Source organism: Thrips palmi, unplaced genomic scaffold, assembly GCF_012932325.1.
Source record: "Thrips palmi isolate BJ-2018 unplaced genomic scaffold, TpBJ-2018v1 HiC_scaffold_18, whole genome shotgun sequence".
Classification (NCBI taxonomy): domain Eukaryota; kingdom Metazoa; phylum Arthropoda; class Insecta; order Thysanoptera; family Thripidae; genus Thrips; species Thrips palmi.
The window spans coordinates 20,716,436-20,783,917 of NW_023144627.1; the positions used below are offsets into that span (position 1 = coordinate 20,716,436).

Consider the following 67,482-nt stretch of genomic DNA (forward strand, 5'->3'; position numbering starts at 1 on the left):
TCCATTCATTACATTTTTCTGTTTTCCACAAGTCATTCACTAGCGATGATACAACCATGTTGACACCAATGTGATGTGGTTATGTTATGGTTTGACATTCTATCTGTTGCCATGACAACAGGGGGATGAAATGTATGTCTTGCCACACGAGTGCAATGCTTGCATCGATTTGCGCACGAAAGAGGATATAATTTCGGATCCATCGTCCTTTTTGGCATGAGCATTAAAACTGACAAGAAAAGTGAACTGTGCTGTTGCTGTTGTTTTGAGTTTTCGAAAAACATAAAAACTAGTCGTAAATTTCTCATAGTGGTAGCCTCACGCAAGCCCCCTCTGTGCGTTAGTACAAGTGCGGTACGGAGAAAAACCTGGCGGCTTGACACGGCCTCTGCCGACCGTAAACAAGGATCTAAAATGTTGTGGGGTTAAATCCTGTCTCTTTTCCCCTTCCTCTCTGTGTTTGTCTATGATCCCGGTTTGTTTCACAAGTCTTATAGTTAATCCCGCTGCCAGCCAAGAGCCAGCCAAATTGTTGCTTATGGTGCCCCCAATCCAAAATGCTTCCATCGCTGGGATGCTTCAGGACGCTGGAGTGTCCTTTTTACAACGGAGGGGCCGGACAGTGTTCACGACCCTATTGTCATTATAGGCATGGAAAAAGAGGTGAGGAGCTGTGCGAAATAGTGGGGCGGCACTCTCTACAGTGTGTCTCATCGTGTGGAATGCCCTTAGTGGGTCGTCCTAGTCCTCCCCTGTCAGAGGATCACCCTATCTGCCCATTGTCCCTGTCAGTGACAAGTGGAGCAACGTCAGAAAACGTTCATTCAATTGGCTTCAACGTACACCCGCTATGTTCAATTCACTTGTACCGTTAAGCTCAGCTGGTGTTGCGTCTTGAACTTGTCTCCCAACCCATCATAACCTATCAGTTTCTCTATGCATTTTACAAATCAACATGTTGTGCAACTTACAAACTCTCTTGTGCAGATGTCAATGCCACTACTGAAGACAATGTATTGGGGTCAGTGGCCAACACGGCTCAGGAGCAGGTAACTGGCCTTTCGACAAACACCTCTTTCTTTGACTTTTTAATGTGTCCTTATTTATATGAAATGATTCCGTTCAGAATGAAGATGAAGCCGTGGCTGGGACAAGCAGTGAATCCTCCCATAGAAGTCGAGCTGCGATGTACAAAGCAATTGTTGATGCGGCACCTGCATACAATCCTACTCCAATTTCTCAATTAAAATCATCTCACATACCTATTCCTTACACCCCTACGTAAGTAGTCTCTCAGTTAACTAAGAATTGACATTGTCTCAAATTGAAATTCATGTCTTCTAAACCTGCTGTTAAAGACAAAAATTCTTTCTTTACAGTGTTCCTACTAGAAGTGCTGCTGTTAAAAAGAGTAAACCCAGTTCAGAGTATGTCCCACATCATGTTGGGACAAGTCGACCTTCCTATCCAACTTACTGCCCAACATCAATCAGCAGCCTCAATTCCCAAACCTCAAGTTCCTCTTCAGCGGATCCCCTCAAGAACCCACTTTACGAGATGTATGGACCAGAAGGTGCTCAATACAGTCCAAATGATGTTGAACCCATTGGGACAGGCTATTCTTATGCACCTGAGAATTCATCATATTCTCCATACTCACCCGAATATGTACCTTCCAAAGTAAAGGACAACCCAACGTACAGTCTTCAAGAGTCTCAGCTATCAGATGATGACGATGTGGACCTAGCAGCAGAGACAGCTGCACAGTTAAACGGGGACCCAAGTGGTGGAGAGAGCTTGATAGATCTTGATTTGTCTGAACTGGACAATTTAGAATTGGACTTTGAAGAAAATGGTGATGATAATGCATCCATGAATATAGATACAGAAGAAAATTTGAAGCCCAGCTGTGACAGTAATAAAACTAAGGTACCCAAAGAGGCAGAATCAAGTCATAACAGTAGTAGCAGTTCTCATAAAGGTGAAAAACGAAGAAGTAGCAGTGTGAGTTCTGGTAATGAAAGTAAGAAGCCAAAAGTGTCGCATGGAAGTTCAGACAAAAATGGGCACAGTGAAAAGTCATCTTCATCATCAAGTTCGAAAAAGAGTTCCAGTAGCAGCAGTCATAGTAAAAAGAGCAGTAGCAGCAGTAGTAGCAGTAAAAGTAAATCCTCTTCCTCCTCTTCTTCTAAAACTTCATCATCAAAATCATCATCATCGAAGACATCCTCTAGTAGTGAAGCTAAGAAAAGCCATTCATCAGAATCAAAAAGTAAAAGTAGTTCATCTAGCTCAAGTTCGAAACACAAAGACAAGCATCGTGAAAAAGAGAAGGATAAAGAGAAGGACAGAGAAAAAGATAAAGACCGAGGGAAAGACAAAGAAAGAGGAAAGGATAAAGATCACAGTAAAAGCAAGCACAGCAAAAAATCATCCCATCGATCTGCTGAAGAAAGAGGTGATTTCTAATGACTTATTGTAAATTATTAATTCATCGTCTTTTATTTTTTGGTTGTTTTTGTGAATTCTAAATTTTGTTGATTTACAGGGCAGCAAGAGATTCAGAGAGTAAAGCTGGAGGAGGAAATAAGGAAAATAGAAGTCGAACTAGATGCATCCCTGGAAGATGAAGACATGATTGAGCAGCAATGCTACGAAATGTTCAGCGAATTCTCAGAAACAATGCAAAACCAACCCGCTCTCTTTTCAACAGAGGATCAAAGGGTAACTGTAAATGATGAACCAGCACCCTCAGCAACAAGCAAAAAAAGGATAGCACATCAAGCATCCCATTCGTCTTCGCAACCAAGTGCCAAACCAGTTCCTACTCTAGCGAAAAAGTCCTCTCCATATCAGGTATGCAAAAATGTGACATTGGTTCAAATAATTTTAAAACAATCTTACTCATGGATTTTGTTTTTGTTTTGCTTACAGGTTATGAGAGATCGCTGGGAAATGCTCAAGAAAGAGAAAATGCAATCTTTAGAGTTGAAGGCGTCCTTAGCTGTTGCTCCTGCTTCTGTGCCCCGACCGTCTGCACCTGCCCCTTATTCCTCAACTAACGCTCCACAAGCATCTCTGCCGACTTCAACAAGTGGTGAGTGCTGTCGAAGTTGTGTCGTAAGTTTTGGGCAAAGGAAAAGACAAGCTTGTGTCAAAGTTAAATTTGTTTACTTAATTCAATTTTCTCTGTTTACTCTGTCTAGCACCTGCAAAGAAAAAAATTGCTGGGGTGTCTAATGTTGCCATGCTTCTTAAGCCTCCAACCACATTGAAAACTTCAAGTACACCTAAAGCAACTGGTACTTCACCAAGTCGATTTTATGACAAAACAAGTCAGCGTGTGGATGAATATGGTCGTTTAGTGAAAGTTAGAGTAGCCCATGCACCAAATATGGTAAGGAATTCTTTTCCCCCCATTGTGTCAACTATCAATTAGATGTACAGGGCTTGCCCTCAGACCTGCATATTCCAATGTTTTCTTTCAAAACAAAATTAACAATCGCACCATTTGAATTATTTCAGGATGCTCCTGCAATGCGTAAGCCCATTGTGAATCCCAGTGATTGCCGAAAGTTCAAGGTAGCTACTCGACAAGCAAATGTAAACAAACTTTTCCAAGCTTACATTGATGCTGGATTTGGTGAGGCTTCCCATGATATGGTAGGTGCTCTGTTCTCTTTCATCATATTTGAAATATCAACAAAAGTAACCAAGTAGATTATTCTTTTCAAAAGGCTTTGGAATCTGAAAAGTCCAGTACTCAAGGAACTGAGTCGCTCGGAGTATATAGTCACCGCATAATCCAAACATTAAAGGATCTGAGGGCTTGTGCTGAATCATCTCAAAATGGACCTAAAAGTAAGATATTTTTGTTTAGAAATTAATAAGATTTTGAGTGTTTTTTTCTTATGAATGGAACAAAACTGATCAGTTTTATTGTTTTGTTTCAGTGGAAGGGATGTCAGGAATTCCTAATCGAGTTGTTTCACACAATGCCATGATAGCAGGAAAACTGGGGTCCAGAGTGTCTTGGAGTATACAATCAGGAAAGAAAGAAACGGAGCCAAAGCCACGTTAGTATCGAGTTGCAGTACTTTCATTACCTTTTCTTTACATACTCCGTTCAAAATTGTGAGCTTATTTTCTTCTCTTTTTATTTACAGATTTAAATTTATATGAACAGATGAAACCCTATATTTTGACTAAGGAACAATTAGAAGAAAATGGTTTCCCCATGCCAAGTAGCGAGAAGGGTGTAGCTACTATGAAGCCAAGCTCCTTCCGGGTTATCCATCAGCCGTCTGACCCTCGACAAAAAATATGTGTTCGGTGTTTAAAGCCTTACTCAGTTAATAAACATGGGGAACAAGTAAAAGATGAAGAATGCTTCTACCACTGGGGCAGAAAGTTTAAAAGTGGGTTTCGTGATGAATGATGATTTGTTTTTTCTTGTTATCTACCAATTTATCACTTGTAAACTTGCTTCATGGCATCTGTATTGATTCCAGGATTTCGGGAAGCAGAAACCAAATACACTTGCTGTGATGGTACTGGCAGTGGCTGTTCCATAGCACCATACCATGTGTTTGAACAAAACTGGGATAAAAACTCTGGATACATGTCAACTTTATCAAAGCCACACATGGAGTCGAACCCTGGGATTTATGCACTTGATTGTGAAATGTGTTATACTACTGCTGGTATTGAGCTCACAAGAGTTACTGTTATTAAAGAGGATCTAAGTGTTGCATACGAAACTCTTGTCAAGCCTGCTAATAAAATCTTGGATTACAACACAAGGTATTTAATTCAATCCCTCTCCTTTCTGTCTTGAATCTCATAAATTAATAAATTTACCATCGTGTAATTGTTGTCCTTTATTTTTCAGGTTTAGTGGAATTACAGAGGAAGACCTCAAAGGTGTTACTACATCTATTTTACAAGTGCAGGCAACACTTCTAGGAATGTTCTGTGATAAAACCATACTTGTTGGTCATAGTTTGGAGTCTGATTTAAAAGCACTGAAGGTATTTGTTGTCATTAAATTGATAATAGGTAATGATTAAACAATAATTGCATGCCATTTATTCAACTCATGTTTGACTTACAGCTAATTCATCCCACTGTAGTAGATTCTAGTGTGGTGTTTCCTCATAAAATGGGTCCACCCAAAAAGCGAGCATTACGGAATCTAGCAGGAGAATATCTCAAAAAGATAATTCAAAATGACGGTAAGTCTCTACACCTTCTGCCCCCCTGCCCCATTTTTACTTATTTGTAATCTATTCAACTCTCTTCATCATCTAGTTGGAGGACATGACAGCAAGGAGGATGCTGTTGCAGCCCTGGAATTGATTCTGTGGAAACTGAAAGAAGATCAGAAGACAAGGTGAAGCTTGAAGATCTTGAAGGCTGAGGCATTGTTATTGCTTACAAACGTCCATCTTTTTTGTGTATTTGTATATTCTATCCTTCTTTCTTACACATTGTATGTCATACATATTGTATGTATATGTGTCAGACTCAAAGACCATTTGTTCCAAAAAGGGTATGAAGTCCTTTCTACGTTCAATTAGCTTTTTAGAGACTTCACTACTCACTGTGGTGTTCTTCTGAATAAGACTGATTTGCTGTTTGTTACAGTTCATTGTAGATACCTCTACAAATAATTTATTTTGTGTTCTTTGCAACTTAATTTTACTGGTTGTGAATGAAGATCCTATATAGTTCTGTTGTGTGATCGGTACTGAACGCGTTTGGCTTTACATAAATTTAATAATAATAAGTAATTGATCACACACAAATCATACATGCAGCTCCTGCTTGTGCTCGAACTTATTTATACATAATAATTTATTCTGGATGAAAGACTCAAAGTCAGTTTGTGAACCTGGTTTGCAGACTCATCTCACAGCATTTGATAAATTACTGTGGAGAAACTTGAAGAATAGCTGTACTCCCTTTTTCATTTTAATGAGTATTGTTTCATCTTTTCATTCTTAAAATTTTATTTATCAATTGCTGTGTACACTGTAATAAAATTGTGCAACAGATGCGCTTAGTTGCATTTTCAGCGGGGAAAAGTTTGTTGTTAACAGTACTGCCTCGATCTTCTGGTGCTCTCCTTTTTACTGTTTGGTTTTTGTTTTTTTCTTTTTGAAAATTGTGGGAGCACAGACTAGGTGCATGTCCCATTCTCTCTCTTACAATCTGTGCTGCCTCAATTTTCAGTAGTTAATTTTGTTACAGATTGAGAGTTTCTCTCTTTCAAAGTCTAGACTTATTTCGGTAAAAGTTCTCAGCACGTCAATCAGTTTTGTATAAGCAGTGCTGTTAATTTTTACTTGGTTTACTTAGTTTGTGTATAAACAATAACTTATAAAGCATTATACCTTAGGGTAAAAGATCCTTAAAAGATACCAATATTGAAGTGTACTTTTCTTGTATCTCTTGGAGAAGTTATTATTTAATAAGTTGCAGGACAGAGTTAGTACCTCAACTTCTTGTTAATAATTGTAAAGTTATCTTTTATTGATTGTGATATTACACTGTATTTATTGTATTTGAGTGATGTGCTGAGTATCTCTTTAATTCTACCTCATCAATTTCTTTTTTAGTGTACATTATGTATTCTTTGTTGCAGCATTATACTTACAGGTGAACCTACCTCTGTAACCTTGATTTGGCCAAGATCAAACTCATGAATGTCACTTTAAGTTCATTCGCGGTAAATACATGAAAGATACTGTTTTTCTAGAAGTTTTGGTTAGCGAGGTTTCGCTATGCTTACATGATTGCTGTAATTCTTTTTGTTTTAATGAAAAGAGAAGTTGTGTTAATTTTAGATGGGGACCATGCAAAGCTTTGTACTGGTAAACTATTTCTTAACTGTTTTAAAGAAATGGAATGTGGGATGCCTATTTTTACATTAAAATAGTAAAGAAACCATGAATTTGTGATCGTCTGTCCCCCACACCCCATCTCAATCTGATTCACACACAGAGTGACAGAGCACAGTGGGCCGGTGGAGGTGGCCAAATTAAATAGGCCTAGAACCGAACGTGTGACCCCACCAACGGACTCCTCGTTCGGAGAGCAATCCATTGGTGGGGTCACGCGTCCGGTTCGAGTCCTGTTTAGCGACTCTGGAGCTCAAAACGCGTCCGGGATTTTGACCGCTTGCATCGGTCTTATGACGCACAGAGCGGAGCGCACGCCGCGCCGCCTGACGACAGCGCTAGAGGCAACCCGTTCGCCACGCGAGCGTGCCCGTCGCCTACCAGGAACGGCGGTCGGAGCCACCGCTCGCTAAGCAGCACCACGAACAGCTCGCTTGCCTCTCTGTCCTCGGGCCGCGAGGAAGCCACGCTCCCGACGAGCAGAAAGTACGAAAGAGTTAAACCGCGGCTAGCCCGCGTTCTATTATTAAAGCGGGCCCGATAACAAAGCGCTATCCGCCAGGCGAGCGTGTCTGCCGCGTCTGCCATCCTGCACAGGCGGATTCCGTGTCTCTGTCGCACTCGCGCAGCGTCCCGAGGGGCCCTTGCGGTGCGAGAGAGACGGAGCGGCTAGGCGATGACAGTTTTGCCCGCGCCCGTCAATATTTGCCGGGGATCCCGCTGCCGGGATGATCCTAATTACGATTCCTTATCTTTTTTGCTCCCTTTTCGCCGCTCGCTGTGTCGCTCAGTGGGACAGCCTGTCTGTCTGCCCGTCTGTCTGTCTGTCTGCGCGTGTTTGACCACTCCTGCGGCAAACGAAGCAGGGAGGATATTTTCGACTCATTTCCCGCGACGCTGACGGGCGACGCACGTATCTTATCCGTGCTGGCCAGCGGTTGCGTGTAGAGTGTAGCGGATTCCAAACGGGAGTTCAGTCTCTATGTCTCTCTCGCTCATTCGGTTCGGGCGAGCGGCTTGCGCAAATTTGATACGACAGGTTCAATGTCGGCCCGGCACTAGAGAGACGGGAGACCGGCGCACAGTGGGCCAGAAGACCGGCGGAGGCGGCTAAAAGTCTAGACGCGTTTTGAGCTCCTGAGTCGCAAACCAGGACTCGAACCGAACGTGTGACCCCACCAATGAATTCCTCGTTCGGAGAGCAATCCATTGGTGGGGTCACACGTTCGGTTCGAGCCCCATTTAGCGACTCTGGAGCTCAAAACGCGTCTGGAATTTTGGCCGCCTCCAACGGTCTTCTGGCCCACTGTGCGGCGAACGAATCGTCGTCGGCGACGCGTTAATCACATCGGCGGCGTGTCCCTGTGTCACTCCAGACTGATTACCGGCGTCCATTTCATCGCTCTGTCTCTCTCGCACTCATGGGGCGTCCCGGGTAGGTGCGAGAGAGACAGAGCGACGATAACGACTCTCAGTGTGCCGGTCGAGAGGCTGTCACTCTCAGCCCCTTTGTCGCAGCCTCTGTGCCTCTTCATCTTTCCTCGTCGAATCGTTTGACACGTCTCGTCTCGTCCGACATGCAGGACCGCAGGACGCCCCGACTCGACCCACAGTGGGCCAGAAGACGGGTGGAGGCGGCCAAAACTCCGGACGCGTTTTGAGCTCCAGAGTCGCTAAATGGGACTCAAATCGAGCGTGTGGCCCCACCAATGGATTGCTCTCCGCACGAGGAATCCGGTGGGGTCACACGTTCGGTTCGAGTCCCATTCAGCGACTCTGGAGCTCAAAACGCGTCCGGGGTTTTATCCGCCCCCACCGGTCTTCTGGCCCACTGTGCGACCGCCGACGAGCCACGCCACGCGCCGCCTCACGCCCCTCATTGCGGCCGTCGCTCCAATCGAATGGTTCATGTCTCGCCTCTGCCGCCCGGAGCGACACCTGCAGACACACTCCGAGAGTCGTTTTCGTCGCTCTGTCTCTCTCGCACTCACACGGGACGCTCCACGAGTGCGAGAGAGACAGAGCGACGACTCGGAATGAGTCTGCTGCTCGTGTTTGCTCATGTTGTGGGCGTCTCGGCGAGTTCGTCCATTACCATGCATCACCGCGTTTTAAAATGGTAATGACCACTTGAATTTTTTTTTAACGAATGGGATGAAACCGCTTGTCGGAGCCCTTGGCAGTGAGGCAGTGTGGCTCACTGTGTGGCCCACAGTGTGGGTGTGCAGTCCACTTGATCCGAGCGGCAGGCCAAGGCATTGTTTTGTGCGACTCCGACGTCACTTCGTCTGTCTCCCTCGCACCTAGGCGCGGCGCCCCGTGAGTGCGAGAGAGACAGACAGCGACGACAGCGAAGAGGGCTCCATCTCGCCATACCCATTCGGCCATTCGCCACTCCAAGTGCGTCTAAAGTCGTCCCCGAGTGCTCGCCTTGTCACCATTGGTCGCCATGCCCAAGGCCTCCGTCGCGCAGTGGATTTGCGAGGCCAGAGACGCGTGCAGAGCTCCAGAGTCGCTGAACAGGCCTCGAACCGAACGTGTGACCCCCACCAATGGATTCCTCGTTCGGAGAGCAATCCATTGGTGGGGTCACACGTTCGGTTCGAGTCCCATTTGGCGACTCTGGAGCTCAAAACGGGTGTAGAATTTTGGCCGCCCGGTCTTCTCGCCGCTGCAGAGGGACAGAGACAAAAGACGGCATCGAAACGGTTTCGCACTTCGGACTGACGGCGTGTTCCCATTGGTCGCTCTGCTTCCTCGTTCAATAGGTTAAGCATTCTTATTGCAGGCAGGTACGACAATCTTCGCCGCGAAGTTTCTGTCTTCACACAGAGGGATACTGTTTCTGTTTGTGTACGCTAAACAAACTGGGGGGCGGGTGGGTGACATTCTAGAACGGTCTTGCGTCAACAGTAGATAGATAGATTGTTCAAAAATAGGAAAAAGCCGCTGGCCCCAGTGCGAGGCCTTGGGTCGCCATCTGCGAGTAGTCCAGAATAAGAGGAGCGAGGGAGGAGTCCGGCACTGTGACGCCGCGAAACAGTTCAGCAATCGCGACGATAAAGAAACAAATCCATTTTACCGGATGACAGCATAACAGAGAGGTGCAGGTTCAATTACGAACCCAGAACAGGTTTCTTCTCAAGTCCGACCGAAGGCAGAGTCCGAGCATGCTTTCGTCGCTCTGTCTCTCTTACGCGGCGCTTCTCTGGAGGGGTGCGAGAAGGGCGGATAGAGGAGGCTCACTGTGCGGAATCGGCCTGCAAGCGTTGCACAGTGGGCCAGAAGACCGGTGGAGGCGGACAAAACTCCGGACGCGTTTTGAGTTCAAGAGTCGCTAAAGGGGCCTCGGACCGAACGTGTGACCCCCACCAATGGATTCCTCGTTCGGAGAGCAATCCATTGGTGGGGTCACACGTTCGGTTCGAGTCCCATTTAGCGAGTCTGGAGCTCAAAACGCGTCTAGAGTTTTGTCCGCCTCCACCGGTCTTCTGGCCCACTGTGCGTTGTGCCCCCTTGCTTGCCTCAGGCCTGCCTACTTCCTGAACGCGTGACGCTGGGACCGCTGGGGCGCAGTGGCCCGATTCCGAAACACTGCTTCGTCGCTCTGTCTCCCTCGCACCCCTACGGCCCTTCGGCACGCCCCACGCGTGCGAGAGAGACAGAGCGACCGAAGCGGTGTTCGGACTTAACCGACTGGCGCGCTGGCGCGGGGCTCTTGGCTAATGAAAGGATAAAAGCATGCAAAAAGGAAGCGGGGAAAGCACAATGGCAACATGGGGGAATATGATGGCAAAGCCAACTAGAGAGCGACTCTCTAACGAATCGACCCAGCGGCTTGTTGAGAGGCATCGAGAGGTCGCACACAGTGCACAGTGGGCCAGGAGACCGGTGAAGGCGGTCAAAACTCGAGACGCGTTTTGAGCTCCAGAGTCACGAAACAGGCCTCAGGCCTCCAACCGAACGTGTGACCCCACCAATGGAGCTCTCCGAACGAGGAATCCATTGCTGGGGTCACACGTTCGGTTGGAGGCCTGTTTCGCGACTCTGGAGCTCAAAACGCGTCTAGAGTTTAGTCCGCCCCCACCGGTCTTGTGTCCCACCGTGCAGTGTGGCCACACTGCTCGGTACACCAGTGTCGGAGGGTTGCCAACCTCAGCCTGCCTACTAGGCATTGGGCTCTGCTCTCGAGGAGGTAGGCAACCCTTCCGACACGCGTGCTTCGTGGGAATTTTCGCCTACTTGGCGGCAAACAAATGGGGCTTGAGGGGAAAGCGCATAAGGAAAAAACCGGGTGTTGTTGTTTGGAGCAGTCCTGCAGGAAACGGCGGGGTTTCCCAAGATCCACGGTCTACGGTCTGGAAAGGCTGCGCCGTGGCTGAGCACACTGAGCACGCGCCGGGCAGGCACCGCGTCCAAACTAATCCAAATTCCACGCTTTACTGCCCGCTTTTAGAAACGCAGAGCGATAACTTGAGGCCGTCTCGCACTTACTTCAAAGGACTGCTGTGCCGCGCGCGATGTTTCTCCAGCCTGAGCTCCAAAATTAAACAAGAAGTCACTGAGCGACGCTGTTGCTGGGATAACTGATACAAAGAGCACACGACGCGGAATCTACTAAAAACACGCAAGTTGACGTCACTGCGAATGAATCAGCCGGAGTCCCTGCTCGCACCGCATGCCGCTGCAGCGCGGCAGCCGGCCTGCGACAGAAGATCAATCGCGTCAATCTGTCTGTCTCTCTCGCACTCACGGACGGCCCCGCAGGGGGCAGGGGGTGCGAGTGAGACAGAGCGACCAGCCGCGAATCCACATTCGCTAAATCAAACGAAGTCACCTTCGCCGTGGACACGACGGGCACGCCCGTCCACGCGCGTGCAGCGTCCGCGCGTCCGCGCTCCGCGACGCCGCCGCCGGTCCGCGCGCCCCCTCCGCCCCCCCCCCCTTCCGCGCCACTGTTATCTGCCCCCCTCCCCGCTGCCGGGCTGCCGGGGCTGCCGGCGGGTGCGAGTCCGCTCCGCCTCATCTTGGAAAATGACAGACAAGCTCACCAGTTGTGCCGCCACCGCCTCGTGCTCCGGCTGCACCGCGCTGCCCTGTGCCCTCCACACTGCAAGTGCACGCGAAGTGCACGCGAAGTGCTCCACGTCCATCAGAGTGCGTGGCTCCACCAAGCAGCCCGCCACCCGCACTGGCCTAGCCCAGCGTCGCCAACCGCCTATGATGGTGATGCGAGACGGTCGGACAAAAGTGTTATTCACCTGCTACTTCGAGTGCCTCATTTGACTGGCCGGCCCCCGGCAGTGACACGCCAGTGACACGCCAGTGACAAGTCAGTGACAAGTCAGTGACAGTGAAGAACAGGGGGAAGGACCAGGAGGAGGAGGAGGAGGAGGCGGAGGAGAAGAAGAGGCAGCCGAAGATCGATCATCGGTGAGTCGAGGGGGCGTTCGATCGTTCGATTCATTGCCTATTGGGGCAAAATGAGCTCTTGGGAACACTTGCAGTCACATTCACACGCATGTCAGGACAATTGCACAGCAATGCAACCAATTAGTGTTGTCGCCACATGAGGTGGCGAAAATTTCCTCGATGGAGCAGTGCCCAAAGGTTTGCCAACCTCAGCATGCTGCCCACTAGGCAAAGGCTTCGCTCTTGGAAGTTGCCTACTAAGGCAGAGGGCGGGACTGCCAAACCCTTTGACGCAGTGTCAAACCTTTTCGAACCAGTGCACTGCGACAAAAGGGTAGGAGGGAAACTCAGTTCCTTTAAAAATCCTGGTTTTCCGAAATACGATTTAAAACTGAAACTACAATGAAAGATGGCCCGATGGGTATCTTAACGAGTTGGGGATTCGAAGCCGTTCCCCAGCCTCGGCCGACGCCGGCGCCTCTGCTGAACTTAATGAGCGGTGCTTCGGCTGTGGGTAATTATTTTAAAAAATAAAAAAAACAACGTAAAAAACACAAAAATTTGAGGCGGGAAAAAACGCGGCAGGTTAATTTATTTCGAGGGAGTGCAGGCGCGGCCATTTAAATGCGAATGAATAATCATTGGTTCATTAATTTTCGTAAGATACCGCGCCTTTTTTAAAAAAAATCCTATGCAGACATTGTTTGAAACGGGCCGGTTACTCTGGGTGCAGCGCGCTCTCACACACACACATACACACACACACAGCGAGATTTGGGCGCACACTGACCCGCGCGCACTCGACCGGGCCCACTTGTTGATTCCTTCCCGAAGCGAATGATGCGTCCGAATCGGCTGCATCTGTCGAGCCGAGCGATTCCGAAGCGCGTTTCGTCAATTCGGCAACTTCCAAGTGGTGAAGCCAGAACTTGAGTTCGGGGAACTCGTCGGTCGTTTGTAAACTCTCGTAATAATTAATTCACAAACATCGTGTATAACATGAAACATGCTAGTATTTTTCTGTGTCTTCTTTTTTCTTTTTCCTTTTTTTTTGCGTGACTTGGCCACGTGTATTGGCGCGCCAGGGGGACTTTTCACTATCAGGACACTTGAAATCCAGTTCGCGCCATTGAGTTCTGGTTCACCGTCGGGACTTTGAGGCGCCGCCCTGCGGCTCGGCTGGGCTCGGCTGGGCTCGGTTCGGCTCGGCTCGGCTCGGTTCAGCTCGGCTCGGCTCGGTTCGGTTCGGCTCGGCTCGGCTCATCTCGGACGGTTCGGGCTTGGCGGCCGCATGGCATGGAGCAGGCCATGGCTGGCTAGCCCTTGCCGTGGCTTGCCGCCCCCATAACCAATAACCATGCCAACGAGATAAGGGTTTGTTTCACACGCTGACAACCGACTCGCAGAGCTCGCAGATAGCGAGGCGAACTGTCATGGGTTGGTTGGTATCGGCCAGCCGTGGGACAGCCGTGGCACTGCAAGGGCCGGCCGGCCGCCGTGGTTAGGTTATGTTAGGTTGGCTCAGGTTAGTTTGGTGTCATCTCTCTTTTAACTCGAAAAATATTTATATTGGGATGAACTTTTTTATCCGTTCATCTTTTAATTAATTCGGCCATCTGTCATTCATTTACTCATCCAACCATTCGTTCATTCGCCCATTCACTACTCGCCCATTAATAAATTAATTCACCTTCATCCATTCCTTGGGCCACTCATTCATTTGCCCGTTCGTTCGTTCCTTCATTCACCCATCGCGTCGGAAATGGAAATCCTTAAGGCGACCCGCGAAGGACGTGAAGGACGTGGCGCGAACGAGTAGTAGCGGGTCACGGGTCCTGAAGGTTCCTGATATGGATGGTCTGCTATCCGGTTGGGCCGCGACACAATCGGATGGTTTGCGTCATCGGCAATTGCAGTGCACCAGACGAACTGGACGTGTACCTGTCCCGGTGGGTGTTGTGTGGCCAGTGGAGCAGAGCGTGGCAGAGCCACAAGCGCCAACAGGGTCAGCCTCTCTCTCGCACTTATAGTTCGTCCCGAGTGCAGGAGGAAGGGAGATAGACCGACAGCCTATCGCTCTGTCTCTCTCGCACTCATGGCGCGCCGCGTGGGCCCCGTCGGGGTGCGAGGGAGACAGCGACGCACAATTCGGAACCCAACGGCGGGGCGTTGTTGCGGTCGGAACTACGTCGACCTCATGAGCCGCCGTGCACTCCAAAGAGTCAAATGCACATACCGTCAAATTATTGGACTTAAATCCGCTTTCCGATGCACTCGGGCACACGACTCCTGGCGCGCAGAGGGAAAAAGGCGTTCCGCGCGTGTTCGAGCCGCGGTCCTCTCGGTCCGGCGCTCGGCGCGCAACGGTCTCGGCTAATGACGCTTTTGTTGTCCGACGGACGATGCTGATTGGCTGAGCGCGTCTGCAGCGCCTGCACACTGCAAGTGACCGCACCCAAAGCACATTACGTCATTGGGATCGGTTTCAATTTAGGTGTTGGCCGAGGAAAACGCGCCTATTACCATTGTGTGCCCCGCCCCCGCCGCGCTCCCGTCCGCCCCCCCCCCCCTCCTCCGCCCCTGACCACGGACACGGCCGGCGCCATCCCGCACTTAGTCTTGAGCGAGCAGTGCTTGTCTGTCTCTCTCGCACCCCTGCGGGACGCCCCATGAGTGCGAGAGGGAGGGAGAGAGAGAGAGAGAGAGAGAGAGAGAGAGAAGAGAGAGAGAGAGAGAGAGAGACTTTTGGCACTGCAGGATACGGCCTCGGCACTGCACTGCGCAGGTAAGGCGGAGGCCAGTGGACCGCGCTATCGGCCCTGGCGATAACGAATCCATTTTATTTCCTTCGCACTCCCCCCCCTCCCCCCCCCCCCCCCTCCCCCTACGCCCCTCTCGACCCAATAAACGCATTGCTGTTTACGTGAGTCTCAGCTGATCGACAAAAGTTCCGCGGCCACTGGGAGAGAAATTTGACGATTTGACAATGCAGGTGCTGTTTGTTTTCTGTGATAGTGCCTACACTGTACGGGTCAGCGACCTGGTGACCCACTCCACGGTGCTGCTCCTGCCTGATGATGTCGTTTCAATCTGTTTTCCTTGTGCTTAAGTGGGGCTATCCCCACTTTGCCAAACGCCAAAATCAATCAGCCGCTTCTCAGAAACTCGACTACAACAACAAACTACCAGAAGGAAACGTATATTTTATTGTTTGTGGCAGCAGCCTGAAGTGACAGTGTCACAAGCGGCGAGCATAATGTATACATATACGGGATCCGCGTCCTGTTATCTCTGACGACACAGACGGTGAAATGGATTCAGCAGAATTGCTTATGCGGCTAGACGTAAACGCAGACACACACACACACACACACACACACACACACACACACAGACAGACAGACAGAGTCCTGACCCAAGATCGGTGCCGCTTGTCTCGTAGGGCGCTTCGCCTTCCCGATAAGCCAGAGGTAGGGCACGCCCTGCAGAGGTAGGGCAGGATAGGGCGCCATGTTGCCAGATGGAGGGCCTGCAGGCCCTACAGTGCAGCGCCCTCGAAGGGCGAGTCGCAGTTCGGTAATCGGTTAATCAGAACGCGCCATGTGTTGTCCCACGGGGCCTGCCTGGGAGCGCCTGTGGAACGGGGGGTAGGCAACCCATCGGACACTCCTGCCCTCTCCCAGCACCTCACGGGGGCGAGCGGCAGGAGACACACTGTCAGCGAAAAAGTAAAGCGACAAGTGGTGCAATCCCAGTGAGAATGTGGAAACACCGGATGGAAGTTCGTCGCCAACGAGATGCATCAACTTAATTAACCCTCGCTTTTCCCTGTCCGACTTCGCGCGACCGGACCCGCGCACGAGATTCCCCCTCCAGTTCCACTAAAGCAAAAGGAAAACAAAACGGCGCAAGAAAAATGAGGAACATGTTGATAACTCGAATCGAGCTTTATCGCTTCGGCCGTGACGTGTCGACTCAATTCAATTTAGTATCGTCATGCTTATCTTGTTGCTGGCGCCATTTTGAAGCGCGCCCAGACTTTGCCGCGCAACGTGCAATTTCGTCTGGAAATTTGGCGGGAACTCTGGGTAGGTTAGGAGCGTCAGAGTGCTTCGAAAGAGTACAGTCTCGAAACGGTTCGAACTTTTTGAACCAACCGCGTGGCGTGGCAAGGTGAGGTTAGGTCGGCTTTCACTTACCTTTCGGCCCCGAAGGCACCCATTTTCGCTTCCTGTCCGCCTTGCCGGTTTGTCGGTTTGTCGTGCCGAAGTCGCAAGATAATACGAACGGCTTGTTCATGCCGCCAAGGCCCCGCCTCGCAGTTTATCTCCTTCTTGAAGGCGGCGGGGAGCGCACCGGCCAGACACAGGCCCTGCAGACCGAGTCGCTACTCCGTCTCTCTCGCACCTACACGGCACCCCCCGTGGGTGCGAGAGAGACAGAGACTCTCGGAATCAGTCTGGCGGTTGCCGCCCAGTAATTACAATCTATTCCGTTGCGCGCTCAAGTACCGCGACGCTCACTGCACATTATTTCCAGAGTGCTTCAGCTGATTTAGTGCAGTCCTCAAAGTCGGTTATCGGATGTCACGTGACCTAACCTCGCCTAACCTCAAACTTTGACCTAAATTTGACGTAACCATAACCAAACAAAGTCGGGACTTTATTTCTGTTCAACGTCACGTGACCTAACCTCACCTAACCTCACCTAACCTCATTTTGACCTCAATCTTTGGCCTAAATTTGACCAAACCGTCACCAAAAAATTCCAGGACTCTACAACTACTCAGTTCCGCGCAGAAATGCACATTTTGCCTCCGCTTTGACCCAATTTCGGGCAAAAAGGCGCCAAACCGAGGCCACGACCTGACACACTGTAAGTCGGACTCGCACTCGGGGTCGGGCCACCGAATTCCGCGTCTGTATCTCGGTCCGGGGCTCAGCCACGAGCTGCGGCCGTCGTACAGCATAGGAGAGTCGGCTCGTAGCCGCGTCTCTGTCGAGGGCCGCGCCGTGGCGGTGCGAGAGAGACAGTCCGGCCCTGTACAGCGGGCTGAGCCAGAGTCAGTGAGAGTCATCGGCCGCGGCGCCGGGCCTAAGCCTCGGCCGCGCCAGCCAAGGCGCCGCACAGTGGGCCAGAAGACCGGCGCAGGCGGCCAAAACTCTAGACGCGTTCAGAGCTCCACAGTCGCTGAATGGGACTCGAACCGAACGTGTGACCCCACCAATGGATTCCTCGTTGGAAGAGCAGTGCATTGGTGGGGTCACACGTTCGGTTCGAGTCCCATTTAGCGACTCTGGAGCTCAAAACGCGTCTAGAGTTTTGGCCGCCTGCATCGGTCTTCTGGCCCACTGTGCGGCGACAGCCAGTGCACCAGCAGGCAGGTGGAGGGGAAGGCAGTCAGCTTGAAGGGGAGCATCCGACTGTCAATGAAACACCCTTCCGAGACGCTCCACCATATCCGGTGCGCAAACAGCTTCACGAAAAGCGCGTGTGACTCAAGCCGCGCTGACAGTGGCGTGCCACACAGCAGCTGGGCGAACGCCGCTGGGTTGGCACCGTCGCCTGTCGGCTTCGCGGGAAGTTCGACTCACCCTGACGGCCGGGGAGGGTGACTGGCTCGTCCAAATTTTCGAGTCACGAATTCCACTGGTCTCAATAAGGATTTCGGAAAGGCGCGGCCTTGGTGGACGCGATATTTGACTCTGAGGCTATCCCTCTGAGTCACTGCCTTGCTCGCGTCAAGGTATTTTGGGTTCTGGGTCAACGCAGTGTGCCGGCCGGCGGGCTGCTGAGTGGCGCTACCCGCCCCGACCACCACCAGACTCATTCCAGACGTTGCCGCCCTGTCTCTCTCGCGCTCACGGGGCGTCCCGCCGGGGTGCGAGAGAGACAGGGCGAGGCAGTGGCGCTACCCGCCCCGACCACCACCAGACTCATTCCAGACGTTGCCGCCCTGTCTCTCTCGCGCTCACGGGGCGTCCCGCCGGGGTGCGAGAGAGACAGGGCGAGGCAGTGGCGCTACCCGCCCCGACCACCACCAGACTCATTCCAGACGTTGCCCCCCTGTCTCTCTCGCGCTCACGGGGCGTCCCGCCGGGGTGCGAGAGAGACAGGGCGAGGCAGTGGCGCTACCGCCCCGACCACCACCAGACTCATTCCAGACCCCCCCTCTCTCGCGCTCACCCCCGCCCAGAGAGACCCACCCCCCCCCCCCCCCAGACGTTGCCGCCCTGTCTCTCTCGCGCTCACGGGGCGTCCCGCCGGGGTGCGAGAGAGACAGGGCGAGGCAGTGGCGCTACCCGCCCCGACCACCACCCGACTCATTCCAGACGTTGCCGCCCTGTCTCTCTCGCGCTCACGGGGCGTCCCGCCGGGGGGCGAGAGAGACAGGGCGAGGCAGTGGCGCTACCCGCCCCGACCACCACCAGACTCATTCCAGACGTTGCCGCCCTGTCTCTCTCGCGCTCACGGGGCGTCCCGCCGGGGTGCGAGAGAGACAGGGGGAGGCAGTGGCGCTACCCGCCCCGACCACCACCAGACTCATTCCAGACGTTGCCGCCCTGTCTCTCTCGCGCTCACGGGGCGTCCCGCCGGGGTGCGAGAGAGACAGGGCGAGGCAGTGGCGCTACCCGCCCCGACCACCACCAGACTCATTCCAGACGTTGCCGCCCTGTCTCTCTCGCGCTCACGGGGCGTCCCGCCGGGGTGCGAGAGAGACAGGGCGAGGCAGTGGCGCTACCCGCCCCGACCACCACCAGACTCATTCCAGACGTTGCCGCCCTGTCTCTCTCGCGCTCACGGGGCGTCCCGCCGGGTGCGAGAGAGACAGGGCGAGGCAGTGGCGCTACCCGCCCCGACCACCACCAGACTCATTCCAGACGTTGTCGCCCTGTCTCTCTCGCGCTCACGGGGCGTCCCGCCGGGGTGCGAGAGAGACAGGGCGAGGCAGTGGCGCTACCCGCCCCGACCACCACCAGACTCATTCCAGACGTTGCCGCCCTGTCTCTCTCGCGCTCACGGGGCGTCCCGCCGGGGTGCGAGAGAGACAGGGCGAGGCAGTGGCGCTCCCCCCACCCCAACCGACTCCCAACGTTTCCCCTTTCCCCTTTCCCTGGGCTTTTCCCGCCGGGGTCGAGAGAAAGCTGAGCGTGCCTACCCGCCCCGAACCAACCAGACTCATTCCAGACGTTGCCGCCTGTCTCTCTCGCGCTCACGGGGCGTCCCGCCGGGGTGCGAGAGACAGGCGAGGCAGTGGCGCTACCCGCCCCGACCACCACCAGACTCATTCCAGACGTTGCCGCCCTGTCTCTCTCGCGCTCACGGGGCGTCCCGCCGGGGTGCGAGAGAGACAGGGCGAGGCAGTGGCGCGTGCCCACCCACACGTGCGGCGTGAAGTCCGACTCGTCCAACGGGGGATTTACTCACTTTCACTACTTTCCAAACTTTTGTGTAACTTATCCCACGCAGGCGTACTTTGCAGACGAAAGCTCTGACGCGTGCAACACAGGGCATTCCGAAACAGAAACTCTGTCATTTCGGAACCCGACGTCACAGCAGCGCACAGTGGGCGAAAAGACCGGTGGAAGCGGCCGAAAACTCTCGACGCGTTTTGAGCTCCAGAGTCGCTAAATGGGGCTCGAACCGAACGTGTGACCCCACCAATGGACCTCGTTGCACGAGCAATCCATTGGTGGGGTCACACGTTCGGTGCGAGTCCCATTTAGCGACTCTGGAGCTCAAAACGCGGACCACCCGATTGATCCACGTGGTGAGGGCCGCCCACCAGGATGCCGCACTTCAAAGGCAGGGGTGCGTTCAAAAAGGCCAGCGGGGCGTCTTCCTCCTTCCGGCCGGTCAAGTGGAACCGAGCGCCGTTTGGAACGCGCCCACGCAGCCCGTTGGCACGTCAGAACGCAGGGGTGCGTTCAAAAAGGCCAGCGGGGCGTCTTCCTCCTTCCGGCCGGTCAAGTGGAACCGAGCGCCGTTTGGAACGCGCCCACGCAGCCCGTTGGCACGTCAGAACGCAGGGGTGCGTTCAAAAAGGCCAGCGGGGCGTCTTCCTCCTTCCGGCCGGTCAAGTGGAACCGAGCGCCGTTTGGAACGCGCCCACGCAGCCCGTTGGCACGTCAGAACGCAGGGGTGCGTTCAAAAAGGCCAGCGGGGCGTCTTCCTCCTTCCGGCCGGTCAAGTGGAACCGAGCGCCGTTTGGAACGCGCCCACGCAGCCCGTTGGCACGTCAGAACGCAGGGGTGCGTTCAAAAAGGCCAGCGGGGCGTCTTCCTCCTTCCGGCCGGTCAAGTGGAACCGAGCGCCGTTTGGAACGCGCCCACGCAGCCCGTTGGCACGTCAGAACGCAGGGGTGCGTTCAAAAAGGCCAGCGGGGCGTCTTCCTCCTTCCGGCCGGTCAAGTGGACCCGAGCGCCGTTTGGAACGCGCCCACGCAGCCCGTTGGCACGTCAGAACGCAGGGGTGCGTTCAAAAAGGCCAGCGGGGCGTCTTCCTCCTTCCGGCCGGTCAAGTGGAACCGAGCGCCGTTTGGAACGCGCCCACGCAGCCCGTTGGCACGTCAGAACGCAGGGGTGCGTTCAAAAAGGCCAGCGGGGCGTCTTCCTCCTTCCGGCCGGTCAAGTGGAACCGAGCGCCGTTTGGAACGCGCCCACGCAGCCCGTTGGCACGTCAGAACGCAGGGGTGCGTTCGAGAACGCCGCCCAGGCGTCGACCGCCTTCCGGCCGCTCGAGCGGAACGGAGAAAGGCCTTCGAACGCACCTCGAGTCGAAATCAGGGACGGCTCCACCCTGTCTTAGCGTTAACGTTTTTCCTCGGATGCTCTCGGCGGGCGGGGCGGGGCGGGCGGGGCGGGGCGGGGCGGGGCGGGCGGGGCGCAGCTTCTGAAGATCGCTAACCTCAGCGTGCTCAGACCACACGGACGTAACTTGGGCCACTTCCTCTGCAGTTGTCTGTCTTTGGGTGGACTCGCTGGCGGCGCGCCAGTCTGGTGGCACTCGCCCCCTCCCCCTCCCTCATCCTGTCGGGGGCGGAACCAGGCTGAAAGGGAAAGGGGCACTGCAGATGATCCGTCGACGGTCACGCAGTGGTCCATCTGGAATGGCGTGAATCCATTTGTACCCCCGGAAGGGTTGTGAATTAGTCCAGGAACTTCTCGGCAAAATCTTACTTTCCTTACCGTCCTTACCGTATTACGCCCCAAAAGACTGTCACGCCTCCAGGGCGTGGTTTTTACGCCTTTTTTCTCGTGTAGGCACGACGCGCCGGTCGCGGACACGCCGACGGGGGAACGTATGAATGGATGAGAGAACGTTCCGCGGCGCGAACGTTAACCTGAGGTGTGAGGGGAGGAATCACAGACAGCCGGGGGAGGGAGAGGAGAGAGAGAGAGAGAGAGAGAGAGAGAGAGAGAGAGAGAGAGAGAGAGAGAGAGAGAGAGAGAGAGAGAGAGAGAGAGAGAGAGAGAGAGAGAGAGCAAAGGGATTAATAATAGTGCCAAAGTCTCTCCCTCTCTCTCTCTCCGCCGTCGTCGCGCTGCGCTTGAGGGTGGCGGGGCGTAGCGGGGCGCCAAACTGTTGCTGCGGCTGCTGCGACTGGTGGTTGCCAAAGCGGTGCCCGCTGCCTGCCTGCCTGCCTGCCTGGCTGCCCGGCTGCCTGCCTGCCTGCCTGCCTGCCTGCCTGCCTGCCTGCCTGGCCGCCTGGCCGTCCCGACGGGGCGGGCCAGGCGGACTCGGCTGCGGACTGGACGTCGGCGAGCATCGAGGAGCAAAGCCGCGAAGCCGCGAAGCCACGCCGCGGGCCTCGCCGCGAGTTGAACACGCGAGACGCGATCGCCATGGTGAAGCGCGGCGGTGAAGCGGCGTTGTGCGGTGAAGTGTGGCGGTGAAGTGGTAGTGTGCAGTGCGGTGACGATCTCGGTGACCATCAAGCAGTGGGCCAGCACCTTGGCCAGGGTGCCGTCCGGTTCGGTCCGGATGCGTGGCGTGGACGGCGTGGAGGCAGCATGATGAGCGCACCAGCCTGCTGCCCGGCGGGGCCTCCACTAGGAGCCGAGCCTGCACCTGTTGCATCCAGCGGGGCGGTTCGGCGGACCAGGACAGGTACTCCATGCCAGCATGTCAAAGCTCACTCACTTTTCGCCCGAAGGACCGCCGTGTTTTGATCTGTGCAAAGCCCCGTGCAATTCAGTTAGCGTCCTGCCCATGTCTCTGCCAAGGAGGAGCTTTTGTTCGGACTCCACCGCACAGTTTGTGTTCCAGCGCCTTACCATACGCACGATTTAAGTTCCCTCCACGGCGAAAGTTGTGAAAAATTTCCCCTCGGTACCCACCCCCGTTGCGAATCCCATGCGCATCTGGTTACAACTGCTTAAGGTTAGGTTACCGTTGCCGTGGGACTGATTTGCCGCTTCAGCGTGGCTCGAATTAGTCCATTATGCCATTGGGGGATGCCTTGATTCGACTATATCGCCTGACAAGGCCTTTTGCGCAACCAAGAGGACTTCCCTCTGGCGATCGTCTGCCCGTCTTCCCACCTTCCCACCAGCCCGCCTTCCCGCCTTCCCACCTTCCCGCCTTCCCGCCTTCCCGCCTTCCCACCTTCCCGCCTTCCCGCCTTCCCACCTTCCCGCCTTCCCGCCTTCCCACCCGCCCGCCTTCCCGCCTTCCCACCCGCCCGCCTTCCCGCCTTCCCACCAGGCCGCCTTCCCACCCACCTCCCCGACCGCATAATAGGTCTTGAAGAGATATCAGACGCGTTCGCCCTGCCCGGGCCGGCCTTGAAACGCTCCGTGACGTCACACAGGGCAGGCCGACTCGACCGGGCCGCGTCGGCCGCCTTGGCCAGGGCGTCAACAACCTCTCATTCACATCCACATTCACCGAGCTTCCAACAGCGCGTCTTGCTTCCACCCATGATGAGTCACTCGGAGTCACTCTTGCACCACACACACACACACACCCACACACACACACACACACAGGGGGGGGGGGGCAATTGCCCATTGCTGGCCTAGCGGACCCATTACGAATGTGTGCTGCACGTGGTTTTGTGTGCGTGTGTGGATTCTCTCTGTCCATCCATCCCTCCTCCTCCTCCTCCTCCTCCTCCTCCTCCTCCTCCTCCTCTCCTCCTTCTTTCTTCTTCTTCTTCTTCTTCTTCTTCTTCTTCCCCTGTCCCCTGTCTTTCCCTACGTCTGGGGGCCGGGGGGGCACTGTCCCCCGTAGCGCCCAAGATGCATCTCTCTCTCGGCTGCACCGGCGGCGGGGCGGGGGTGCGACAAGGACAGCATCCACCTTGGACGCGTGCCACGAAGGACTCCCGAGTGGAAGCTGACGAGCCGAGCAAATCCGCGAGCCCTGCCGAGACCACTGGTCCGCGGGCGGAGCCGGGTCGGGGATCGGGTTGGTTACGCAGTAGGGCAGTACTGCATCGCATTTCACCTGCGCTCGAGTACGCACCCAAAAAAGTCGTTCCTGGAACCGAGAAAATCTCGGGAAATCTGTGTCAGGGAAATGCTGTATTGAACCTGTGTTTCTTTTCCTCTTTTCCAGACGGCTGCAGGCAGCTCGCCCCAGACTCCGTGCACGCCGTGTTGCTGCACGTCCATTTGACGGCGTGCGGAGCCTAGCGCGGGCCACCCCTCAGGGCGTCCCTTCTGGGCACTAGGGCAAACCCTTCAGGGCAAACCCTTCAGGGCCAACCCTTCAGGGCCAACCCTTCAGGGCCACCTCCGGCGACATGTTGATGAAAAAATGGCGCCAACACCTTGCTGCCATTCTTGGTGAGTGTAGCCGACGTAGGCACTGTAACATCGAGCCGGGACGGAAGTCAAGGAGAAACGAGGAATCGCTAAATCTGATACGGAGTGCGGAGAACCCGAGGAAGTGGCCGTGCACTGATAGAAAATTTCAGGCTTTTTCGAGTGTTGGAGATTTCAAAGTGTCAGATTACTTCTCAGCTCCCCTTTTGGCTCTTCTCTGAAATGCCCCATTTGACGCTGGTCGCGAAACTGCCCGTAAAAGTAGAAAATTTAAGACTATTTTGATTGAATGACATTTCATACTCCACTTTTTAAAATTCCTGATTACTCCCGGGCTCCCATTCTGGCTCTTCCCCGAAGTGCCCCATTTGACGCTGGTCGCTAAATTGCCCATAAAAGTTAACTCGGTCGGGTGACGGATCCGTGGTGGACGAGCCTCTCCAGCCTCGTCTCGAGATCACCATTTCATGACCATTTCGACGCCGGTTGCGTATTTCGGGAGCTGCCCGAAGTTGACTCAGGCGGCGACCTCCCCTCTCCCAGCGCGAGCGAAAATGTTTGCTCGTATTTGGAGTTGGCACGACTGTTAAAATAGTAAAGTGGGCCAATTTGGTTGATTTCATGAGCCATTGATTCACAGAGTTCCCTTTAAACTCTTTGCCAAAAGACAGTCCAGAGAAAGGGCTGGCGCTAACCTCTCACAGTGTAGGCGGTAGTCTTTGAGTTTGCCCTGTGTAAAGTACGGGGAGCAGAAAGGGCTAAGCAGGCCGTTCTAAAACCAGTCCTCGCCGGCTAAGGAGTGGGGAGGTTTGTTGATCCGAACGTCGCTGATTGCTGTCTTCACCGACGGATGACGCGGGTTCAAACACTGCTCCATTCCGCTTTTTACCCGCGCGAGCGAGTGCTTCCGCGGTGGGTGGGTTTAGACGCCGTGAAAAATGAAAGAGAAGGAATGTTTGATTCGGCTAGGGGTGCGCCATAAAAATGCCTTAAATTTATTTTTTTTTTAACAGGAGTTTGCGCAAAATTATTTCAGCGGTGCTGCAAGCGGAAGGCGACGATTCGTTCGATAAATATATAGACGCATGCCCCGTTTAGTTACAAGGCGGTCGCGACGGAAAATTTCTCGGCCAGAGATTACGCGGGAAATGCAATAAAGGCGCGCCGCGTTGCGACAACCGCCAGGGTCCATCAGCAGCCCAGCGCAGTGTTGCCACATAAGTGGGCGAAAATTCCCGCGATGCACCAGAGGGGCTGCCAACCTCGTCCTAGGCAATACCTGGGATTTTGGCTCGGGAAGTTGCCTAGGAAGCGGAAGGTTGGCAACCCTCTCGACACTGGTGCATCGTGGGAGTTTTTGCCTACTTGTGTGGCAACACTGAGCGCAGCCCGAGCAGCACTTGTTCCAATTAAACCCATCCGCCGGAGCAGTGCGCTGCCTCCACAATGCCGTCCATGCCGTCCATGATGACGTCATCATCTGCTCTACTCGTTCTGCTTATTGTTGGTCCAAAACGAATGTTTTGAGGTTGGCAACTCTTGGCGCATCTTGAGAAGTGTGAACCCACCAATGGATTCCTCGTTCGGAGAGCAAACGATTGGTGGGGTCATACGTTCGGTTCGAGTCCTGTTCAGCGACTCTGGAGCTGAAAACGCGTCCGGGATCTTGACCGCCTCCTGCTTCCCTGACCCTTTGTGTTGTCCGCAGCCAACCACACGACCTTGGTGGCGGGACTGGTGCTGGGCTGGACGTCGCCCGCGCTGCCGGGCCTCAACCTCACCAACGACCAGGAGTCCTGGGTGGGCTCGCTGGCGCTGCTGGGCGCGCTGCTGGGCGCCGTGCCGGCGGGCTGCCTCACGGACCGCTTCGGCCGGAAGAGGTTCCTGCTCTCGCTGTCCCTGCCCTTCATCCTGGGCTGGGGGCTCATCGTGGCCGCGCTGTGGGTCGACACGAAGGCTGACGTGAGTACGCTCGTCTAACTTAAGCATCGTGTGGCGTGGCCAGGACTTGGCAGGGTGACCGTTTTGGAAACACCGGCTACCTGGCATCCGCTGCGTCGAGAAAAACGGGGGTTGGTTGACCGAGGTTCGACGCCCGCTCGCGGCGGGTCGTTTATTTTTCGGCGGCCGGCCGTGCACTTGAGGTGTCACAGGGTGGAGGGGGTGTCCCGTGGCCTTGCAGCGGCCTGCCAGTGGCTTGCTTGCCACTGCCCCGGCCGAGGCCCTGGCGCGGGTTCAACTCCCATCTGGGTCGGAAACGCTTTTCTGTGTGTTTTCCCTGCGTTGCGCTCCGCGCTTCGCCAAACCAACTCAGTGCCGAGTGGGCCAAACGGTGTGGGGGTCAAGGACGCGACGAGTTACGATTCCTTGGCGGCAGCGGAATGTTGTTGCTCGAAGTGGTGCAACTCAAGGGAAGCAGGCAAAATCCCGGACGCGTTTTGAGCTCTAGAGTCGCTAAATGGGACTCGAACCGAACGTGTGACCCCACCAATGGATTGCTCTCCGAACGAGGAATCCATTGGTGGAGTCACATGTTCGGTTCGAGTCCTGCTTAGCGACTCTGGAGCTCAAAACGCGTCTAGCGTTTAGGCCGCGTCCACCGGTCTTCTGGCCCACTGTTACTTGCACGCAGACTGCTATAAGTGTGCACGGGGCGAGGCGGGATCCCCAAAGCGGCCGGCCGAGGCGATAAGGGTAGAACGCTGACGTTCCCGGCGCGTGCCTGCACTGCAAAGGCACTGCAAAGGCACTGCAGCGAGGGAGGCAAATCTCGCCAGAGATCTCGGCTCTTCTCTTCCGGAGGTGCTGACTGACGTGCTCCGCTCTTCCACGTCTACCCCGTAATCTTGGTGGATGGAACCGGCTGAAACCGGCGGGGCGAGGCGCGGCGCGGCGGCGAGAGGTCTACGGGGGCCTCCCAGCCTCCGCAGCCTCCCAGCCCTGCACGCTGATTCTGAACAGCCGTTTCGCGCTGTGCTCCGTCTCCGTCGCACTCGCGCACAGTGGGCCAGAAGACCGGTGGAGGCGGCCAAAACTCTAGACGCGTGTTGAGCTCCAGAATCACTAAATGGGACTCGAACCGAACGTGTGACCCCACCAAATGGATTCCTCGTTCGAGGAGCAATCCATTGGTGGCGTCACGCGTTCGGTTCGAGTTCCATTTAGCGACTCTGGAGCTCAAAACGTGTTTAGAGTTTTGGCCGCCTCCACCGGTCTTCTGGACCACTGAGCGCCCGGCTTTCGCATGCCTCGAAGCCGCTGCACCCGACGCTCCCCTCCATACCGGCGATGCGCTGCAGTTTGCTCAAGAACAACAAGACCGTGTTGGTTGAACCCTACCCGGCGACACGCCGTCAGCTGACAGACATAGTCGGCGGCGGCCTCGACCTGGCCGCCAGGCCGCCAGACAGAGCGGTGGAGGCGGCCAAGAACGCGTTTTGAGCTCCAGCGTCGCTAAGCAGGACTCGAACGGAACGTGTGACCCCACCAATGGATTCCTCGTTCGAAGAACAATTCGTTGGTGGGGTCACACGTTCGGTTCGAGTCCTGCTTAGCGGCTCAGGAGCTCAAAACGCGTCTAGAGTTTCGGCCGCATGCATTCGATTGGGAGGGTAGCTTATCGGGTGAAGGTAGGCGCAATTAACAACGCTTGTGACGTGATCCACCGCCTCCACCGGTCTTCTGGCCCACTGTGCGCCGTCTGCAGGCTGGTTCCGGAGCAGTGACATTCGTCGCTGTCTCTCTCGCACCCTAGCGGGACGCCCCATGAGTGCGAGAGAGACAGGAGTGCACGCTGCCGCCGGCCGGTTCGCGTCTCTTCGCGTCTCTTGGCGTGCGATAGCGTAAGAATACATGGCGCAAGAGGATGAACGCGGGCTGGCGCCGACCTGGCCCGCCAGCAGGCTGCCGCTGTCTCTCTCGCACACATGGGGCGGCCCGTAGGGGTGCGAGAGAGACAGAGCGACGGGACCAGCCTGCAGGAACTAGGAGCATCGGCTGCGACGACCAGACCGTCAGAATATCGTAAAACCTACAAAGCGCATTGTTCCACCGCACACTGCCTCCGTCGTTTCTATGCCCTGGCCGGGACACCGGCGCCGGCGGCCAAAACTCTAGACGCGTTTGCGCTTCAGAGTCGCTAAACAGGACTCGAACCGAACGTGTGACCCCACCAATGGACTCCTCGTTCGGAGAGCAATCCATTGGTGGGATCACACGTTCCGTTCGAGTCCATTTAGCGACTCTGGCGCTCAAAACGCGTCCGGGGTTTCGACCGCCGGCACCGGTCTTCTGGCTGATCCACTGTGAGTTCCCTACAGTGTGCTCGCTCTGCCGCAGGTGTGGATGCTGTACGCGGGCCGCCTGATCTGCGGGCTGGCGGTGGGCGCCACCACGGTGGCCGTGCCGCTCTACACCAACGAGATCGCCGAGGACAAGGTGCGGGGCGCGCTGGGCGTGTACCTGGACATGATGCTGACGACGGGCATCCTTGTGGTGTACTGCCTGGGGGCGGCCTTCGACGCGCTGTGGCTGTCGGCCATCTGCGCCGCCACCAGCCCCGTGCTGGCCGTCGCCTTCCTCTTCATGCCCGAGTCCCCCACGTACCTACTGGCTGACGGCAAGCCCGAGAAGAGCGAGAACGCGCTGCGATGGCTGAGGGGTAAGCAGCACCAGGACACCGCTTGCACCGTCACCACGGTCACCACCACCGCCAACTGTCGTGGCACCACGAGGGACTTGGACTTGCTGAGGAGGGTCGCGGCGCAGTTGGTCCGGACCGCGGCGGGGGCCCCGGGGTGGCACGCCGACAGGCACGCCCGCAAGCCCCACGGGGCCCCAGGGGCGCACCCCATGGCGCACCCCATGGCGCACCCCATGGCGCACCCCATGGCGCACCCCATGGCGCACCCCGCCCCGGTAGTGAAAGGTATCTCCCAGTGTCTTGTCGCGAGCTCGCATCCCTCTGGAGGTGCTTCTAGTTTCGTACGGGCGGCAGGGACGCGCACGTAACAGGAAGTGACTTGGCTACCCGGGAGTGATACAGTGGGCCAGAAGACCGGCGCAGGCGGCCGAAACTCTAGACGCGTTTTGAGCTCCAGAGTCGCTAAACAGGACTCGAAGCGAACGTGTGACCCCACCAATGGACTCCTCGTTCGGAGAGCAATCCATTGGTGGGGTCACACGTTCGGTTCGAGTCCCATTTAGCGGCTCTGGAGCTCAAAACGTGTCCGGAATATTGAACGCCTCCACCGGTCTTCTGGCTCACTGTGTGACGCAGACGTGACACGGGGGTGACACAGACGTGACGTGACAAGCACGTGACGTGAGGCGCACCGGAAGGCGTTTCACTCGCAGGCGATTCGCAAGGCCTCCTTCCCCGACGGCCAGTTTCCTCTTTGTAAGATACCGTATCTCGCGGGCGGCAGGAGTAGCGGCCAAAGAAATGACTCCGCCAAACCACACGTGTAAACTTGACGAGATACCGCGTCTTCTAAAGTAGGGACAATCGTTCAGTCGAACTGATGTGGCCGTGTTGGTGTCAGTGTGGCCTACACTGGGGTTGCCTTGTCTGGAGGCCCTGCGAGTGTAGTGGAGCCCCACAGTGGGCCAGAAGACCGGTGGAGGCGGGCAAAGTCCCGGACGCGTTTTGAGCTCCAGAGTCGCTAAATGATACTCGAACCGAACGTGTAACCCCACCAATGGATTCCTCGTTCGGAGAGCAATCCATTGGTGGGGTCACACGCACGGTCCGAGGCCCGTTTAGCGACTCTGGGGCTCAAAACGCGTCTAGAGTTTTGTCCGCCTCCACCGGTCTTCTGGCCCACTGTGAGCCGCCCGGTTCACCTGGTGCGGGGTGGTTGGCTCGCCGGATCGGGGTTCACCGCCTCCTCGAGGACCCCGCCGAGGCACCGCCCTCTGGACGCAGGCCGGTTCAACGGCCGGTCGAGATTGCGCCGAACGCGCGCCGATCGAGGGGGCGGTGGACGCTGGGGGTGCCACTTAGCAAGGCGGTGCCCTGCCTGGCGCAGTAGTAGTTGTTGCGTAGTGTAGTGGGCAGGTAGTAGAATTGAAAGCCATAGTTGCGTAGAGTAATCCACTCCAATCTGAATGCGGCTAAAAAAAAGTGTTCAGAGTCAGAGTGAAAATTTACGTTTTGCATGCGTTCGTGTTCACTTTACGGGTCACGTCCGAGAAAAAGCAACGGAATCGCGATACAGAGCTCATCTTCGTTGAATGCACACCTGAGGGAGTTGACGCCGAGGGTGCATGGGGGCTGGTCACTCCGCAAACAGGAAACATCACAAGGCGCTCCGAAACTGAAGTCCTGCCTTCGAGAGCCGAGGTCTGTGAAGAGGTGGACGGACTGGCTGCGTTGTCGTCGGTCTCTGGTTGGTTGCATGAACGGTGCACGCTCTGGGGGTGTGGTGGTCTGGTGGTCCTGGTCGCTTTTGAATGGTATCTTGTTGTGTACTTAGTATTTTAGAAAACTGCTCTTATTACTTTTTGTCTTTAATTGTACTTTAAGCGCAAAAAGCGTTCGCAAGTTGACTCATTTGCGGCGGTTTGGAGTGTACTGTCCTTCAGAACCTCCGACATGCATAGACGAATGATCTTTAAACCGTATTGGTGATTTGAACGCGAGTGAGTCAAACTCCGAACCGCTTCTGCCGTTTGTATGTTTTGTTTTTGTTTTGAGCGCGTTGTTGTTGTTGTTGTGTTGCAGTGCGGCGCGCGGACGACACCGAGATCCAGCTGGAGCTGGCGCGCATCCGCTCCATCGTGGAGTCGGGCGCGCAGGGCGGCGGCCCCCACGCCAACGGCCACCCCAACGGCGTCCCCGGCGTGGCCAACGGGCTGGTCTCGGACAAGGAGGTGGCGGCGGCCGAGTGCGGCGCGTCGCAGGGGCTGACGGCCACGCCGGCCGTGGCCGTGGCCGGCGACGACATGAAGTCGGCCCTGCGGAAGGTGGTGGACCACGTGGCGTGCCGGACGCCCACCGGCAAGGCCTTCTTCATCGTCATGGGGCTCATGACCTTCATGCAGCTCAGCGGCATCGACGCCGTCATCTTCTACCTCGGCGAGATCTTCAGAGGTGAGGCGCGGCAGGCGGCCGAAGACGCGTGCAGAGCCCCAGAGTCGCTAAACGGGACTCGAACCGAACGTGTGACCCCACCAATGGATTCCTCGTTCGGAGAGCGATCCATTGGTGGGGTCACACGTTCAGTTGAAGTCACTCTTTTTGACGTTTCCCCGGCGTCGTTCTATTTCCAAGGCGCTCTATCGGCGAGGTGCTGATAGGCAAGCCCGCTAAGCTCGACCGCGCCGCGACGCGGTGCAGCGTAGCGCAGCGTCGATGCACTCAACCCTTAAATAGTTCAAGGGGAAGGGGACGGTAAGGGCAGGGGCGCTGCAAGGGCGGGGCGGGGCGGGGCGGGGCGGGGCGGGGCGGGGCGGGGCGGGGCGGGGCGGGGCGGGGCGGGGCGGGGCGGGGCGGGCAAGATGGCGCACGTGACCCCAATACTGTTATACTCGGACAGCGGATGGAACGCTGGGGCAGGGCGGGCAGGGCGGGCAGGGCTCGCGGGGCGTGGACGGGGCTGCAACATCCTGACGTGAAAGCACTACGGGGAGGGGAGGGGGAGACGGGAAGGGGGGGGGAGCGGGAGGGGGTGTTGCTGAAAGGCCGCTGGGCCGAGCTCTCCATTCAATCAAGTTATTCAGAGTGACTCGGAGTGACGGATGCCAGAGGCGGTAACGCCGTGCCCTGCCGTGGCTCGCACCAAAACACTGCCTGCCCCTGCCTCGGCCTCGGGAGAGCGGCGCGCTGTAAATCCAAGGAAATGGCAAAAAATGTTAAATTTTAACCAAATGACAGTGCACTTGGAAATGCAGTGCGCGCGTGCGGGTCGCAGACCGGCTGCCTCTCATGTCGATTTCGAACAGTGCCCTGGCGTCGCTCTGCCTCTGTCGCACCCATGGGGCGTCCCGCGGGGGTGCGAGAGAGACAGAGCGGCCTCAGGCGGCCCGGGTCGCTGCGTCGTCGCCCGCGTCGCTGCGTCGCCATGCCCTGGCGGTGCCCCTCGACTCCCGGCTTGATTTGCGTGGATGACAGTGAGTGGTGCCGACCTGACCCACTGCCGCTCCACTTAAGGACCCTTCGTCCTTCCGACTCGTGCCCCCCCCCCCTCTCTCCCTCTCTGTCTCTGAGACGAGACGCGCTATTCCCGAAACAAGCTCCCTTTTTATCTGAGCCGGGGATGAGGGCGCTCATGATGATGCGAAAATTAATGGCTGTTTTCCCTCGCCTTGATGGATTCGCCGAATTGGTCGCGGCAAACTGCAGGCTGAGTGGGAGGCGTCTGTCTCTCTCGCACGCGTGGAGCGTCCCATGCGGGTGCGAGAGAGACAGAGCACGGCATGCGTAGCGCCGCCTCGCCGCCGTTCTGCCCTTGCATCGTTAAGGCCAATGAGCATCTCCAAGGCCGCACCGCCAGGGCACCGCCGAGTCGCTTTCGTCGCTCTGTCTCTCTCGCACTCCCTATCGTATTGCCTTCTTTCCCGGGGTTGACAAAACCGACGGCAAAAAGTGGCAATACGAAAGTCTCAGAGAGACCCGCCGATCAGCTTCGGTGTTCTTATGGGAACCGGGCCTTCATCCGACGCATCCCTACCGCGCAATTCGGTAGATTAGTGGAGTTCGTATTGGGCTGGCCCACCCGAAGTGCAAGCGGTTTCTGTGGTACAGTGAGAGTCCAGATTCAGAGGCCTTACCTCGGAGGGGTCACATTGGGTATTTGAACCCGCGACCCCGAGTGCCGAGTCTAGTCAACTCCTCTACCCTGACCGCTCAGCCACCTGACCAGCTTGTCGGCGGCGATGTCGCAACTCCTCTTGAGCTGCCGTTCGAGAAATCTGGTCCCGAAAAAATTGTACCTTGAGCGGTCTCGAACCCGGGCCCTGCCTCCTCCCGAATCATGCTCTTAACCACTGAGCCACCGGGACGCCATGGCACCCGCCCTGCCTGCGCTGGTACCCAATCTTCTCTGGACCTCCCCAAGCAATGGTATATATAAATGGTAAAATGGTATATACTACCGGTGCCGAACCCGGGACTTACCGCTTCCCACACCATGCTCTTAACCATTGAGCTACCGTGAGGCCATGGTGCCCGGCCTGCCTGCGCTGGTACCCAATCTTCTCTGAATGTACCTCCTCAAGAAGTTGGTTGCCGAAAAAACGTACGTGGTACCGGTCTCGAACCCGTGACCCGCTACCTACAAAGCTGGCACCGTAACCATTGCGCTACCGGGATGCCACGCCCACTGCCCTGCCAGCGCCGAACTTGAGCCGCCACCCGTCTAGCTTGATGCTGGCCGTTCCAGCAGACTGACCCGTTTGTGCTTCCCTCCCGCAGACGCCGGCAGCACCATGTCGCCGCTGTACGCGTCCATCGTGGTGGGCTTCGTGCAGGTGGTGGCCAACGTGTCCTCGGCCATCGCCGTGGACCGCGTGGGCCGCCGCGTGCTGCTCATCCTGTCCGAGGCCCTCATGGCGGCCTCCCTCGCCTCGCTGGCCCTCTACTTCCACCTGCGGGACGACCGCCACATCAACGTCAGTACAAATTTACGCATTTTGTTGGTTTTTCCAAGTTTTCTTTTTTGCTCCGAGTCTCGGAGAGCGCCTGTGAGTTAGGCAATACGAACGTTCTACGCGCGGGTGTCGTGCAGTGTTGCCTATCCGCGACTTCGCAGGCGCTCGCTGGTCACAGACCAGCTCAGACGGCCGAAACTCCAGACGCGTTTTGAGCTCCAGAGTCGCTAAATGGGACTCGAACCGAACGTGTGACCCCACCAATGGATTCCTCGTTCGGAGGGCAATCCATTGGTGGGGTCACACGTTCGGTTCGAGTCCCATTTAGCGACTCTGGAGCTCAACACGCGTCTAGAGTTTCGGCCGCCTGTGCACTGTGCGGCTTCGCCGGGTTTTGCTAACTGCTCGCACTGCAGGTGTCGGCGGAGTACGGCTGGGTGCCCATCGTGGCGCTGTCCGTGTTCGTGTGGGTGTTCGCCTTCGGCATCGGCTCGCTGCCCTGGTTCATGATGGCCGAGCTGCTGCCCACCGAGGCGCAGGACTGGGGCTCCTCGTCCGCCATCTGCCTCAACTGGTCGCTGGGCTTCCTGGTCACCAACGTCTTCGGCTCCATGATCCGCGACATGGGCGCGGCCGCCACGTACGGCGTCTTCTGCAGCATCTGCGTGCTGGGCACGCTCTTCATGGCCTTCCTGGTGCCCGAGACCAAGGGCCGGTCGCCCGACGAGATCCAGCGCCTGCTCGAACTGCCCACCCGGCAGCTCGGCACCCGCAGCGCCCTCAAGAAGAAGGACAAGTCCAACAAGACCAGTAAGGTGTAGCCTGTCGGCCTGTCCGCCTGCTGGGTAGGCCTCCCTTCATACTGCCCCGCCGCCCCGCCGCTGTGTAGGGCGCTCCGACGCCCGGCAGTGCTGCCAAAGGAGTCGGCGAAAATGGCCCACGAGGCGCCAGTGCCGACAGGGGTGCCAACCCCAACCTGCCTTGGTCGGCAGGACTGCCTTTTGGCGGCACTGGTGCGTCGTGGGCAATTTTTGCTTCTTTAAGTGGCATCACTGGAGTCGGCGCCGCTGCTCGCGCCAGCTGCCTGAACCGAGTCAGAAACTGTCAAGGAGGCCAGCACCTTCCCCCGCGCTGTCCGGTCTCGAACCTTGTTGCTGCGAACAGTTGCAGCGTGTCAGGCCTGACCCAGGCAATGTACATTTCTTTGTGAGTACTGTATTGTTTGACTTGGATTCGTGACGCATTTCGTTTTGTACCCGATGTATGTACCTCGTCACACCGAGCCAGCCTCCGCTTGCAGCAGGACTGCAGCGTCGAACATGTGCCGTAAAGTGAAGACAAAGTCGCCCAGATACCATGTCTGTGAATGTTGAGTAGGCGGATGTATGTGCGCGTGTAAAAGTGTATATATGTAATCATGCATGTGTGAGTGAGTGTGTGAGTGAAGCGTTTGTGTGTCCGTGCGTATGTGTCTGCGTGCGAGTCAGATTTGACGATATTATTTGATAAAATGCTAAGTATGTGTTAGTCTGCGTGGCATCCTGTGGTTTCCACGACTAAATGTTAAAATAACATTACTATTGTCATGCTGGGCCAAAGACCCTGGGCTGTTAATCATTTTGTTGAGTTTTGTGATTATTTAACAGTATTGGTACGCACCGTGGTTTATCCTTTACATTCATAACATCCATGATTTCGTCTTTCATTCCCCACATTCACCATTCTCCCCCACGCGTCGTTTAACTTTATTCATTTGTTGTAGGATTTAAAGAAAATAACACTTTGAAACCGTTATTTGTGTTTCTTTAGCGGAAGGATTGGTGTCGCCTGTGAAGTTTCAGCCATGTAACAATTTGCACAAAAAAGACAATACATATTTTACATATCGTTGCACTTTGCGCAACAAAAACAACTAGATTTGCCCTTTGTTTAGAGACTTTTTGAATGACTCCTATTAAAAATATTTTTAATAACAATATTAGCAGTACCATAACTTGTGGGAAGGCCGTGCGCCCGTGTGCAACTCCATTTGTACTCCTATGCAAATTTAGAAATGTGATGCTAGTTTATGTTTACAAGTAGAATTTATATCAAATTATATCTATATGTTAATAATAAAATAAGAGACTATTTTTGTTGAATGCTTTTATAGATGATCTGACTATTGACGCCGGAAACATTGTAAATCCATACGGTGGCAGAGCAAAATTCGTTTCTTCTTGGCCTCCACTTTAAAGAAGTTAAATTTTTCTTTTAGGAGCACAGAAACATGTTCCCTAAAAGCATTCCTTTGCTCTGCACTCATAAATCATTCCACGTATTGTGTATTCCATCCGCCTTCATTGAACTGTGTACCACATTGTGATGTAGCTTGTAAACACGCAAAATAAACATCGTTTGCAATGTCCACCGCTGTGTTAGTCATTTTTGAATCCTTCCTTGCCTTGTCCCAGTGAGAAAGTACTACGGAAATTCGAAAGTCCACGGCAGCGTTTGAATTTTACAAATTATCTATGGATGTGTAAGCTGGTTTTTAATGACCAGCGGTCGAAGCGTGGTCTCGGTTTCTAAGGAGCTTAGTGTCAGCTCACACCGCGGCTACCTCACGAGAGTAGGGCCCGCGCTAGACACTTGATAGCTGTGTTTCCAGAACCCACCTCAGCAGCTAATGGTGGGCGTGGATGTGCTTGCAGAAGATCTGCGTACTTGCTTCATGGTGGACTCTTCGTTGAGCCGTGGATTAACCACCGAGCCAATACCACTTTACACCTTGTCCCCTCTCGCTCTCTGTCTAGCATTTCCCCTGCACTCGCTGCGTGTGCGAGTGAGACATTGCGCTATCTCGGTGTGCCTTGCCAGCAGTGCTTGCGGAGGTGGTGTGGCCTATTGTGATAGTGACCAAGCAACAACGTGAAACTCTTGGACTAGGAAAAATGCGTTTCATACTCCAAAGTAATTTTATATTTGGTTTTCCATCTATTAGCTGTGCCACAGGTCGTGCCTGCAGGCAGTGTTACCACAAAAGTAGGGAAAAATTGTCACGATGGACTGGATGTGTTGGAAGGGTAGCCAACCTGAGGCTGCCTACTTCTCAAAGGCGAAGCCAAGACATTGCTTCAGGCAGGCTTGGCCACCCTTTCTGGTACACCGTGGGAGTTTCCGCTTACTCGGGTGGCAGCACTGCCTGCAGAGGTCTCCGGACCACGCCAAGGGATAGGGCAGGGCCGAGCCGAGGCCAGGGCCAGGGCCGGGCCACACGGCTTGGCTCCGCGCTTCGCGCTCCGCCTTTAGCACGCGTCCAACCTTTATCTGTGTTTGCGACTCGGTTCGATTCGGTGCTGCAGTCGCGGCGTGGACGGCGAGGACGGCGTGCCGAGAGAAGAGCCGCCATGGCGGACGTCGCTGCCGGGGAGCGCGAATGCGGTGAGCAGCAACGCAGTGGCGGAGCGGGCGGAGCCAGCGCCGGTGGGGGCGGCCGCAAGACGCGTGCAGAGCTCCAGAGTCGCTAAACGGGACTCGAACCGCGCGTGTGACCCCACCAATGGATTGCTCTCCGAACGAGGAATCCATTGGTGGGGTCACACGTTCGGTTCGAGTCCCACTTAGCGGCTCTGGAGCTAACGCGTCCGGGATTTCGGCCGTCTCCACCGGTCGTCTGGCCCACTGCGCACCCCTTACCTTCCGCGCCCCACGGGACCTTGGTCACGGCCAGATGACATAATGGCATAATTCATGCATGCGCGCTGCCCACTCACTACACTGCGCACGCGTCATGGGGGCCTTACATAAACGGGGGCCGCGGCGTGAGTTGGGTTGCCCGCGTCGCAGGCGGCGACCCGGGCGGGCGTCTCAAAAAGCGTCTGACCGTGGCGGTCTGCCGGTTCATCGCCCCGGCATTCCTCGTGGTCCCTACGCGTTACTTTGGCGCCAGTGTATCTCTAGGCTCCCGATAAGATTCGTCCTCCGAGTGGCCGTCTGGGGACCTTGAGACGGCACACCGGCCGGCGGTGCCCGCGCGCCCTCCGTCAGGTGGCATCCAAAGTCAGCCGGTGTCCTCAGGGGCCCGCCTAAGCCCAAAACCGAACCACACTGTCCAGTTCAGCGCACACAGGACTGTGCGGGGGAGTGCGAGAAGTTTCCAGTACTTGCCAAACATTTTGTCCAGTTATGAGGGTCGTCAAACTGTGAGGAGTAAGATTTACCTGATTGAATGTGACTGAGGAAAGCGCCGAAGAAAATGAAGCGTCGATGGACTTCCATAAAATGCATATGTTTCGCTTTAATCTTTATTTATCAAAATTACATTTGGAAATACTGAGGACCAATACAGAATGTCTGTTACAAATTATCAAAATTGAAAAACAATTCATGTTAATATTTTAAGCGAGGTTCCCCATAATACTAACAAAATACATGCAAAAAATATGAAGGGCCACTGTAAGTGGCTAGTCTCACCTAGAGCCCTAACCTAACCTCTCTAGGGCTCTAGTCTCACCCAGTTACAAAATTGAAATGGTACACGTTCTATGAGCCTTCGATAGCGAGTTGTTCAGCAGCCGAGTTGTTGCAGGGGTGTACATCTGTACAGTAAACGAGGCCCAGTTGGGGCGCTTGCAGCGAGACCAGGTGGCTGCCTTTGCTTTTGCCCACTCTGAGGGACACATTCGGCTCTTAGCTTTTTCGGAAAAATTTAATAATGCCGCTAGAGCTACGTTCCGCGCTCGACAGCGCAACACACTCTGAGGAAGCGCGAGACGAGTTCGGAGCGCGGCTCGGAAAATACTCGTCTATCCTGGTCTGGCGTTTCAAAGGTGGGAGTACTTCTCGTTCCTCTTCGTCCTCGCTGTCCGCCGCCACCTCAGCGATCTCCGGGTACCTGGCGAAGTACTCCTCGAGCTGTTGCACGGTCATGGGCGCGCGCCCACTGGACTTCCTCTTGGACAGGTCGGCCTGCAGGGTGCACCGGATCTTGACCAGCTTGGCCGCCCTGTCGTCGGTCAGGCGGTTCCTGGCCTTGCTGTGGATGAAGGCGTGCTCCGAGCGACGCCGGCCGCACTCCGCCGCCGACGGCGGCATGGAGATGATGCTCTGGGCGATGCGATCCTCCTTCTTATCCTCTTCTACTGCTTCCAGCCCTGGATGGCTTCGGAGGCTTCCGATGCACTCGCGGGCCTGCCTCTCTCCTTCCGAGTCCAAACCCCTCCCTTCGTACCTATCATCGAGCAGGTACGCAGCCAAGTGGATGGGAGCTACGAGGTTTCCCATACTTTCTATCAAAACGTCGTCCACCTGCCTCGCCCTTTCTCGCAGACCTAGTTTGGACAGGTTCGACCTGACCCACTCGATGATCAGCACGTGGATGTGGTAAACATCCGACAGACGCGCCTGTGTCCCTGCGATGTACGTGATAGCCGCGTGGATGCGAGTGAGAATCTCGGAAAAACATCGTATCTCCTTCCAGAAGTCTTCTTCCAGAACATGATTTTTGATGTTTTCGTCAATGTCTGGCGCAGTCTGAACAGACTCTCTCAACGCCTCCTGATTTTCAATGACAGAGATCATCATTCGAACGCCCTGCGCCCAACTGATTGCTCCAGGACGTTTCAGAGTCCTCGCCGATTCACCGTAGATCTCGGCCTGATTCTCCTTGAAGACAGCTAGTCGCTCAGAGCAAAATTTAAAGTGCTTCACTATGTCCCTGGCCTGCAGAAATCGCACCGTAAACTCAGGTACTGAGCAGATCAAATCACCGACAAGCAGATCCCAACATTGAGACGCACACTTAACCTGAGTAATGTGGGAGTATTTTTCGATAACCTTGTCAGCAGCATACCCATCCTCATTGCAGTTAGTCACGAGTAACCAAAATTTTTGAGAGCCTATTTTGTTTATGGCTGTAAGTAACTCGTTCCCTATCTCGTCTTTTCCTCTGTTTCCAAGGTAATTTTTTTGAGTCCAAATCGCAGGTTGGGGAGTGGTGACGATAATATTAATGATGCTGTCCAATCGAACGTTTGGGAAATAGCCAGCCATGATTCCCAAACAATCAGCCTTGTGGGTCAACTCTTCCGTCTTGGCCTGGCACTGCTTGTACTCTTGCTCAAGTAAGGCGTTGCTCAGCTCATCGGGCGTGGGCGGCGCGTACTGCAGCAGAGCAAAAAACTTGGACCAATACGGATTGGCAAGTTTTGTGAGGGGCACTCCTGTGGCGTACATTGCTCGTGCCAGCGCGGTATCAAGCTTCCGTTGACGGACTTGGTTGTCCCCCGACTTCCTCTTGACTCCCCTGGTGACTGGAGGCGAAGCGGAAGGGCTGGATGGGTTTTGGTTGGAGCGGCGCGATGGACCAGCAGCCCCTGTCCCATTTCTCGCGCTCTCAGCTGAAAAAAAAAACAAAAAAAAAAAACACTAAGGTAATTCGAATTGGGATTCTGATTTCACGCGCGCAAAATTTGTTTGGGTGCAAGGCTGCTAAACAACAGTAGCGTTGCGGCAGATAAGGTGTGATAGGGGTCATTCCCATACTACGTGACCGAGATAGGGTGTTGCTCGACTCCCCCCCACCCCCACCCCCAAAATGGTATCGTAGAACGGCCCCTACCTGATAGTGCTGCATTTGCACGGCCCGTTCCTCCGTTTGAGTCCATGGCGTCGGCGATTCCTGGAAACAGAAGAAATGCCATTGATACGGATGTTCTACGTATAATACATTGGGTCCTCAGAGACCATAGAGACCCAACCTTTTTTTACATTTTTCGCGGTGGCACGACTCGGTAAAAAAAATTGGTTGTCTACGATGGCAATTGCAAATCGATATTTTCCCCATCGACGCTGACGCAACACTCGGTGGCTCACTTGTCACCCTAACCTAACCTGGCTCGCGGGCGGGTTAAAGGCCGCTGAATCGTTGCGACGCATCACTGCGGCCGCCATGTTGCACGACAAATGATAATGAGGGCGCGACCGGAAAAACTTCGCTAGCTTCCACAGGTACGCTCTTATCGACACACGAGATTCCCTTTGTGCCACGTCACAGAAATTTGGCGGGCTTTCCTCACTTGCGATATTGCAGTCCAACATTCAGCGCGTTTGCATCCGTAGACACGCACTACTCATCTGGCCGGTTCATCGTCGCGCTCAGACCTCTCCCACGTACCTGTTCACTTTCCTTTGTCCCCACAACAAGCAGTACCGCAGCGGCCGGCCGGAACGCTCCAGCTCGTAAGCACGGCAGCGGTCGACTGAGCAGCAGACCAGAGGGAGGAAAGGGGGGGGGGGGGAGACCTCGCCCTGATGTGCCCCCTACCCTTTTTCTCGTTCGTGGATCCGGGCTGGGTTGGCCGGGTCGGGAGTCGGCCGTCGGCAAGATACAGTCAGGCCAACTTTGTAACACAAAGTCATTTTTAGAAGCGACACTTGCGCCTGTGTACGAAACTCGTGCCAAACAGATGTTTGCTTCCTACATACGATTTATTTGATCAGCAGGACGGGGGACTGGCCGCATTTTTCTCGCTCAGGCCAGGTGAGGTTGAGATGCAAATTTCGGGCTCCGCCGTGCGGAACGGAGTGTCGGACTGGACGGCCCGACGGGAGAAAGAAGAGGGGGGCGGTGGAGGGGGCACGGACGTTTGGCGCGCAAACTGCAGCGCAGCGGGCGCAGCAGAACGTTGTGTGAACAGAAGGGGGCGGCGAGGCGAGCCTGCCGGCCACTGCCGGCGGACAGACGGACGGACGCCGAGGCGGCGCGCGCGACTGCAGTGCTCGGCCGTGTGGCCCCTGCGACCGCCTGAGGCACATAGGCAGGCACACAAAGGGAACACAATTCTGAGCGACCAGCCTCAGCCTGCAGCGCAATGACTAATCTTTGCTCGAGAAGTCGCCCAGAGGTTGGCAGTCCTTGCGACACTGGCGCGTGGCGGGAATTTCGTCCGTCTGACAGGGCGACTCTGTCCGCAGGGACGATGGTGCTGGGCGTGCGGTGGGCCCCGCTCGGCCTGCCGCTGTCGCGCCGCCTGCAGACGCTGGTGGTGGCCATGTGGATGTACTCCATCTTCCTGGGCCCGTGGATCCTGTGGGCGGTGGCGTCCCTGCTCGCCCTCCACCCCGTGCTGCGGTGGCTGCTGCCGCTGTACCTCGCCTGGCTCTACCTCGACCGGAACACGTGCGATCAGGGCGGCCGGCGGAACGGTAAGTCAGTGCTGCCAACCGAGTAAGCAAAAACTCCCGCATTTTTCAACAAATTTTTAATTTCTTTTTTTTTAAATTTTTAACATTTTTTTAAATTTTTTTTTTAATTTTGGTGGTTCCCTGTGGTTCCAGGCCGCGGCTGGTCGTTCGTGCGCGGCTGCGTGCTGTGGAACTACTTCCGGGACTACTTCCCCGTGCGGCTCGTCAAGACGGCCGAGCTGCCGCCCGACAAGAACTACCTGCTGTGCTCCTACCCGCACGGCATCATCGGCACCGGCGTCGTCTGCAGGCAAGCGCAAAACAAAAATTCGTCAAAATTCCAAAATTCCAAATTTAAAAATTCAAAATTGCTGATTGTTGCTGTCGTGTTGGCAGCTTCGGCACTGACGCGCTGGGCGTGCGCAAGCTGTTCCCCGGCACCACGCCCAACCTGGTGACGCTGCGGCAGAACTTCAGCGTGCCCTTCTTGAGGGAGATGCTGCTGTCGCAAGGTAGGTAGGCTTCCTTCGGCGTTGAGGGGTTTTCCCTCTGGCTGGATTCTCCACGACTCTCTGTGCTCAGGCATCATCAGCGCGGCCATATCCAGCCTCCGCTGCGCGCTCAGTGACCCCCGCGGCGGCCGGCTGGTGGTGCTGCTGGTCGGCGGCGCGCGCGAGGCGCAACTCTCGGAGCCCGGCGACTACCGCATCGTGCTCAAGAGGAGGAAGGGCTTCGTCAGGCTGGCCCTGCAGCAGGGGTGAGGGACCGAACGTGTGACCCCACCAACGGATTGCTCTCCGAACGAGGAATCCATTGGTGGGGTCACACGTTCGGGTCGAGTCCCATTTAGCGACTCTGGAGCTCAAAACGCGTCTGGAGTTTTTGCCGCCTCCGCCGTTCTTCTGGCCCACTGCACTGCGCCCGACTCTGCGCCTGCGATGCCGAGAGTAGGCAACCCACCGCGCACGTAGAGTGGATGGCTTGCCGACCCTCCAGGCGCGCGCAGCAGCAGCGACTCGACCATTGCGAGAAAACAGCTTTGAGGTAAAATTTTAGTTGACTGTACTGATTTGACTCGCGTGGTTGCAGCGTCCCGCTCGTGCCCGTGTTCACCTTCAACGAGCACCGGCTGCTGTCCCAGGTCCGCGGCTCAGCCATCGCCACCTTCCAGAACTGGTTCCGCCGCGTGCTGGGCTTCGTCCCCGTCGTGCCCGTCGGCAGGGGGTTGTTCCAGTACTCCTTCGGCGCCGTGCCGCACCGGCTGCCTCTCACCGTCGTGGGTGCGTGCATGCACCTTGAAGTCAACTCACTACATAGCATCAATTAGAATTTTAAAAAAATATTTTTGTTATTTTGGCAGTTGGAGCACCCATCCCCGTTGAAAAGGTGGCAGAACCCAGCCCGGAGCAGATTCAGGAGCTGATGGAGAAGTTCGAGAAGGCGCTGGTGGACCTGTTCCACGAGCACAAGGAGAAGTACCACCCCGGGGAGGACATCCACCTCATCGTGGAGCAGTGAAGGTGCTGTGCCTGCTGGACCTTGGCTTTGTTCTCGAGAAGTTGCTCGAAGCGAACGTGTGACCTCACCAAAGGATTCCTCTTTCGGAAAGCAATCCATTGGTGGGGTCACACGTTCGATTCGAGCCCCATTTAGCGACTCTGGAGCTCAAAACCCAATTTGACCGCCTCCACCGGTCCTCTGACCCACTGTTGCCAATGTCTCCTCACCGTGTTCCAGGGGCGGCTCTTCGGCCACCGTGCAATCTAGTCAGCCAAGCCGATTTGGTGAAATCGCAAACGGTCAACCGACCAACCCTCGAGCAGCTCTTGGGGGCCTGTCCACCACGACGGCGGAGCTCGCCGGGAAGACCTCCACCGTGGTGAAGAGGGAGGGGGTCTTCCGCGACCCGCGAGTCCTGCCTTGTCCTCGACTTGGTACACTTCCATCACTATCAAGGACGTAGCTTTAAGGCACCGTTGTTGAAATTAATGTTTTCAATAAAATATAAAATTTAAAAAAAAACATGGACGATAAAAGAGTTTTGCACTAAATTTAGCAAGACGGGTGAAGCGCGGGATGGCTACCTACGCGGCGCGGGACTTATCTTCACGGACGTAACACCTGTCTTGACGCGTACCAACACACCGCAGCGACCCACTTCTCCTTTATCAGCGTTCAAGGTCTTTCAGGCTCCGTTGTTGCAGTGGGAGCCAAAATGTTGAAAAATAATTGAGAATCAACCCAGAGGCGTCTGCTTCCAGTGGCCTGCTAGCGTCGAGGAAGTATTTGCCAACTTGGTTGGCAACAATGATCCTAAGGTCTGCGACAGACCATTCACAAGGAGGAATACAAAGTTAATTTGAGGTGGTTTGACGTCAGATTGCGTCGCTGTGATGAGAGAATGGTATCCAATCTTGACCTCCAGGTCACTTTTAGTGTCATTCTGACACGAAAATGACTTCCCTTCGCTTCCCTTCCTCCTCGGGGCCCAGTGATCACCCAGGTACCAACTGTCCCTCAGGACCCCCACGTGACAAGACGGAGCACTAGGTCCAAGGACATGAATTAATCTGTGAGTGCACACGGTAATTTCGTGGGTTTCTTTCAAGTGTGTAGTTGAACTGAGTAACTGAGTGGCACTTGCCAATACCTTGCTCGACACAACACTACATCCGTCGATCCAGTTCATTGCTTTTCGGATCCAGATTTTTGTCGATTCTATTTTTTCAAAGAATTTTTAACAGTGCACCCACTGTCAGGCGCCCAGCGAGGCGCCGGCGTTCGCATGGGCACAGTCAGTCCCGCCCCAGACACCGCCGCGGTCCCACGACAAGCCCTGCACGCCCCCCAGTGAGTAAATGGCGACGGAGTCGCCAGTTTGCCAAATAATTCATTCCATAAACTGAGCTTCCGACTCCAAATCGACAAAACAATTCTCATAGTGACATTCGAAGTTATCCTTCGAATTGCGTGTGTACGTTCATGTAGTAAACTGGAACTCAAAATCCAGTGAGTGCGTTATTTCGCGTTGTCACGAGAATCTTGCTCTCTCCGTTGTTCTGTCCTTTGGCTGAGGTACCTTGTTGCCCCCTTTTTAATCCTAGGTCAGAAAAAAAGAGTGCGCCAAAATTGCATTCCTGTGTGTGTGGGCTCCATGTAGGCGTGCCCGACCGCGGTCAAATGGGCCGACCGAACCACTGCTAGAATTGACACAATTGAATTGCCGGAGGACGGCATGGGACTCTGCGATCGGATGCCTCACAGTGGCGGGCAAGGCGGACCTGTGTGTTCATTTCCTCAGCACTGTTAGAACGAGAGAAAAGCAGACAGAAGGTAGTCAGATTGACGTTATTCTCGTTCATTTCCTCTGTCTGACCATTTTGACCGATTTTCACTGAGAGCGCGTTCAATTAATTCCAAGCCAAGGTTCAACAACAAGAGCTAAAACTGAAAGTTGTGTTCGATTTGACTAAGTCTTCTTTGCAGTGGAGCGCGTGGCTTGAATGCAGGGCGCATCAGTACGAAATCTGGTTGAAGGTCTTGACTGATGTCACTTGACACGAACGCGAATTCTTTGAGGAAAAGCAGCATGCGCGCTGGCCTGGGGACGGGCAACCCATCAGAATCAATTAAACGTGGAGGGGGGCTTCAAACTGGCTCGTCAGAGCCGCACGAAAATTGACGCTAAAAACAGACAAACACAACGAATCTCTCTCCATGCCTTGTTGTCGCAATTTCGTAGACAGTAGAAATCCCGGAGGGACGAAACAAAGTTTAGTCCAACCGTGTCACTTCAGATGGAAATATACCGATTGAATGATCGAAGTGTGAGGTTGGTCTCAGCAGACTGCTTTGTATTGCAGGCCGGGGGAATGGGTCTATTCCGACGCAAAGATGGCGCCAGCGCCGAGTCCGTAGGTAAGTCAGGCCAAACACACGCGTGCTGATAAGGTGGAGGCACACACGTGGAAGGATGGGTCACGGCTCGATTCAATGGCAAGGTCTCCTAGCTGCCAAGTCCTGTACAGATTCATTCACTAATTCATTCATTCAAATATTGGGCCATCCATTCATTACTGGACCATTCATTCACTGCAGTCCCGGCATGGCTGGTGCGCCGTGTGCCGGTCTTGAGATGGCTGCCGGCCTACACGTCGGACCTGGCCGTCGCCGACCTGGTGTCCGGGATCACCCTGGGCCTGACCATGATGCCGCAGAGCATTGCCTACGCCCAGCTGGCCGGCGTCAAGCCCGAGGTAGGCAAAACAGGAGGGCGCAAAATCCCGGACGCGTTTTGAGCCCCAGAGTCGCTAAATGGGACTCGAACCGTACGTGTGACCCCACCAATGGATTGCTCTCCGAACGAGGCATCCATTGGTGGGGTGACACGTTCGGTTCGAGTCCTGCTTAGCGACTCTGGAGCTCAAAAGGCTGCTCGAGTTTTGGCCGCCTCCATCACCAGTCTTCTGGCCCTCTGTGCGACCGAGGCTTGTGTCTTCCAGTACGGGCTGTACTCCGCGTTCGCCGGCGGCATCGCCTACATGCTGCTGGGCACCATCAAGCAGGTCGTCATCGGCCCCGCCTCCATCATGTCCATCGTGACGCTGCAGTTCACCCGCGACAAGCCCGTCACCTTCGTGCACCTGCTCACCTTCTTCACGGGCCTGGTCCAGTTCGCCATGACGGTGCTGCGCCTGGGTAAGGCGTTGGAACTTGGAGGAACTCACGCGCAAGTTACGCACAAAGTGGTCTCCCGGCAGGCTTCCTGGTGGACTTCATCTCCATGCCCGTGGTGTCGGCCTTCACCTCGGCCACGGCTATCATCATCATGGTGGCGCAGCTGCCGCCGCTGCTGGGGGTGTACGTCCGCGGCCACGGCTGCGTGGACACACTGCTGCAGCTCGGGCGGCGCGTCTCTGAGGTGCGCCCCGGCGACGCGGGCCTCGGCTTCGCCTCCATCGCCTTCCTCCTGGCCTTCAAGGTGCGCGGCAGCGGCAGTCCAGAAGACCAGTGGAGGCGGCCATGTTTTTAGCTCCAGAGTCGCTAAATGGGCCTCGAACCGAACGTGAGACCCCACCAATGGATTGCTCGTTCGGAGAGCAATCCATTGGTGGGGTCACACGTTCAGTCCGAGTCCCATTCAGCGACTCTGGAGCTCTGCGCGCGTCCGCAGGGGCTGTCCCTGGTCCGCGTGGACCCGGCCCGGCGGCTGGGCCGCGCCCTGTGGTTCCTGTCCATCTCCAAGAACGCCTTCTGCATCACGGCGGCCTCCGTGGTGGCCTTCCTGCTGGCCAGCCGGCCGGCGGAGGGGGAGACGGTGGTGCCGTTCGCCGTGGTGGGTGAGTCTGTCTCTCTCGCACCCCCGCCTCATGAGTGCGACAGAGACAGAGCGACGCGAACGACGTGCTGCTTGCAGGGTACATGACGCCCGGCCTGCCCGCCGTCACCCTGCCCCCGTTCGGCGGCACCACGGCGGGCAACGCCACATACAGCTTCGTGGACATGACGGCCGAGCTGGGCGTGGGCATCGTGGTCACACCCGTCGTCGGCGTCCTCGTCAACATCGCCATCGCCAAGGCCTACGGTGAGCGCCACCCGCCGGGAGGCGGTCGAAATCCCGGACGCGTTTTGAGCTCCAGAGTCGCTAAATGGGACTCGAAGCGAACGTGTGACCCCACCAATGGATTGCTCTATCCCCGCCGCAGCGACCAGCAGCATGAGCGGCGCCCTGGACGCGTCGCAGGAGATGCTGAGCCTGGCGTCCTGCAACCTGGTGGGCTCGCTGCTGCAGGCCATGCCCGTGTCGGGGGCACTGACTCGCTCGGCCGTGGCGGAGGTAAGTAGGAAATCATCCCCACAGTGCACCACTGTCGACAGGGTTGCCAACCTCAGGCAATGCTCTGGCTGGCTGGCTGGGGTTGGCAACCCTCTCGACACTGGTGCATCGTGGGGGTGTTGTTAGGCCTCGGGCGTGCGCACGCCGCTGGCCGGCGCGTACTGCAGCCTGCTCATCGTGGGCGCGCTGGCCTGGCTCACGCCCTACTTCTACTTCATCCCGCGGCCGACCCTCGCCGCCGTGCTCATCGTGGCCGTGGGCAGCCTGGTGGACGCCGCCATCGTGCCGCGCCTCTGGAGGACGAGCAGTGAGTCTTCCTCTACCGTCCCTCCATTCAGATCACCTCGTCGCTCTGTCTCTGTCGCACTCACGGGGCGCCTCGAAGGGGCGCGAGAGAGACAGAGCGACACTACTGTGTGTTGGCGGTCCGCAGAGCGCGACCTGGCGGTGCTGGTGGCGACCTTCCTGACGTGCCTGTGGCTCGGCGTGGAGGTGGGCCTGGTGGTCGGCATGCTGCTGGACGCCACCAGGCTGCTGCAGCCCTGGACCACGCCGGCCGTGGCGGACACCGCGCGACAGGTGAGGCATCTCGGTGGGCCAGAAGACCGGTGGAGGCGGCCAAAATCGCGCTTGGAGCTGCAGAGTCGCTAAGCAGGTCTCGAACCACGCGTGTGACAACACCAATGGATTCCTCGTTCGGAGAGCAGTCCACTGGTGGGGTCACACGTTCGGTTCGAGTCCTGCTTAGCGCGAGGGGGAAATCACTCGCGTAATAGTCGGGTCACCAATTCCTAGTATTACGCGTAATAGTAATAGCGTAATAGCCAAATTTTTTAAAACTTTCCCTTTTTTGGGTCCGATTTTAGCCTAAGTCTGGATATTTTCGAGCGTAATAAGCCTTCTGTAATAGCGTAATAGAACGTAATAGGGAGTAGTCGGGTCACAGTTTTTAAGAGTGATTTCCCCTCGGCTTAGCGACTCTGGAGCTCAAAACGCGTCTGGAGTTTGTACACACTGCGGCGGTTGCAGAGCGAGGACGGCGCCGAGTACGTGCTGGTGCGGCCGTCGCTGGGCCTGCTGTACCCCGGCGTGGAGGCCCTGCGCCAGCACGCCTCCGGGACCGCCAAGGGGCTCGGCCGCGGCGAGCTCCCCGTCGTGCTGGACTTCTCCGCCGTCGTCACCCTGGACTACTCGGGCGCCTCGGTACGACCCAGCGAGTACAGTCAGTCGCAAAAGAAAGTGCGAGTGCCTTGTTGTGGCCCTCGACGTGGGCCAGAAGACCCGTGGAGGCGGTCAAAACTTCCCGGACGCGTTTTGAGCTCCAGAGTCGCTAAAGGGGCCGCGGACCGAACGTGTGACCCCACCAATGGATTCCTCGCTCGGAGAGCAATCCATTGGTGGGGTCACACGTTCGATTGGAGCCCTTTTCAGCGACTCTGGAGCTCAAAACGCGTCTAGAGTTTTGTCCGCCTCCACCGGTCTTCCGGCCCACTGTGCGGCGAGCCAGTGACTGTGCTTGTGGTTCCACAGGCCCTCGTGGCGCTGGCCAAGGAGCTGCAGCAGGGCGGGCAGCGCCTCCTGCTGACGGGGACGCGGCCCGGCGCGCGCGCCAAGCTGGTGGGCGCTGGCTTCGACGTGGAGGCCTTCTGCGAGGAGGACGCCCTGGCCAGCACACTGCGCGCACTGCGGCGTGAGTCCACCACACTGGGAGTTTTTACAGCGCCGTGGACTTTGACCTAAAGGGAGTGTGCCTTCAGGCGACGGCGTCGACGGGCTGCCGTCCGCCAGGAGCCCCCTGCTGGCCGGGGAGGCCGTCGTGCACGCCAAAGAGGCGCCGGGCACGTGAACGGCGAGGACCTAGCCCTCCACGGCGTGCACCTTCAGCGGCAGGGCTGGCCTCTCGCCGGACTGCCGCCCCGCCAAAGCTAGCCAGTGCTGCCACGTTAGTCGACCCAAACTCCCACGATGCACCAGTGTCGAAAGGGCTGCCAACCTCAGCCTGCCGACGTGACACTATCCGCACTTTGCTATTCAAGAGTTGACCAGTAGGCAGGCGGAGGTTGGCAACCCTATCGACAATGGTGCGTTTTGGCAACCCTTGAGCCTGCCAGCCTCTCTCGTCACCCCAAGGGGCTCTCTTCTCGAGTGAGCTGCTCCCTCCGTCGATCGGGGCAGAAATAAACAGCCGGTTGCAAAAAGGAGACTTTATTATTGACAGGTACACTGACATTGACACAGGTACATGGTTTTAGATGGCCCACGTATACGTACACGGGCGTGGCTTTGCGACCCAAGGAGAACAGGCAGTCAAAATCAAATCAAACTGATCAAATGATGTCATTTGGACATCAAAATGGACCAAATTTTGACCAAAGATTATTGACATAATTTGGACTTTTTTGTTCTCCCTGGGGATGAGCTTGTTATGCCGCATTTCCGGTTTCGGCTGACAAATTGGTTAGTTGGATGGCGCCAGATGGGTTCTGCTGTCCTTCCATGACCACGACAGTCACATCAGTGGAAGCTGGAAAGAAGGTCAACCACACACAAAATCAGTGTCCACTCATCACAAATATCGAGCCATATTCTGATTTCACAATTGCTGGTGTCGAAAAAATAACAAAAAAACAACAACAAAAAAACAAAAAAACAATAAAAAGCAAATAAAGCACAAAATTTAAAAAAAAATCAAAAACAAAAAAAAAAGAGAAAAAAGTACCATTGCTGCTCAACGTGGGTCCAGCTTTTGCGTCCCTCAGGAAGAATCGGTGGCTGGTCGCCCCGCGGAGCATGTAGATAAGCAGGCCTGGAAAATCGAAACGTGTCAACGAAATCACAGCTCACGCATCCGGAAAATCAGGGGTGGAAACGGGCTGATTTGGCGGCCTTGGCTGCGGCGATGCGTGCACGGCCGTTTTGCCGTTCACCACTTACCGCGTTATGGTAAACCACTTTCCAGCTGAAGTAGTGTCTTAACGACAAAACTCAAGCGTACTTAAAGGTAAGGTTGAAGGATCAGCAAATAAGCTCTTGGGCCGAATTGATACTTACAAGTGAGATATTCACATTTTTGTAACTTGTTTACATTTTTTCCGGCGTTTTCAGGCAGAATCGCCGCGCCCGAACGCGGATGAGCCATTTAAAACAAGTTACAAACATGTCATGACTCGTCCTGTGGGTTTCAAATCTTCAACGGGCTTATTTTCTCGAAGGACAACATTACTCTAGAAGTACACGTGCAGGATTGTGCATAAGATGTCTACTTTAGCTAAATGGGTTCTCGGAACCACAAAAAAACAACAACCAACGGCCGTGCACGCATCGCCGCAGCCATGGCGCCAAATCAGCGCCGTTTCCACCCCCTGGGAAATTAGTCCGACTTATGCCTTTAGATTTATTTTCCCACAATCAAAATCCATTTTCAAAATGAGGTCGCAATTTGGTTTGGGAGTTGAGTGACTTGCAACACGAATATTAGAATTTGGGTCTGAAGTAGGGGAGCTCACTCACAGGTCTCGACGAGGCCGATGACGAAGAAGTGGATGGAGTCGTCCGCGAACAGCATCACGGCCATGACGTGCATCACCATCTGGGCGAGGACGGCCAGCAGGTAGGGTGAGAGGAAGTTCGGCCTCTTCTGCAACCACACAGGAAAGAAGGCATATGTACGTCTCCAGAGTCGCTAAATGGGACTCGAACCGAACGTGTGACCCCACCAATGGATTCCTCGTTCGCAGAGCAATCCATTGGTGGGGTCACACGTTGGGTTCGAGTCCTGTTTGGCGACTCTGCAGCTCAAAACGCGTCTAGAGTTTTGTCCGCCCGCGGTGCTCCTCCCCTCACCTGGTACACCCCCACGAGGAAGGCGACGCTGGCGAGCGAGGCGAGGGCGTTGACGGCGATGCCGGTGGCCAGGAAGGCGACGGGCATGGCGGCGGCCCAGGCGTACGCGGAGCTGCCCTCCTTCAGCCGGCTGTCCAGGACCAGGCTCAGCACCAGGGTCTTGCTGGCGCTCCAGATCTGCGCCCAAAGTTGCCACCAAGTCCCATGCACAGTTGGTCGAAAAACCAGCGCAGGCGGCCAAAACTCTAGACGCGTTTTGAGCCCTAGAGTCGCTAAACGGGACTCGAACCGAGCGTGTGACCCCACCAATGGATCCCTCGTTCGGAGAGCAATCCATTGGTGGGTGGGGTTACACGTTCGGTTCGAGTCCTATTTAGCGACTCTGGAGCTCGAAACGCGTCTGGGGTTTTGACCGCCTCCACCGGTCTTCTGGACATTCCCGCCTGCTCACCGCGCTGTAGAAGCCCTGGATCTTGCAGCACAGCTCCAGGCTGCAGCCGCAGCCCGAGTCGGCGATGATGGGGCAGCACATGTCCAGGAGCACATCCCGGTCGGCGCAGCGGCCACAACCAGCCATCCCGGCCGCCCCGGCGCCACTGAGAAGCGCCAGCACCGCGGCGCCTCTGTCTCTCTCGCACCCGGCGAGGAGAGTAAGACGAAAAGACGAAAGTGGAGTTCGAAACCAGCGTGCCCTGCACTGGCTCTCCGCCGCCGCGTATTTTTAGAGGCGGTGCCGACGCTGAGCTGCAGACTCACTCCGAGAGTCGTTTTCATCGCTCTGCTTCTCTCGCACTCATCGGGCGTCCCGTATAGGTGCGAGAGAGACAGAGAGACGAAAACGACTCTCGGAATCAGTGTGCTGACTCGATGCACGGTCAAGGCGGCGAAGCCGACGCGAGGGAAGCCTGGTCGAAGCCTTTGGAAAACGAAAGGCTTGATCGTCTTGGGAAACAAATTCGGAGAGGTCCGCATCATTGTGGTTTGTCTGCATGTAGTCATTCCGGGTTCATAAATAGTGAGAGTGCATCAGAAAGTGTAAGATCTGTGTCTTTGACTCTCGGACTCATAGTCAAGTACATGCTTCGTGCTAAATCAACTTTAGTTCGAGTTTCATCGGCGAAGCCACGGCGTCGCCCCCACTCAGCGTTCTGGCGCCTTACGGTGCGGCAACTCTTCGCGCACGGCTGCCCGTTGGGTTGCGTCTCCCATTCACGCCGGGATGATGGCGCACGAACCTGAACGTGCAGTGTGGCGGTGAGCCCGCCACATCACTGCGAGTCTTACTCAGGACCGGCGTCGTTGTTTACAGTAAAAAGACTCCTTACACGAATACATTTGACTGAAAGAGTTGTCAGAGCTTGGCCCTTCTCTCCCTGTTTGCGATAATACCTGCGTCTCTGTCTCTCTCGCACTCGCGGGCCGGGCGGGCCAAGGGCGGGCGCCCCGTGCAGTTGCGAGAGAGACAGAGCGTCGGAAAGCCGCACGCGGAAGCGGAGCCCCAAAAGAGCGCCGAGGCGTCCCCTATGCATGTCGCGTACGCCCCCCCCCCTCCATTCCATTCGCCGAGGCTCGCGCCGTTTTATCGACCAACTCTTCCTTTCCATCCCTTTCACTCTTAATCCCTTTCTCCTTGCCTCTCGCTTTGTTTTACGCTCGTCACGGTGAGCGTCACAGCGAGTGTCACAGTCACGGCGAGCGTCACGGCGGGCGTCATGCACCATCAGCACCACGCGGCGTTACTTTTATGAGATCCACATCGCGCTGTCTCTCTCGCACTCGCGGGATATCCCTGCGGGTGCGAGAGAGACAGCCCCGCCGCACAGTGGGCCAGAAGACCGGTGGAGGTGAACAAAATCCCGAAGCGTTTTGAGCTCCAGAGTAGCTAAGCAGGACTCGAACCGAACGTGTGACCCCACCAATGGATTGCTCTCCGAACGAGGAATCCATTGGTGGGGTCACACGTTCGGTTCGAGTCCTGCTTTAGCGACTCTGGAGCTCAAAACGCGTCGAGAGTTTTGACCGCCTCCACCGGTCTTCTGGCCCACCGTTGCGCCGCCGCGCTGCGCAAAGAAATGCTTTTCCCTTTCGTTCGGAAGCAATTTCGTCGGTTTTTCTGCCCTCTTTATTTTTTTTTCTTCTCCCCAGCCGTTTTGTTGTGAATCCACTTTGTGTACATTGAATGGCAAGTGAAGAGTGCTGCTTGCCGTTCGTCCGAAAGTGCGAACCGCCTGACAGCAACGGCCGGTGGGCGGGGAGCGTTGCAAGGCGTGGCTCGGCACTGCGCGAATCATAGCCTCCGCCTCGCCTCGTAACTTTACATCACACTGTAAACGAAAAAAAAAGAAAAGTCTTTTTTTTTCTTCGCGGGGCTTTTCCTCCTCGCCTGGATAGGAAAGGGACGGTGCGACCGGATGACATAGAGGAACAATGCCAACTCTCCGAGTGACGGAGCGGGCCGGGGCACAGTGTGCCAGAGACGGACAAAACGCCAGACGCACTACAAATCCAAAGGTCAGACTTTACGCCTCTGGAGAGGCGAGACAAAAAGTCTCGCCACATTTTGGCGATACTTTCATGTCTCGCCACAATATGGTCAGATTCAAATGTCTCGCCAATTTATGGCGAGACTTTTTTGTCTCGCCAAAATATGACCCAAAATTATTGAATAGGGTAGGCAATGCATGGATTCATGGCAAAATAGATAAACTACTGCATTATTCACAAAATTCATAAGAAAACATTTCTGATCACCACTCATAGTTGTTTGACCCACTGGGGACTCTCAAGAGTAACGCTGTTTGTTTCGCTCATAAACCAAGAGGTGCGTCTTCACATAACAGGGCCGCTCACATTCAGTTTCATTGAAATCAGATTGTACTCACAATAATCACAGTAGCACTGTGGCTATGAAGAAATTTGCAGGCAGGTTGAGAGTTGATTCATCCAATAAAGATTGTGTACAAACATGTAGCTGTGAGTACTGTACAACTTGGTCCAGAGCACAGATGGTGTAGACTGTTGATGAACTAAACATTTTGACAATTATCCTTTTCCACACGCAGTTTGACAATAGCTCGAACGATAAAAAGACATCTTCGCGAACAGATAACCCAGTTGGCAACAGTCGTCATCGCTCCAAACTAGAAAAAACTTAATTTTATTGATGCAAAGTCGGGAGGAAAACATGATAACCAGCGGCCATTTCCTCAGGTTACTTTTGTTACGAGATGTGAGGATGTGACTGCGAATACTGGTTTGGTCATGCGTATAATTTCCCAACCCGAATCTGAATCTAAATCGTCACGCCCATAACTGCCCATAACCTCTTCTGTCCAAAAACAAAAACATAGCCTCTAAAATGGCTGCCAGCCTCTGAGCGATTGTTTGACTTGCAACGATATAATTTAGTTTTTCCTAGTTTCGAGCAATGACGACTGTTGCCAACTGGGTTATCTGTTTGCGAAGATGTCTTTTAATCGTTCGAGCTATTGTCAAACTGCGTGTGAAAAAGGAGAACTGTCAAAATGTTAAGTTCATCAACAGTCTGCACCATCTGTTCTCTGGGCTAAGTTGTACAGTACTCAAAGCTACATGTTTGTAGACAATCTTTATTGGATGAATCAACTCTCAACCTGCCTGCAAATTTCTTCATAGCCACAGTGCTACTGTGATTATTGTGAGTACAATCTGATTTCAATGAAACTGAATGTGAGCGGCCCTGTTATGTGAAGACGCACCTCTTGGTTTATGAGCGAAACAAACAGCGTTACTCTTGAGAGTCCCCAGTGGGTCAAACAACTATCAGTGGTGATCAGAAATGATTTCTCGTGAATTTTGTGAATAATGCAGTAGTTTATGTATTTTGCTATGAATCCATGCATTGCCTACCCTATTTGAATAATTTTGGGCCATATTTTGGCGAGACAAAAAAGTCTCGCCATAAATTGGCGAGACATTTGAATCTGACCATATTGTGGCGAGACATGAAAGTATCGCCAAAATGTGGCGAGACTTTTTGTCTCGCCACATTTTGGCGTAATGTCTTTCCATTCAGTTTGCAGTGCGCGTTTTGAGCGCCAGAGTCGCTGAGCAGGCCTCGAATCGGACGTGTGACCCCACCAATGGATTCCTCGTTCGGAGAGCAATCCATTGGTGGGGTCACACGTTCGGTTCGAGGCCCGTATAGCGACTCTGGAGCTCCAAACGCGTCTAGAGTTTCGGCCGCCTCCACCGGTCTTCTGGCCCACTGTGGGGACCAACATCCGTCGAGCCGTGGAGACGAGATGACCGTCTTCCTTGTCAAAATTGGCGGCGTCTTTCTCCGGAGACGGCCAAGCAGTGCATGCCGAACGAGGCCCGTGGGAAACGGATCAGTCCACCGTTCAAAGTTCAAAACTCGATTTTCGGAGTTGTGTTCCCGCTACTGCTGTTGTTTGTGTTGTTGTTTTTGTTTGATGATGCAGGGCCTCTGTGTGTGACAGCGCGTCCAAGTCTCCGCGCACTGCGAGGAGGAATTTTCGACGCGTTCTTTAAAAGGGACTGGAATCAAGCATATGACGTCACCGAGAGAATTCCTTTTTGACGCGCACTGTGGGACTTTTCAGCCTATTTATGTGGCAGCCCTGCTCCAGAAGTACGTCCGCCACCGCCGCCGCCGTTCCTCGCTCGTGCGGCTCGTTCCGTTCCAGGGTTCCAGCCTCGGTTCCAGCAGGCCCTCGCAGCCCTCGCCGGCCGCGGGCTGTTTGCCGCTTTCGCAGTAACAATAAATTCGCTCTTAGATGCTGATTGAGAAATCGCGCCCGGGCGGCTCTAAACCACGCCCAGCATCGGCCTGGCCGACACCCACGCACCGTCCGGCCCGGCCGGCCCGGCGCGTCAAGTCGTGACTACACTGGTACCACTCCAGCGCAGTGGGCCAGAAGGCCGGTGGGGGCGCCAAAACTCCAGATGCGTTTTGAGCTCCACAGTCGCTAAATGGGACTCGAACCGAACGTGTGACCCCACCAATGGATAGCTCTCCGAACGAGGAGTCCATTGGTGGGGTCACACGTTTGGTTCGAGTCCCATTTAGCGACTCTGGAGCCCAAAACGCGTCCGGGATTTTGGCCGTGCCCACCGGTCTTCTGGACCACTCGCTCCCATTTTCCCGCTGTTTCGACAACGAACCGAGAAAAGTCCGTTAGAAAGGGAAAGGACCAGTAAAGGACGTGCGGGAAAGAGAGAGCTTTATATTGCTTTTCAATGACACCAACTGTCTTGACGGCTCGGCTGCACACGGTAACAGCACTGTAACGGCTTGAGGTGTGGCGCCACGGCGCCTTGCGCTGTCTCTCTCGCACCTGTACGGGGCGCCCTGCGAGTGCGACAGAGACAGCGAGTGAGTTGACCGGACGAGAGACAATGCGACGAGCCAGAGGGCGGCGGCGAACTTGCGACGGATTCACTTTCGTTTCGTTTCCGCTTTGGCTGGGCCGCTGCACAGTGGGTCAGAAGACCGGTGGAGGTGGCCAATACTCTAGACGCTTTTTGAGCTCCAGAGTCGCTGAATGGGACTCCAACCGAACGTGTGACCCCACTAATGGATTGCTCACCGAACGAGCAATCCATTGGTTCGGTTCGAGGCCTGCTGAGCGACTCTGAACCTCAAAACGCGTCTAGAGTTTTGTCCGCCTCCACCGGTCTTCTGGCCCACTGTGCGCTGCCTGCAGCTTGCGTGGGACAGTGTGCCGGCGCGACCAAGGAATCCCGGCGAAAGGCGCGAGGCGCCCGTCACCCGGCAGACTGATTCCGAGAGTCGTTTTCGTCGCTCTGTCTCTCCCGCACGTGAAGGGGGCGCACCATGAGTGCGAGAGAGACGGAATCAGTCTGCCGATCAGTGCGATAGACCAGCCCGCCACCGAGACCAGCCCTCGGACATTCTCTCTGCGAGCTGTTCCTTCCCTATGGATGCACAGTGGGCCAGAGAACCGGCGGAGGCGGCCGAAATCCCGGACGCGTTTTGAGCTGCAGAGTCGCTAAGTAGGGCTCGAACCGAACGTGTGACCCCACCAATGGATTCCTCGTTCGGAGAGCAATCCATTGGTGGCTTGTTTAGCGACTCTGGAGCTCAAAACGCGTCCGGGGTTTTGGCCGCCTCCACGAGTCCTCTGGCCCACTGTAATGCAACACGCATGACACCTTGCAGGTGCCTGCAAAACGCTTATCGGAACCGCCCCGTCTGAAGCGTGCCAAGGTTCAGGGTTCAAGGCCCGGCGCCGGCGCACGATTTTACTCATTTCGGAATCGAGTGTATCTCGGAACGCAGTCACGTGTGCGCGCGCGTCCGCATTCGAAACGCCCCCACCACTGCGGGGGCTACGCGCCGCTCCTTTTCGAATCGAGTGCTTCTAACGCAGCCCGATCCACTTGTTTCGGCCCGGCAGCGGCGTAGGCATCGAGCGTGCAGAAACCAAACCGGTCCAAGCACTTGGGGCGACGGCCTCCGCAACCGGCCACCGCCCTTGCGTAAGTTTTGGGTAGGAAATTAGGAATAAAATCATGCGATGCCAAACCTGAGGCCTCTCCGTGCGCGGCCCACCGGTCTAGTTCTGTTTCGCCGCGGACAAGAAGGTCCACTCCGGACTCTGGAGCTCAAAGCGTCTAGAGTTGTGCCCACCTCCACCTTCTGGCCCACTGTGTCTCGGTCTTTCCAAAAGGAGACTCTTTTTCACTGAACAAATAAAACGTGAGGATTGCAATTTTTTCTGATGGTCATCTTTCGCGGTGGTTTTAATCTTCTGCACGGCGATGCTTGGACGTGTGGCTCAGCAAGCTTCGCAACCATCCAATAACCTTCCCGAGGCGCTCGGTCGGGCAGAAAGGATCTCATATGGAAATACCGGGGCCCAATCAAGGCGGAACAATGCGAACAAAGACCGGGGGGGGGGGGGCGTGCCTGACGACGACGACCTGTCCGAAGGCGATGTATGAAATCCTGGGCGGGCCTGCACAAAATAAAAAAAAATGTCAAGGAGAAAATTTAAATATTTATGCTTTTAAGTGTCAAAAAAATTTGTCTTGGGTACTCGGTACTTTTTTTTGGTAACTATTTCGTCTATTTTAACTTTTGAGTACATTTTGGTCATTTCACCCGTTTTATCCGTGTCTTTTCCCCTAGCTACTGCGGTTGGCGCCTACACGGTTCGTTGACCTGGCTGGCTGTGTGTATTCTTTCTTAGCCAAACAGGTGTGGGGTGCCTCGCCTTGCCGTGCCGTGCCGGCCTGCCAAGCAGGATGACAGAACGCCCGGCCACTTATTTGCAGAATGCCATTCTACCACGAGGACTGCCAATAACTCTTTCGCTTCATCTTCGCTTCGCCGCGGAGCGTCGCGGCGGGCGAGCACTCTCCGGGGACGCATCGCCTCAACTCCCCATAAACAATAGAATTACTAATCCAAGCTGGGGTTTACAAACCTCATTTTAAAACGACGCGGTGGTTTGTTTCAGAGCGAGGTCAATTGGTTTGAGAAGTGCAAATTAGCTGCTACCGAAAAGGAACGCGGACGCTCCACCTTGACATTTTAAAATAGTCCAGAAGTTCAGTTTTTTTAACAGTGCCAGGGGCTTTTGAACAGCTGGAGGTGTTTTGTGAGCTGGGTGTGACGTCACGGCTAGGGCTAGGCCTGGGTCGTTGAGTCGGGTGGCGCGGCGTGGCACAGTGGACCAGAAGACCGGTGGAGGTGGACAAAACTCTAGACGCGTTGTGAGGTACAGAGTCGCGAAGCAGGCCTGGAACCGAACGCGTGACCCCACCAATGGATTCGTCGTTCGGAGAGCAATCCATTGGTGGGGTCACACGTTCTGAGGCCTCTTAAGCGACTCTAGAGCTCAAAACGCGACTAGAGTTTAGGCCGCCTCCACCGGTCTTCTGGCCCACTGGCGTGGGTCCCATACCATACGCCACCCGATAGACTGACTGACGATGTTGTCGAGCAGGCCCGCAGACTGAATCCGAGAGTGGTCGCTCTGTCTCTCTCGCACCCCGAAGGGACGCCCGACGAGTGCGAGAGAGACAGAGCGACGACTCTCAGTGTGCTGGCCATCGCCGAGTGCCCGGGGTCGACGATCGTCTCCGAGGATGCCCTGGCCGTGACCATGAGGCCCCCAGGAGGGCAGCCACACCAATTTCAAATCGAATTGCCGAATTATCGCACCAATTACTCCGAGATCGCCCGCCATTTTCTCGATTGTTTTAGGGTGGTTCACCGGGTGGCGAGATTTTGCGGGCAGACAGACCGTCAGACAGACAGACAGTCAGGCAGACAGACAAACAGTCAGACAGACGGACAGACAGACAGACAGACAGACAGACAGACAGAAAGACAGACACATAAACGAAGACGGGGCGCCCTTCCGTCCCCGCTCGGTGCTAAGTAGAGTGACGTCACAGTGCCATCTCAGGGGAGTCATGCTTTCCAGCGCCTCCAGGCTGAGCATTATATCAGGACTGTCGCGCTGGATGGCCGCTGCCTGGTTGCCAGTCGGTTTCAACGAGTCACACAGGAAGAGGGAACTGCTGCGTTTCAAATCCCCGGCGGTAACCGAGGCGTTCTATCGGAGCCGAGAACAACCTGGGCAACGTTGAAGATTCACTCAGCAGCACTCACTCCTAGACTCGGAGAGCCAGAGCTCTTTGCGGGCCCCTTGTTTCCTCATCTGCTGTATGACAGTCCTTGGCGCGGAGTCTCATCGTCTGAAAGAAGCCACTCCGGTCGCGATGACTCTTAGATTCAGACCGAAACTAAGGAAAAAGTAAGGAAGCCGTTGCTGAATCTGTAATCTCCAGAGGGACCACCATCAGTTCGTCGCTCAGGAACTGTATTTGTACTTACTTATTAGCAAAGCAGCGTGTTTATGACAAGGGGTCGCAAACGCCGTGGCAAACGTCTTTCGGGCTGCCGAGCATCAAATTTGATGCGTGGCAAACGCCTTTAAGGTTGCCCCGCAGCAAATTTGATGCGTGATTTTTTTTTAATTTTTTCCTTTTTTCTTTTATTTTAATTTCTTTTTAAAACTTTTCTTGTCTTTTTTGTTTGAGAGTACAGGTTGGGTAAGCCTCCCCGGCAGGAAAGTGGCGTCTGTTTTCCAAACAGCAGTGCGACGAGCCGAAAGGGTTCGTCCTTAGAGAAGGCCGCATTGTCCGGCCGGGCGAAAGTGCAGGCTACTTCGAGCGTCGCCGGACCAAGAGTCGTTTTCGTCGCCTCGTCTTTCTCTGGCTCACGGCGCGATCCGGGTGCGAGTGCGAGAGGGACAGAGCGACGACCTTCGGCGTCCCGCGGAGAGTCCTGACGCCGAGAGCCCTTCGCTCGGCGTGCCCTACACTGCTCTGCACTCGTTTCGCAAGCACAATGAATCAATGGGTCATGGATCATCGGCTGCGACGCGGTGCAGGTGGGCAGCGCGTTGGAGACGGGCCGACACCGCCAGACGCAAACTAGTGGCTTTGAGAACGGTCGCTGTCGCGCTTGCAATTAAGTGGACACACAGTGGGCCAGAAGACCGGTGGAGGCGGTCAAAATCCCGGACGCGTTTTGAGCCCCAGAGTCGCTTAGCAGGACTCGAACCGAACGTGTGACCCCACCAATGGATTCCTCGTGCGGAGAGCAGTCCATTGGCGGGGTCACACGTTCGGTTCGAGTCCCATTTAGCGACTCTGGAGCTCAAATCGCGTCTTTTGACCGCCTCCGCGCAGCGCGCCTGCGGGCGGCCTATCGCCGCCACGCGAGACACTCGAGCGTTGCGGGCTGGCCTACCCTGGACTTGACAGGCGCTCCACCGCAAGCGCAGCGGAGCGGGTACACTTTTAATTCGGGGTAAAGTTTTCGTCCGAGTAGATCCTACCAGCAGGGTAGCGACAGAATGCGGGGTCGCCAATCCAGTTCAAGTCAAGGTGTCGCGCTCCTGGCGCCGGTTCCTGGCGGTGGCGTGGCGGCCGCGCGGCATTTTTGGCGCGAGAACTGCTGTGAACTTTACCAACCTTACGGACGCTCGTAAATTAAGCTGGCGATTCCGCGCCACTCTCCGACCTAACGTTTTATTTTGTTTATTTTTTTCGCTCTAACGGTGGCGCCACTGGGAAGCCGGCGTTACCGGCGGCAAGGCGGCGAAAAAAATGCACAGTGCGAATGGCATGGCGGCTATTTGTCGTCTGCTTGGGCAACTCCACACCCAGTGCTGTCTCTCTCGCACTCGCGGAGTGTGGCCAAGGGGAGTGAAAGAGACGGAGGCACTGTGAGGAATCAGCATGCAGACGCACAGTGGGCCAGAGGACCGGTGAAGGCGACAAACCCCGAGACGCGTTTTGAGCTCCAGAGGCGCTAAATGGGACTCGAGCCGAACGTGTGCCTCCACCAATGGATTGCTCTCCGAACGAGAAATCCATTGGTGGGGTCACACGTTCGGTTCGAGTCCCTTTTAGCGACTCTGGAGCTCAAAACGCGTCTAGATTTTCAGCCGCCTCCACCGGTCCTCTGGCCCACTGCGGTGCTGTGGCGTCAGGGCCCGGCCCTGGCACCCCTATCACAAAGGCTCGTCCAAATTGATTGAGCGTGCCTTGGTCCTGCCGAGCGACGCGAGCGACGCAAGCAACGCACGGAGCCTGCGGCAAGGACAAGGGCAGGGCGAACATCTTGCTGCCTTGGCGCCATGGTGGTGGACACTGGAGTGTGGAGCGGGTGACGAACGCGAGCCAAATTGAAAAAAAAAAAAACAGAATACTGGTTCGAGCTCCACCTGTCTACGCGAAATGGACAAGCTTCTGTTTTGTTCCTGTTTGCGCCGGGTACTGCAGACGGACGCCGCGAGAGAAGTGTGAGACGGAGCGATCCGGAGTACATCGTTTGTACGACCTCTTTTTGTCCGACCTGCCGAAATTCGTCCGACCTCCTTCCCGCTGTAATATTTTTCTACGACCTCTTTTTGTCCGACCTTACCACCGCCTCAGCCCCCTGCCCCCTCAACACTCGACAAACAACACATGGTACCCACGACGGAGTCATATAAAATTTGGTTTAAAATAAAACGTAAAAAATTTGAACCCTACGACCCTCTCCCCCCCGCAATGGGGGTTCGAGCCGCCTGCTTAACTTCGGTGTTCGGATGGGAACCGGTGTGTCCAGGCTTTAAACTGCTACCGCATAGTTCAGCTTCTGTAGGACCGCTATTGCCTTCTTACACATGAAGGACCGCCTTATGAGGGCAGCCGGCGATCGTAGGGTGACAGAGATAGAGAGACAGAGAGAGACAGACAGAGAGGAGGTTTGGTGGGAGCTTCTTGTTTTCGTAGGGTTGGTTGTGTACCCCATGGTACCCCCACTGTCCGGCGCTCCCGTACCGAACATACAGCGTTTTAGGCCAGCTTCAAAGGACTTATCATCGCCTCCCCGACGAATCAAGGAGGCACCACCCGCAACCACACACCGGATGGTCTGGATTGATGGATCAAATACGCCATCGCTCCAGTGCCGAGGCCAACCCGCCGAAGCGGATTGCTTTTTAGACACCCACAGCGGAGTGGCCAGGTGAATGTGACTCTGACCACTACGCTATCACGCTTGTACGTCTCGCCGAGTGTTGGACGACGGGTTTGAATTGCAGTGGGAGGAAGGCAGTCGAAAAATGTAATGAAATGATGGGATTTGATCCCCGGACCCCGCCATCGGGATCACACGACTTTACGCTCTCGGCCACCACAGCCCGTGTATTGTAGAGCGGCGTGAGGTGGGTTGTTGACGCAACAGGACTCGACCGACCTGGTCAAAAATTCGCAAGAAGTTGATGGAGTCGAACCGCCGACCCCACCACTGGGAACCGACGCCTCTATTCCTTGGACCACCACGTCCCACGCTCAGAGCGGGCTCTCGTGTACGGGTTTGAACCGCACTGGGTGAGGCAGTAAAATTAAATGGAAAATTTGTTAGGAGTCGAACCTCCGGCATGTGGGCCTGTTGCACACGGCTCCCTCGGGTGGCCTCAAACCACCACCCATAGGATAGAAAGTCAAAAAAACTTTGGTGACGCTGGTTTCGAACGCCGGCCTGCAGAATCTCGATCCCTCGTTAGAGCTAACCTTTCGGCTATCACAGCAGTTGCGAAACGTGATGGAACATTTGTTCCTATCACCGGTGTAGCCGAGAGGTTAGAGAGGTGGGACCGAGTACCCAGCGTTGTTCGAATATTAACGTAACCAAAGTTTTTTTCGACTTGCTTTTCTATGGGTGGTGGTTTGGGGCCACCAGAGTGGAGCCGTGTGCAACAGGCCCACATGCCGGAGGTTCGACTCCTAACAAATATTTCCATTTAATTTTACTGCCTCACCCAGTGGGTTAAAACCCCGTAAACGAGAGCCCGCCTGAGCGTGGGACGTGGTGGTCCAAGGAGTAGAGGCGTGGGTTTCCCCAGTGGTGGGGTCGGCGGTTCGACTCCCCAACTTCTTGCAAATTTTTTGACCAGGTCGGTCGAGTCCTTTTGCGTCAAAAACCCACCTCACGCCGCTCACAATACAGGGCCGTGGGGCCGAGAGCTTTAAGTCGTGTGATCCCGATGGCGGGGTCCGGGGATCGAATCCCATCATTTCATTACATTTTTCGACTGCCTTCCTCCCACTGCAATTAAAACCCGTCGTCCAACACTCGGCGAGACGTAAAAGCGTGATAGCGTAGTGGTCAGGTCACATTCACCTGGCCACTCCGCTGTGGGTGTCTAAAAAGCAATCCGCTTTGGCGGGTTGGCCCGGCACTGGAGCGATGGCGTATTTGATCCATCAATCCAGACCATCCGGTGTGTGGTTGCGGGTGGTGCCTCCTTGATTCGTCGGGGGGGCGATGATAAGTCCTTTTAAGCTGGCCTAAAACGCTGTATGTTCGGTACGGGAGCGCCGGACAGTGGGGGTACCATGGGGTACACAACCAACCCCACGAAAACAAGAAGCTCCCCCCAAACCTCCCCTCTGTCTGTCTCTCTCTGTCTCTCTATCTCTGTCACCCTACGATCGCCGGCTGCCCTCATAAAGGGGGTCCTTTATGTGTAAGAAGGGAATAGCGGTCCTACAGAAGCTGAACTATGCGGTAGCAGTTTTAAAACCTGGACACACCCGGTTTCCCCTCCGAACCCGAAGTTAAGCAGGCGGCTCGAACCCCATTGCGGGGGGGGGAGGGTCGTAGGGTTCAAAATTTTTTTCGTTTTATTTTAAACCAAATTTATATGACTCCGTCGTGGGTACCCTGTGTTGTTTGTCGAGTGTTGAGGGGGCAGGGGGCTGAGGCGGTGGTAAGGTCGGACAAAAAGAGGTCGTAGAAAAAAATTACAGCGGGAAGGAGGTCGAAAGAATTTTTGGCAGGTCGGACAAAAAGAGGCCCTACAAACGATTAACCGAGAGCGATCGAGCCAACCTTTCGGATGCACAACTCGATAAGAATCGTAGCAAAATTGCGCGGTTGTGTCGCTGTTGAAGCGCAGCGACAACGGGTGCCATCCAATGGGAACTGGATCAAAAGATGCCCTAGTCACACACAGACACACTCACACACAGACAGACAGACACACACACACATACACACACACACACACACACAGGACTCAATTCCCCCATTGTTGGAATGGCTGTGGCGCGTCGTGCGCGCTCGCATCGGAACGGAACGCATTTGCCGGTTGTTGTGCAATACCGGGGCAACAATGGGTTATCGCAATGCGGCGCCTCGAGGCTAGGCCGCCACCACACTGTCAACCCCAGCCAACGCCTCGGCGGGGCGGGGTAGGCCGCACGCAGCAGACTCGAACCGAACGTGTGACCCCACCAATGGATTCCTCGCTCGGAGAGCAATCCATTGGTGGGGTCACACGTTCGGTTCGAGTCCCATTCGGCGACTCTGGAGCTCAAAACGCGTCCGGGATTGTGGCCGCCTCCACCGGTCTTCCGGCCCACTGTGCCCTAGAGGAGCTCAGTCGCTCTGCTCAGTTCACCGTGTTCACTCCACAGTAGCCCCCGTGTTGCGACACCGTGTTTTGTCCGGCGGCACGCACACTGCTCGCTGTTGGCGTTTCGGTTCCGCGATAAGCCGGCCGGCGTCCCGAACGACCGAACGGCCGGCGGCCTCACGGGCGGCGGCAGTCCCTCCATATTGTTCCGGCGAGAGAGAAAGTAACACGCACCGCGCACGCCACATCGCGACGTGCGCGACGTGTTATCGTACACGTGGGGACAGGCGGACGGACGGACGGACTCACAGTGTGCCAGAAGACCGGTGGAGGCGGACAAACCCCGAGACGCGTTTTGAGCTCCAGAATCGCTAAATGGGACTCGAACCGAACGTGTGACCCCACCAATGGATTGCTCTCCGAACGAGGAGTCCATTGGTGGGGTCACACGTTCGGTTCGAGTCCCATTCAGCGTCTCTGGAGCTCAAAACGCGTCTGGACTTTTGGCCGCCTCCGCCGGTCTTCTGGCCCACTGTGGGTCGGAAGGACGTACAGACAGACAGATAGACGTGTGCGTGACGTTGGCCCGGTACAAAGGAAGCCGCTCCAGCTTCGCGCCGCTGCCTGCCCCGCTTTGTCTAGCTCCGTCTAGCCTCGTCTAGCCTGACGGGGTTAATGACGCTAGAATCGTCTCGTTTTCGGATGGCGCGTCTCAGTCTAGACGCCGCCTTCTCATGGGCCGCCGAGCCGAGGCGCCGTTCACCGACCGTGACACTTTTTGCCTCTGTCTCACTCGCACTCACGCCGGTTCCGGGAGTCCTCTTCGTCGCTCTGTCTCTCTCACTCGTGAGCCGGAGAGGGCTGAGAGGCGCGCTTGAAATTTTTGGCGGGAAACCGGCGTTGCCGCTGCACCGTAACAGCAAATCTATAGTGTAGCGGCGCGTCTTCCGGCACCCACGCGTCTGTCTCACAGTGCGGTAACGCAGTTGTCGATCGCCGCGGCCGGTGGCGCTAATTCGTTTGTTCTCCTTCCAGGAAGCAGCAGGCTGTCGCTCTGTCTCTCTCGCACTCGTGGGGCGTCCCGTACGGGTGCGAGAGAGACAGAGCGACCACTCTGGCGCCAATGCGATACGCGTTTCCAATTGGTTTTCACAGTGCAGGTACTCGGGGACAACGCGGAAAAGGAACCCGGTACACGTGTGGCGGCCTGGCGGGTAGGGACACTACACCGCAATGTGACCGCCACACTGTATTTGGTGACGACTCATTCGCGGCTGCGGTGCGAATAGCGGCCGATGCCGAAAGCGCTCTGTCTCTCTCGCACCCTTGCGGGCCGCCCCGTGCGTGCGAGAGAGACAGAGCGAGGCTGTAGTCCGGGAGCAGCCCGGTGGGAGTGCGGCCAGTTCAAGGGGAAAGCGTCAAAGGGACGAGGCCGCGGAGGGAGGGCGGTGCCAAAGTGCCAATCTGTCTCTCTCGCACCCACACGGGGTAACCCACACCGTGAGTGCGAGAGAGACGGACTGCTGACTGACACCCAAATGAACGATCGGTTGTGTTGGAGAAGGACGGGCGGCGCCCGTGATACAAGTCGCAAACAAAATGGAGAAGACTGACGCACCGACAGCTGGAAGTCAAGGTCAGCCCGCGGGGCGTCTCTCTCCTCTCTCTTTTCCCCTTCCCTCTCTCTCTCTCTCTCTCTCCCTCTCTCTCCTCTCTCTCTTCTCTTTTTTTTTTTCTCTCTCTCTTTTCCCCCTCTCTCTCTCTCTCTCCTCTCCCCTTCTCCTTCCTCTTTCCCCTCTTCTCTTTCTCTCTTTCTTCCCCTCTTTTTCTCTCTCTCTCCTCTCTCTCTCCTCTCTCTCTTCTCTCTCTCTCTCTCTCGGGGGTCCGTTGCCAGCCATTTAGAACGCGAGACAAATCGGATCACCGAATGGAGCCGCCGGCCTTGCAAGCATGTTCTCATCACTTTGGATTCAGATTCACGTTCGGATCCGGGTGGGCTTTTTTTT

The 67,482-nt window shown here is 55.5% G+C and overlaps 6 protein-coding genes across 7 annotated transcripts; 4 read left to right on the top strand and 2 right to left on the bottom strand.

Annotated features, from left to right (window-relative positions):
* The first annotated feature begins 361 nt into the window (after positions 1-361).
* LOC117644907 (RNA exonuclease 1 homolog) lies at positions 362-6,955 on the top strand. Its single transcript, XM_034384618.1, has 15 exons — positions 362-663; positions 988-1,049; positions 1,127-1,281; positions 1,380-2,458; positions 2,549-2,856; positions 2,935-3,097; positions 3,207-3,397; positions 3,526-3,663; positions 3,738-3,861; positions 3,954-4,076; positions 4,167-4,418; positions 4,512-4,803; positions 4,892-5,030; positions 5,114-5,234; positions 5,311-6,955. The coding sequence occupies exons 1-15, from the start codon at positions 558-560 to the stop codon at positions 5,394-5,396; spliced, it is 3,339 nt and encodes a 1,112-aa protein (XP_034240509.1). The 5' UTR covers positions 362-557; the 3' UTR covers positions 5,397-6,955.
* Positions 6,956-11,948: 4,993 nt separating this feature from the next.
* LOC117644864 (facilitated trehalose transporter Tret1-like) lies at positions 11,949-36,085 on the top strand. Of its 2 annotated transcripts, none has more exons than XM_034384526.1 (7): positions 11,949-12,335; positions 23,877-24,106; positions 25,794-26,047; positions 28,424-28,745; positions 30,810-31,178; positions 33,501-33,697; positions 34,093-36,085. In XM_034384526.1, exons 2-7 carry the CDS (start codon positions 24,064-24,066, stop codon positions 34,495-34,497), a joined length of 1,590 nt encoding a protein of 529 aa, XP_034240417.1. In that variant the 5' UTR covers positions 11,949-12,335; positions 23,877-24,063; the 3' UTR covers positions 34,498-36,085. The 2 variants fall into 2 exon arrangements, with proteins under 2 accessions (XP_034240417.1, XP_034240418.1); XM_034384527.1 differs by lacking the exon at positions 11,949-12,335 and adding an exon at positions 22,071-22,424.
* Positions 36,086-36,948: 863 nt separating this feature from the next.
* LOC117645085 (2-acylglycerol O-acyltransferase 1-like) lies at positions 36,949-43,878 on the top strand. The gene is made up of 8 exons (XM_034384999.1): positions 36,949-37,099; positions 41,633-41,863; positions 41,996-42,152; positions 42,239-42,354; positions 42,425-42,599; positions 42,932-43,122; positions 43,203-43,362; positions 43,580-43,878. The coding sequence occupies exons 1-7, from the start codon at positions 37,066-37,068 to the stop codon at positions 43,358-43,360; spliced, it is 1,062 nt and encodes a 353-aa protein (XP_034240890.1). The 5' UTR covers positions 36,949-37,065; the 3' UTR covers positions 43,361-43,362; positions 43,580-43,878.
* LOC117645084 lies at positions 37,949-40,959 on the bottom strand. Its single transcript, XM_034384998.1, has 3 exons — positions 40,833-40,959; positions 40,278-40,337; positions 37,949-40,056 (listed from the first exon to the last, which is right to left on the bottom strand). Exons 2-3 carry the CDS (start codon positions 40,321-40,323, stop codon positions 38,348-38,350), a joined length of 1,755 nt encoding a protein of 584 aa, XP_034240889.1. The 5' UTR covers positions 40,324-40,337; positions 40,833-40,959; the 3' UTR covers positions 37,949-38,347.
* Positions 43,879-44,573: 695 nt separating the features above from the next.
* LOC117644459 (sodium-independent sulfate anion transporter-like) lies at positions 44,574-49,876 on the top strand. The gene is made up of 13 exons (XM_034383965.1): positions 44,574-44,692; positions 45,706-45,760; positions 45,941-46,098; positions 46,345-46,540; positions 46,603-46,823; positions 47,016-47,181; positions 47,259-47,426; positions 47,548-47,678; positions 47,805-47,985; positions 48,112-48,257; positions 48,708-48,881; positions 49,209-49,368; positions 49,436-49,876. The coding sequence occupies exons 2-13, from the start codon at positions 45,715-45,717 to the stop codon at positions 49,522-49,524; spliced, it is 1,836 nt and encodes a 611-aa protein (XP_034239856.1). The 5' UTR covers positions 44,574-44,692; positions 45,706-45,714; the 3' UTR covers positions 49,525-49,876.
* Positions 49,868-52,131, bottom strand: LOC117644460. Its single transcript, XM_034383966.1, has 5 exons — positions 51,973-52,131; positions 51,522-51,698; positions 51,189-51,315; positions 50,398-50,484; positions 49,868-50,202 (listed from the first exon to the last, which is right to left on the bottom strand). Exons 1-5 carry the CDS (start codon positions 52,096-52,098, stop codon positions 50,102-50,104), a joined length of 618 nt encoding a protein of 205 aa, XP_034239857.1. The 5' UTR covers positions 52,099-52,131; the 3' UTR covers positions 49,868-50,101.
* Positions 52,132-67,482: the final 15,351 nt, after the last annotated feature.

Bases quoted from the DNA above. Each gene is read 5' to 3' on its own strand.
- LOC117644907 (XM_034384618.1), top strand. From the start codon at position 558: ATGCTTCCATCGCTGGGATGCTTCAGGACGCTGGAGTGTCCTTTTTAC. The intron at 664-987 runs GTGAGGAGCTGT...TCTCTTGTGCAG, and splicing joins TTATAGGCATGGAAAAAGAG to ATGTCAATGCCACTACTGAA. The intron at 1,282-1,379 runs GTAAGTAGTCTC...CTTTCTTTACAG, and splicing joins CCTATTCCTTACACCCCTAC to TGTTCCTACTAGAAGTGCTG.
- LOC117644864 (XM_034384526.1), top strand. From the start codon at position 24,064: ATGTTGATGAAAAAATGGCGCCAACACCTTGCTGCCATTCTTG. The intron at 26,048-28,423 runs GTGAGTACGCTC...GCTCTGCCGCAG, and splicing joins GGGTCGACACGAAGGCTGAC to GTGTGGATGCTGTACGCGGG. The intron at 33,698-34,092 runs GTCAGTACAAAT...CTCGCACTGCAG, and splicing joins GGGACGACCGCCACATCAAC to GTGTCGGCGGAGTACGGCTG.
- LOC117645085 (XM_034384999.1), top strand. From the start codon at position 37,066: ATGGCGGACGTCGCTGCCGGGGAGCGCGAATGCG. The intron at 42,355-42,424 runs GTAGGTAGGCTT...CTCTGTGCTCAG, and splicing joins GGAGATGCTGCTGTCGCAAG to GCATCATCAGCGCGGCCATA. The intron at 42,600-42,931 runs GTGAGGGACCGA...GCGTGGTTGCAG, and splicing joins AGGCTGGCCCTGCAGCAGGG to CGTCCCGCTCGTGCCCGTGT.
- LOC117645084 (XM_034384998.1), bottom strand. From the start codon at position 40,323: ATGGACTCAAACGGAGGAACGGGCCGTGCAAATGCAGCACTATCAG. The intron at 40,057-40,277 runs GTAGGGGCCGTT...TTTTTTTTTCAG, and splicing joins TGCAAATGCAGCACTATCAG to CTGAGAGCGCGAGAAATGGG.
- LOC117644459 (XM_034383965.1), top strand. From the start codon at position 45,715: ATGGGTCTATTCCGACGCAAAGATGGCGCCAGCGCCGAGTCCGTAG. The intron at 45,761-45,940 runs GTAAGTCAGGCC...CATTCACTGCAG, and splicing joins CGCCAGCGCCGAGTCCGTAG to TCCCGGCATGGCTGGTGCGC. The intron at 49,369-49,435 runs GTGAGTCCACCA...GTGTGCCTTCAG, and splicing joins CACACTGCGCGCACTGCGGC to GCGACGGCGTCGACGGGCTG.
- LOC117644460 (XM_034383966.1), bottom strand. From the start codon at position 52,098: ATGGCTGGTTGTGGCCGCTGCGCCGACCGGGATGTGCTCCTGGACATG. The intron at 51,699-51,972 runs GTGAGCAGGCGG...CTTTGGGCGCAG, and splicing joins TCCAGGGCTTCTACAGCGCG to ATCTGGAGCGCCAGCAAGAC. The intron at 50,203-50,397 runs GTACTTTTTTCT...CCTTCTTTCCAG, and splicing joins ACCCACGTTGAGCAGCAATG to CTTCCACTGATGTGACTGTC.